This window comes from Onychomys torridus, chromosome 4, assembly GCF_903995425.1.
Source record: "Onychomys torridus chromosome 4, mOncTor1.1, whole genome shotgun sequence".
NCBI classification, from domain to species: domain Eukaryota; kingdom Metazoa; phylum Chordata; class Mammalia; order Rodentia; family Cricetidae; genus Onychomys; species Onychomys torridus.
In genome coordinates this window covers 46,537,368-46,593,830 of record NC_050446.1, presented here as the reverse complement: position 1 = coordinate 46,593,830, position 56,463 = coordinate 46,537,368, and the positions used below count along the sequence as shown (strand labels likewise).

The following is a 56,463-nucleotide window of genomic DNA, read 5'->3' as shown; positions in this document are numbered from 1 at the left end:
AACAAGTGAAAATACTTTCAAAAGGTATTAAGACAAAATTACAAATTAACTGCAAATTCATGTATGTCTATGAAGCCAATGTGATGGGAAAATTGAAATGGTAAAGATCTACTAGCACAACTACTAAAACAAGAGCTCAAGCTTTGACTAGATCAACTGGAACTCGGGATACAGTTAATGCTGGTAAGTAGTTTTCTAACTGCTCTTTATATTCTGAAAATAAAATCTATATGATTGTCTTCTCAACTCCTCACCCCATATCTGTTCTACTGAAAATTAAAAAAAAAAAAAAAAAAAAAAAAAGGAGTACGGGAACTGCTCTTTTGATAACCCAAACAGAAGGACATTATAGACATTACTAATTCTCTCCCAAGCCTACTTTTTCAAAGAACTGGAAAATCCTTGTTTATATATATGCTAACAGATAAAAGCTCTAGGACAAGGAAAAATGTAGTTTTACTTAGAATGGATTTTAAAATGTTAGTAGAAATTCCTTTCTTAAAGATCAGATAGTTTTGGATATATTTTAAAACACAATTGACTGGATTTAAGACATAATCCATTTGTTTTAAGTCATGTAACAGATCATACACACACACACACACACACACACACACACACACACACACACACACACACTTTTCCCATCAAGAAAAACAATTTGTAAAGAATCCACCATGGGTAGTTGTTTTAGGATGTTCCAAACAGCTTTATAATCACCGCATCCTTCATTCTGTACCAGCTACATTGCCAATCTATTGTAATAATCAATAATGGGAAGTACATTAGGCATAACTTTATGCAGTACAACAGCACTGAATAGCTACTGGGTTTGCCAAGAAGCTACCTTGGTAAGAGTTGACACTATACTGACAAATATTAAAGTACAAAACTTTCTAAAGGCTACTATTAATTGGAGTTTTGAAATATTTTTCAAATGAGGCAGGTTTTGTATTTGCTGGATGTTCAATGTTTTATTTAGAAGGATATTACAGAATAAAAGGCTACACATCACAAAAATAGCAAAATACAACACACAAAATTCTGAATGGACTTTGGATATGTTTAGTGTTTACCTCCATAAGGTATCATATTTTGCAACTTTCTACTCTACTCTATATGGCAATGTAATACATGCCAAGTTAAAATAATGTTTACAGTAAACTGGTCTAAAGTCATCTGAACAGAAAGAAACCAGAGTCACAGACATGCTGCAGCCTATCGTGGTACAGATATAGAAAGATGCATCTTCTTGACATTTCATATTCACAGCTATGAGAATTAAAGAAGTTAGTCCAAGTTTAAAAAAAACCCAAACCATGCAGATTTCACACTCAATGTGATACAGGCTAACAGCCAAAATAGGGAAATCTTATTTCCAATACTAACGCTTTTTAGAATCTGTCTAGATTAAGAAGTACCTACACAAGTAGTATGTTTTAATGAGAAATGTCTTTTAAATTGTAGAAAAAGGTAATAACATGTTCTTAAAAGGCAAGTTTCAGTTCTTCACACCAAAAGCAACAAAGAATTGAGAATTATAGTATGATCTTCCAAGGTATAATTCCTGTCAAACGCTGTATAACAGCAACTCAAGCTCAACCAGCACATGAACTGAGGAGAGCATCCGTCTCTTATAGCTCACAGACATGGGCAGTATTCAGAAACAAGCTAGAGCTGAAACTGTAAATCAGGGATGAAGCCCGAGAAAGCATCTAAAGCAGAGAAACTGTAACATCAAGTGATGACTTAAGATCACCTCAGAATCCTGCTTCTGTATAATTCAAAGAAACAGCTGTAAGCCTGTGAATTATAAATGCAAACCAAAAACCACACAAAACTTCTAGTGGTTTCTCAAGGGATTTCTATTAAAAGAAACACAAATTTGTCTAACAATGCACTGCAATCAACAGTTAAGCTTGTTTCCAAATGGCTGATTAAGTAGGCTGGCTGCTACTGACTGACTGACTGGTGCACCACAAAAATGAATACATAGCTAGTTAACACAGCACACAATATTACACCAAAGTGGGTTTTGTTTTCATTTCAAGTTTATTAAAACTTTAGCAGTACAAATTATCCAGGTAGCAGATTATCAAAATATCAACTCAATGAAGTCCACATTTAAAAAAAAAAGGGGGGGTGGGAGAGACAAACATAAAACAACCCCAAAATAATGAGAACAACAAAAAAGATTCAACAGTAAGTCTCCAAAACTGAAATTGGACAGGAAGGAAGTAAGCGTACACAACTCACTCATCCACTTTTGTCTTCATCTGTTCCGGGGCTCGACTCACCATCACATTTTTTATTTTTGTCATGTACATGGTCATTTTCTTGACCCTTTGATTTTTGGTTTTCTTTTTCCACTGGGGATCTGGTCTTCTCGTCCTGCTGACTTTTCAACTCACTGTCCTGACTGCTCTGTTTTGGTTTTGACACTGCTGGGCTTTGATCTCTATCAGCCTTTCTCTCCCTATTATTACTTGAGCTACTATGATCACGGTTTTTGGAGTACACTCTTTTGTCACTCTCCGAATTTTCTCTTCTGTGGGAACTCTTACTTTCTTGGCTTCTGTATTTCTCTTTGTTGCGACTTTGACTTTCTTCTCGTTCTGAGCTCCGGGAATCCCTCCTTCTCCTCCTCCTGTCTTTACTTCTCGACCGTCCCTGAGTTCTTCGATCCCGGCTCCGGGACCTTCCTCTTCTCCTGTCCTCCTGCTCTCGGTACCTGTGGTACTCCTTGCTCCTGCTGCGGTCTCTGTCGTGGCTTCTAGAGCGCACCCTTCTGCTCCTGTCTCTGCTCCTGCTCCGCTCCCTCGTCCTACTGTTGTAACTGTGTTTGCTCTTGGCCACATCACGCTCTCTACTCCTGGACTGTGCACGCCTATCCTTCTCCTTACTTTTGCTATGGCCGTGCTCACTCCTTCTGGACTCGCCCTGTTTAGAGTTCTCTTTACTTCCACTCCTGTCCTCTTCTTTCCCTTTCGACTCCAGCTGTTTCTCTTTCGGAGTCTCGTGATCCCTGTCTTTGCTTCTCGACCTCGGCCTCTTGTCTTCGTGTCTGCTGTGCTTGGGCTCCCTCTCCTTACTCCTGGATCTCTCTTTGCTCTTACTCCTACTTTTGGACTTGCCCCTCTTCTTCACTTTGTTTTTAGTGTATTTATCATCCTTTTCTGAATTTCTTCTCATGTCCCTCTCTTTGCTTTCAGATGTATGGTCTTTAACTTTCTTTTCCTTTTCTACTTTTCTGTTTGGACTCTCAGACATGTGTCTGTGATCGGTTATTTTTTTCTCTCTTACTCTAACTGGGCTCCTTTGATTTTCTTTGATTTCATTTAACTCACTCCTAAAAAGTAAAGGGGGAAAAGATATTGGGAAATGTTATTAGGAAAAGAACAACATAATTATAAGGTACAAAGCTACAGTGTTTTCTGTAAGGTATACAGAAATAAAATGGCTCCTAATAAAAGAATTGTGCAGAACAGAAAAAAGAAAGAAAGAAAGAAAGAAAATCACTCATTTGAAATAACAGTTAAGTCTTACTTATCCCCCTTGATCCATCTTTCACCACTTGACACCCTCATTCTTTGAGCTCTCTGCATTTCTTGTCTCCAATGTGGAGGAGTCTCACTTCGTCTGAACCGATCCCTTGATCTGGATCTGGAAGGAGTTCGATAACGCTTAAAAAAATAAGAGGGGGGAAAAAGACCATATAAAAATGTAAAAGCGATACCATAGCTAAGATACATACTTATTTCTAGGCTGAAATAAAATGAATGAGGTTTCTCTGCTTTCTGAAATTGTTAAAATTAGGAACAAGCTGGGCAATGGTGGCACACTCCTTTAATCCCAGCACTCAGGAGGCAGAGACAAGTGGATCTCTGTGAGTTCGAGGCCAGCCTGGTCTACAGAGTGAGATCCAGAAGCCAGGACTGTTTCACAGAGAAACCCTGTCTCAAAAAACCAAAACCACAACCCAAACTGACCCACTCCAAAAAAGGGAATGAGGTAAGAATGTGTGCTTAGCACACATAATACTCTAGAATCTAATCCTCAGCACAATCAAATGTCTCAGCTTTCAGGTAGGAACAGGCAGAGATCCTGTAATAGTCTAACCATAAATTCCAAGTAAGAAACACTACTCTGGCTTTTCACATCTTGCTAGGAACAGTCTTATTAACTACTACAAATTCCCAAGTTCTTATTTGAGTGTTACATATACGTCACCTTCCAAAGCAAAGCAAATATCATTAAGTAGAATAAACACACAGAAGCCCTTTGTTCAACCAACATTTACTCAGCTCTTCAGATGGCTAACCAGATTACTAAAGAAATACCAGTGAGCCGAGATATAGCAGATTTTGATCTCTTGGGACTGAACATTTTACAGAGTTAGAGGAACAAATTAATGGATAGATAATCACATACATTAAACTACACTAGAATGATTACAGAAGGAGAAATGGTGCTCAAACAATCAAAGAGAGATCTGACTTAGTTATAGGAATGTGACCATCTAAAATAATAAAAGCTGAAAAAAAGAATGTTACAGGTGTCTCCATGATGTCCCACATAACCTAAGTCAGAAGCTCATTTTTTAGTAAAAGTGGGGGGACCTGTAGGGCCCTGGTCCCCGTTTTGGGAAACTGTTGCCTTGCTTGCTGACCTTGACCTTGATATCCTCCCTATGTTAATTCCCTGCAAGATTCCACCCTCCTGAAAGCTTAAGGGAAGTTCCTTGTCTGTGTATCCTGCATATTGGGCGTTACAAGCTTAGATGTAAGACTGTAAAACATCGGAAGCCAACTTCTGCATTCGGCATTCAAAAAAAAAAAAAAAAAAAAAAGGAAAGAAAGAATGTTTATGCTAAGTTACCTAGGCAAAGATGAAACAAAACATGGAAGATTATAAGAAACCTCTATATTGAAAGTTCTGGGGCAGAAACAAACAGCATTGTTTTAGAAATGATCACAAGACAGGTCAAGTATGGCTAAAGCTAAAAATTCCAAGAGAAAGTAAAACTAGACCATACTGATGAAGTAAACAAGGATAGATTCTGTGAGAGCTCAGTCTCTGGAAATTATTTTTTATTTATCCTAAAGTCAATACTAAAGGAATAACATAATCAGACTTGCTCAATGCTCAAAGGGCGAGAGATCGAACTTAAGGCCTTCTGTATTTTAGGCAAATACTCTACCATTGGAGCTACATCTCAGCCCAGATGTGCAATTTCTGACTACCCTGACCACTGTTTAAATACACCATATGCCTTTTCCACTTCTGTCCCTTCATAATCATATGGTAGAATTACTCAGAGACCATAAAACATGTTTTTGTTTTTTATTTGTTTGTTTGTTTTCGAGACAGGGTTTCTCTGTGTAGCTATGGAGCCTATCTTGGAACTCACTCTGTAGACCAGGCTGGCCTTGAACGCACAGAGATCCACCTACCACCACCACCACCACCACCACCACCACCACCACCAACAACAACAACAACAACAACAACGCCACCCTGCTAAACACACTTTGATTTAACTACTTTCATAGCTACTTATACTTGTGGTAAGTATTTCTTAGTTTTAATTTCTAAAAGTACTAATATTGATAAATATAACTCACATGAACAAAAGCTCTTCAGGGTCTGCATTCATTTAAGGTTTAAGTTTAAAGCCAGTACTGATGGAGAAAACAAAAACAAAACCTACCAAACCCAAGTTTGGAAGCCCTTTCTACTTGAGACAGCATTATGAGTAAGCTTTGCAGAAGTAGATGCATGTCAGAGTTGTGAGGAGAAAGAAATGGCAGGAGATGACATAGAAGCTATATAAAGTACGAAAGAGAAGAGAATGAAAATGAGTTTGGGCTTTAGGTGAAACAGGCAAACAGGTGGTGGGACCAGTCACTGTGAACAACAGCCTAAAGAGATATGAGATCTGAAGAGTAAATGCTTATGCTAAGCTTTCTTGATGGTAAATTTGAGGTGCTCATTAGCCACATAAACCTTTGGTGCCAAGAACAGATGGAACTGTGAATTATCAGCCATCCATGAGACTAAAGAGCCTGTCCAAGGAGTATGCAATTTAAAATGAACTAGAGCCTTGACACTAATTTATAAAGGTCATGAATGCAAAATAGTAGTCTAAAATCAAGACTGGCTTGAGAGATAGGAAAAGACAAGATTAAAACAATATGGAGAGAACACTAGAAGGTGAGATTAAGTAATGACTGAAAAGATTCAATGGATTTTATACATTGAAACCAATCAGACAGGAAGTGCTATTTTCAACAGACAGTAGAAAACAGAAGAAAAACTGGGTAAGAAGCAAAGACCTAAAATATAAAGTACTGCCACATTTCTAAAAAAAAGTTTTGAAAGAAGTTATTTAAATTCTGGGAAAATTTAGTAAAAACAAAAAAAGAAATGCAATGACCAATTTTTATTGAGTTTTCGGTAAAAATAGAGATATGATGGGTAGGAATTACCAAAAGTCAAGACTTCAATACCCTTTATGTTCTGATTGTATCTATCTATCTATCTATCTATCTATCTATCTATTCATTAATTCATTTATTTATAAGTGCCTTTATTGGCTTTTTTTCCTTCTTGTTTTAAACTTCATGTGCACTGGTGTAAAGGAGTCAGATTCCCTGGAGCTGGAGTTACAGACGGCTGTGAACTGCCATGTAGGTGCTGGGAAATGAGCCTGGGTCCTCTGAAGAACAGTCAGTGCTCTTAACTGCTAAGCCATCTCTCTAGCCCCCCTGATTTTATTTTAATGTTATTTATTTTTGAGACAGAGTCTCATGATGCAGCCTAAGTTGGCCTAGAACTTACTATATAGACCAGGCTGGCCTCAAACTCACAGCAATCTCCATGCCTTAGTCTCCTAAGGTATTAGCCATCTCAATCTCATTTTAAAGTATGTAAATTTATAATCTATTTTCAACTAAGAAGTACCAAGACATAAAGTTACTATAAGAAAGGGATCTAGGGTTGGGGATTTAGCTCAGTGGTAGAGTGCTTGCCTAGCAAGTGCAAGGCCCTGGGTACAATCCTCAGCTCAGGGGGGGGGGGGGGGGGGGGGGAGGAGAAAGGGATCTATAATTTAAACTATGCATGTCTCCTATAGTTTTAGTAACCTGAATAGTAAAATGGCAATTGAAACTATTTTTAAAACATTAAATCCTTTTTCCTTGTAGTTCTGGGGACTTGAAACTCAGGGTTGTAAACATGTTCTGCAAGCACTCTAGCACTGAGCCCCACCCCCAGCACTCTACACTCTGAAAGAAGGATAAACACAGTGTTATTAACATTTCTGACAAAGAATCACCTACCCTTGGTCCTCTTCCTTTAATTTTCCTGCCAGACCTAGTAACTAAGAATCGTCGCTGATATGAAGCAGGCTGGGAATTAGGTGGATTACTAGAAGCAAGCAAAGGGAAAATTTAAACATATTACTTTTATAAAGAAGAATCTTGAAAATATAACTTTAGTGATACAAATGAATGCATTTAATTTATAACTGAAAATGACATCAAATCCCAGTAAGCATCACTGCCTATGGTTATACCACCCTGAATGTGAATAATCTTTGAAAGAAATACTTAATAGTAAGGTGAAACTAATTCAATAAGGCTATCGAAACTAATATATAATAACCCAGGGGCTCCGAGAGAGAAAGAGAGAAATTAAGACTATCTTATTCCAAAATGCTTTATAATTTCCTGTGAGCAATTGTATATTAGTAAGATAACTTTGGAGAAATTAAGCAATGTAAATTAGGCAGAGACAAATTGGTCTGAATTAGTCAAATACTACTCATATTATGATGTACATCAAGTGTGAAACTGGTTTTAAATTGTAAGTAAAATTAGCTCAATAATATCTATGTAAGAAATATTTGAAAGGTTGAATTTTAGTAGGTCAAATAGTTTTTCTTTTCTTTTTACGAGACAGGGTTTCTCTGTGTAGCTTTGGGCCTTTCCTGGAACTCACTTGGTAGCCCAGGCTGGCCTCGAACTCATGGAGATCTGCCTGACCCTGCCTCCCTAGGGCTGGGATTAAAGGCGTGTGCCACCACTGCCCCACGACCATCTCAACTTTTAATAAGTATAAAGCCAGGCTAGGAAAATAAGGTTTTCCTCTTTATACAAATTTACAAAACAAGGTTAATTTTTCTTTTTGGGTGTGTGTGTTTGTGAACACATATGTATGTAAATTCAGGTGCACCTATTTGTGTGGGTAGGTCTGAGTTTAACCTTGGGTATCATTTCTTAGGAGCCATTCAACTTGTTTTTTGAATTGGCCTGGAGTTCACTGAGCAGGCTAAGCTGACTGGTAAGTAAGACCCAGAGGTTCACCCATCTTTACTTCCCCAGAACTGGGGTCACAAACATGCCACTGCCCCCAGCTTTTTTGCAGAGGTTTCAGAGATAAAACTGAGGTTCTTATGCTCCCACAACTCCTTAGACCACAAGGGCCCTGGGGAAAACACATACATTCACCTCCCTCCCTCTCTCTCTCCTCTCTCTCTCTCATTCCTTTCCTTGTCAATAGCTTCAGGAGGGTCTTTGCTTATTAGGAATCTATTTTTCTGATAGAGCAGGGATCTTGAACTCACACACATATATGCATACTCATATGTACTTATGTGTACATACCCATATGTGTGCATGCGCACGCACACACAAACACACAAAATCAAAAAATTGCAAAATAAATCATTTTAGAAACACAGGTAAGCAACATACCAAAACACCATCTTGTTTTATTGGTTTAACACTATACTACCTCATTATTGTCATTTGCAATGTCATCTAACACATATTACTTTACATTTCAGAACTTATTTCCTCAAAAATCTGTTGGTAACTGAAGTCAATTTTCAGTTATTTATGTATGTATTTAGCAAAGAATGAGCTTTGCTAGCTTCTTTTTCCCCCAAAATTAAGAGGATTTCATTGGGATAAGGCCACCATTTCATCACTGTCAAAAAAGAAATAACAGTACTATAAAATATACACATTCACATACCAGTCTCTTTCTCTTTCTCTCTCTCTGTTTTTCCGTTCCTTGTCATCAGCTTTAGGAGGACTTTTTCTCATGAGGAATCGATTTTCTGGTATAGGAGGGATCTCTTCAGGACGGACAGTAGACTGAGGCTGGGCGTCAAGATTTTCTGCTTCACTCTCACTAGATGGGCTAAATAGGTAAAATCAAAGCAAGTCACACTTGGCATTATGAACCTATCTAAAATTCCCAGTTGTTGGCTTTCTCTATTTTTAAATTACATTTTCAGTCAGTGTGTGCACAAGCATGCATGCCATGGTACGTACACACATGGAAGTCAGAGAACAATCTGCAGGAACCAGTTCTCCCTTTTCACCCTGTGAGTCAGGATAAATCCAGGTCAATGGGCTCGGTGGCAAGTGCCTTTACATGCTGAGTTGCCTCATTAGCCCAGAATGTCTTTAATATCAAAATACATATGCCCACCTTTCCCTTTTAAAGATGTCATCATGTGGCAAAAAAAAAAAAAAAAAAAAAAAAAGTTCCTTCATTCCCCTGACAAACCAAGCAACCAACCAACTCAACCAAACAAAAATCCATTTGTTTTCAAACTCAAAAGTAGTTTTCTATTAGACAGATGAGACCCTACAGGCAATATATTCTGATAAATTAGAAATACAGAGTAGGGGTTGGAGAGGTAGCTGAGTGGTGAAAAGCACTGGCTGCTCTTCCAGAGCGCACAGGTTCAATAGGCAGCACCCACAAGGCAGCTCACAACCAACTCTAATTCTAGTTCTAGGGGATCTGATGCCCTCTTCTGACCTCCATGGGCACAAGCATGCAAACACCTACGCACATATAAATAACAAAATTTAGGGTTGGGGATTTAGCTCAGTGGTAGAGCACTTGCCTAGCAAGCGCAAGGCCCTGGGTCAATCCTCAGCTCAAAAAAAAAAAAAAAAACAAAAAACCAAAAAAACAAAAAACCAATGTAAATAACAAAATTTTGTACAAAATAGTACAAGCTAAATTAGTCACTTTTGAGGTAATAGGTATAATTAAATTTTAATATAAACACATTTCAAACAAAGCAGAAAATAAAGCAGTGACTGAATCATCTGCTCTCAATTCACATACTGCTGTCAGAGCAAAAGAAATATACAAGGACCTATATATATGTACTGCTACAAAGTAAGGGACATAACTGTTGGTTTACTATAAAATAATTGTGCACCTGTAACCATTACTACTTGGGATGTTATATAACTGTTTCCTGAAATTAAAACATTCCATCCTGCAGGAAGCTCCTTAAGCAAGAAAGTAACCAACTCAAAACCACTTCAGGAAGTCTCTGAAAATGACAATATTGACTAGGCCTTCCCTGCAGGAGTAAGCAGAGCCATGCTGCAAAGACGACTCTCAGAAAAGACAAACTACACAAGATTCTCAGACCATCCCAGCTGCCAGAGAAGCAGAAACTGGCCTAGCTGCCTGGAAAATGTTTAGACCAAATGAGACACCTGGAAAGGTCACTCTCCGACCTGTTGAGTGGCCTGTACGCTGTGCAGTTTGCTTCAGGTTCCTAGCTTTGTGAGCTGTCCCCTATGCTAGAGCGGGCTTTGGTAACGTGGCTGTCTTTGAGTGATTTCTGCTTCTATAAGTAACCTCAATAACACTCACTGGTTCACCAAGTTGGACTTTGTATCCAGACTTTGATCTGTCATGGGTTCCCTATCCAGGGTGAGTAGATGGGTCTGTTACATCTCCCCAGGAAAAGTTTTGTCCCACAACAGTAAAGGGGGTAGAAGAACTATGAATTTGAGGCCAGCCTGGGGAACTGAGAATGCCTCAATAAATCCAAAAATAAAAGCCCTGTAATGTAAAATCGAAACCATCATTTCACTGGAAGAACGTAAAATTAACTGAGAGCTTTTGTTGAATGATCTCATGACACTGTTATAAACCCTATTTTAATGCTCTTACATAACTGACTCAAAATCTTAATAGAGAACACATTGTAAAGACCTTTTCTTGCTTTTCTTTCGCTTCTTCTTCTCCTTCTTATGCTTTCGGGAGTTTTTCCTATGTTTCTTTTTTCTCTTTCTGGATTTTTCTTCAGAAGCACTTTCAGAATCAGAAGAATCAGAGGAGGACTGAGAATCACTCGAGCTATCTGAATCACTGGATGATGATGATGATGACGACTTATGCCTTTTCTTTTCTTCTTTCTTAACTTTAAAACAAAAAGATTCCACTCAGTAATTTTTCAGGCAAACTTACTAAGTAAAACAACATTTTCTATCGATTTTTATTAAGGCCAGTATTAGGTATTTTGTTCATCCAGTCATCTCAACTCAGTCAGGACTCAGAGTTAGAATCTAGATTTCCAGATTCATGAGCCAAAGTCCTTTGATAATAAGCAAGCTCCAAAATCTAAACCAAGTTAACTTTAAGAAAATATCTGACTAGAAAAATTTTAAGCACAGAGTAACATCTAATGTTAGTTTTCCACTTCTCCTACTTTTGAGACTGGAGGCAGAATCAGAAAAACATCACTGTGTCAACACAGGAAGAACAGTTCATTGGTATTGGGTTAAAACTTCCATGACTGAACATTCCTCAAATGATTAAAAATACAACTTTAATTGAAGCATACTCTCTCTCTTTTTTTTTTTTTTTGAGACTCATGTAATCTTTTAATGCAATCTCCTATAAAATCAAAATGAAAATCAGATTACATACTTCCAACATATAATGACACAGGATATACATTACTGTTCCAAAGGAGAGGAAAGGGAGCCTGGTGAGGAAATACTGGACCAAAGTAAGACTGAAAACCAGCAGGGCAAACTCTAAACTCTGTATTTCCATGTCAGATGTCAAAGGGCTCCTTCAGGTCTCCAACTCCTTTCAGCTTTGTTGACTGTAACACACTTCTTTATCTTGGGCTGGTTCTACTCCATGTAGCAGCTCTCCAGGGCAGGTATCCCATGACTTTGGCATCTCCAGTATCTTGGGGTCTCCAAGGCAATCCAGGCTTCAACTTCACAGCATTAATCAATGGCCTCTCTTTGCCTCCATTCAGAGACACATGCCTGGCCTCATCAACTTTTTCCTCAGTTATGGAGAGATATTCCATAACCCCGTGTATCCTTGACTCTAAAGCCAAAACCATGTGGCCAAAGGTACCAAATTCTACTGCTTTCTGGGGCCAGTACATGGCCCCCTCTTTCAAATATATTTCATCAGCTTTTTATTTTGATGGTTTCCTTCACTGCCTAAGTCTGTCATCCTGGAACCCGCTCTGTAGACTGTGAACTCTGAAGTCCCCCTGCCTCTGCTTCCTGAGAAAGCACAATCTCTTGATCAGAAGTAATTTATCAGTAATAACTATGTTTAAAAGTCTCTACAAACAAGTCTCAAGCTGAAATTTTACTTTGAGTTAGGGATTCTTTTTTTTTTTTTTTTTTTTTTTTTTGAGACAGGGGTCTCACTATGTAGCTCTGGCTGTCCTGGAACTATGTAACAAGGCTGGCCTCAAACTCAAACAGATCTGCCAGCTTCAACCTCTGTACTAGGATTAAAGGTGCATGCCATTACACCTGGCTAGGTAATCAAATGTTTGAAAATGATTTTATTTATTATCATGTGCTATGATATATGTGTCATGGTCAGAGGACAATTTTATTGAGTGCCACTTTTAGGTAGGTTCAAGGACTGAACTTAGGTCATTGGGCTTATATGGCAAGCACCTTTACCCATCAAGCCATCTTCTCAGCTCAGGAAATAATTTTTTAATTGTTTCTTAAAATTTGGATGCTGCCAGGCGGTAGTGGTGTACACCTTTAGGTAGTGGTGTACACCTTTAATCCCAGCACTCGGGAGGCAGAGGCAGGCAGATCTGTGTGTTCGAGGCCAGCCTGGGCTACAGAGTGAGATCCAGGACAGGCTCCAAAGCTACACAGAGAAACCCTGTCTTGAAAAACAAAACAAAACAAAAACAAACAAACAAACAAACAAACAAAAACCACCTTGGATGCTTTAACAAACATATTAACGTAAGTAAAGCTTTCAGTTCACCTAAGTTATCACATATACTGCATATGAATTTTTTGATAGGTAGAACCTGACACATTTAAAGCTGTGCTAACTCAAACTAGGATGTGTTGTGGAATATTTAACTATATAAAGAAAAGATGTATTACATTTGTTTCTGCTGTATAATATTACTTTAACTGTGTAAAGGTGTGTTACATTTGTTTCTGCTATATTTGTTTAACAACATAAGGATGTGTTACATTTGTTTCTGCTGCATTTAATTATGAAAAGATGTGTTGCTGTTTCACTTTGCTTGCCTTATGCACCTGATTGGTTTAATAAAAAACTGAATGGCCAATAGCTAGGCAGAAGAGGAATAGATGGGGCTGGCAGGCAGAAAGAATAGATAGGAGGAAAAATCTAGGCTTGGAAAGAACCAGAGAAAATGAGGGAGAAAGAGAGGAAGATGCCTGGAGCCAACTGGGCAGCTGCCAGTCAGCAGATACAGAGTAGGACATACAGAAAGAAAAGTAAAAAGCCCCAGGCAAGAGGTAGATAAACAGGTTAATTTAAGTTAAAAAAGCTAGCCAGAAACAGTGTAAGCTAGGCAAAGGATTCAAAGCTAATAGTAAGTCTCTGTGTCATGATCTGGGAGTTGGTTGGTGACCTAAAATAAGGATGGATTTGAAAATATTTACGCAGGTCAAAAATGAGTCAACACACATATACATAAAGGGGAATTTCAATAAATTAGCAAACAGTAAATAAATACACTTGTCCATTGGTTCACAATAGTACTGATAAATTAAGATATAAATAAACCATTCTGCCTTTCCTATATGATTTCTATCAATAAACAAAGGGATGTTGCTCTTTATCAGAAGAGTTCCAGCAGTAAGTGACAAAGGAACTACTATCAGAGTACCTTTTGGCAATTCCTAATGAGGCACTAAGTGAACAGAAATTACAGAGCAGAGAGAAACCAGCCCTGTGTAACTCCTAGTCTCATTAAAAAGGACTGGGGGTGGGGGATGACGATAACAAAGCTGAATCTAATCAGTTTTCTAGATTGATCTACTAAGTTATTTGAAACAGAAGCACAAAACTATGTAAAGTACAATCATGAGAAATGCTCCATGACAAATAACGTAGCTGTACGGCAAGCTCCTGGCCTCAAATGACCCTACACCTCAACTTCCCAAGTAGCTGGGACTACAGTTATGCCTGGCATAAACCAACAAAAAACAGCTTTTAAGACCAATCTCAATGTTCAAACCTTATTTGAGTCCAGATTCAAACAACAACAAAATTACTAATATTGAGAAAACAATCAGAGATCTGAACACTGCCAAGTTTTTGATAAATATGAGTATGTGTGTAAGATTATGGTACTAACTATCCTTTTATCCTTTTAAAGAGTCATTTCTTGGTTGGGGATTTAGCTTAGTGGTAGAGCAAGGCCCTGGGTTCGGTCCTCAGCTAAAAAAAAAAAAAAAAAAAAGAGCAAATAAAGAGTCATTTCTTAGGGGAAAAAGTAAAATATCTGTTGATAAAATGTATATCTGGAATTTGTTTCAAACAGGAAAAGAGCTTGAGTACAATGATTCATACATATCTAGAAATTTGAGTCTAGTCTGGCAATACAGCCAAACTCTGCCTTAAAAGTAAACGTTGGTGAGGGAGAGAAATAGCTAGAGGTAGGTAAAACAAGGCCGGTTATGAGTAAACTGTTGAAGCAAGGTGATGAATATGCCTATGGAGATATAATAGTATGGAGAATTCAACAAAGTTAAGGGACAAAGCATCTATATCTTTGGACTCTTTATTGGCTCCCTTGTTATAGGACCTTGTTGTTGTTCTCCTCCTCCTTCTTTGTGTTTTTTCGAAACAGGGTTTCTCTGTATAGCTTTGGTTGTCCTGGATCTCACTCTATAGACCAGGCTGTCCTTGAACAAAGGGCTTGTACTTACTTTTTTGTTGTTGTTGTTTGTTTGTTTGTTTATTTGTCTTTTTTTTTGAGCTGAGGACTAAACCCAGGGCCTTGCGCTTGCTAGGCAAGCACTCTACCACTGAGCTAAATCCCCGACCCCTGTACTTCTTAACTCAGTATTTATTGGAGCATACTAAATCCAAAATAGAAAGCATTTTTCTGAAGTTACTATGTCTTAGTCCTTGACCAAGAACCTTTATGGTTCATGGGTCATTCTGCAGTAAAGAGATAGCACTGTACTAGCATACAGGAACAAGGTATAAAAGCTGAAAAGACCCATACAGCAATGGTTTCAATAAACTAAGGCAGTCCATGTTTACCTAGTCACGTTCCTCTAGATCCCAAACGTCACAAACTTCGACAACTTAGTGTGGAATGAAGCCTACATTGTTTCATGAATCCAAGCATTAATCTGAACCTAAGACCATGATAGCTAGTAAGCCAGAGTGGGTATGCAGACTGAAAAATCTATTATTTATACTTGTAGTAACTAAATATCAGAGGGAAAAAGAGTGGGACATACTGAACTTTTAAAGATGTTTATGAGAGAAAATTAATTTGCAATGAATGTAAGTCAAAGAAATAGTGGGAGTATATACTATCTAACCAAAAGGAAAATAATAATATATCCATCAAAGTCATCTGACTTTACCAAATACTTTATCCCATGATTAAGCAACTTTCATTCACCAGCTCCCATTTTATTTTTCACTAGAATTCTTTCTTACAGAAAAACACACTATGGCTGATTTTATTAGTGCGTGAGTGTGTGAGTGTGAGTGAGCGTGAGTGTGTGTGTGTGTGTTAACATACACTGCCACATTTATGTGATTTCTCCCATACTGAGCTCAGGGTGCCAAGCTTGTATATCTGCTAAGCCACCTTGTTGGCCCAGAAGCTGCTTTACTTGAAAAGCTCAATATTCCTACCAAGTGTATATGGACTACATCTTAAATGACCATTAACTCATACATCACTTTGGAAGAAAAAACAGAGAGAAATTGAAATTTTTCTATAGTAATGAAATTTGTTCAACTTTCAGACATTAACTATAAAAAGAAAATAAATTATTTTAGTGAAAGTACCTTGGAATTAAAAAGCTCTGAGATTTTAAAAGTCACCTCTTTTTCAAGTTCATCAATGTTATTTTGAATAAAATGTAAATGATATGCCCTTTTCATGCCAATCTTTTTGGTGGCAGGGCTGGAAGAGACTGGTTGAGAAACGTCAGTTAAAGAACAGAAGGGTAAAAAAGCAAAAAACAAAGATGTTACAGTAATATTGTTCCAGCAGCTAGTAGCAAAGTTTCAAAAATCTGTGTTAACTAAAATCTAAAAATATGACTTAAAAAACTAAAATGTAATCCTTAAAGTCCACCAATACATTTAAATGAACAGTATATAGATATGAACTAAACACCATGCTAGGAGTGGAGATAAGGTATTAGAAAGTATGTTGAAAAGTTCTAGAAGAAATTTAGACATGAGCTCTAACCTTACATAGCTTATTTCTTATTTCAGACAATAAGGTCAACAGCAAATAGGTATTATACTTGTATGAGAGTGTTATAGATATTGTCTTAGTATAAAGTGTGTAGGGATTTGTAAGTTAAGTTAGTTAATAAAAGATTTAGGAGAGGTACAATCAATTTTGCTGTAACACAACCTACATGCTCCTATAAAGCACTACACTAAGAAAAATTAAGAACAAAATGGCTTTGGTGTGGTGGTGCTCATCTGTAATTCTAGCACTTGGACAGCGAAGCAAAATGAAGATAGGAAGACAACAAATTTGAGGGCAGCCTGACTGCAGAGTGAGTCCTTGTCTCAAAAAACAAAAACGAAACATGGCCTTTTGAGGAGGACTCAAAACCTTCACTGGTGACATATTAAACAAACAAACAAACAAAAACAAAAGTGGTGATCCAGTTTGACTTCCACCGAATTACTAAGAAGTAAAAAATAAGTAATGACACGGAAAAACCCACAAGTTTACTCATGAAATTCTAGGAGTTTGTGCTCATGAAATTAGTAGTAGTAGTATAGCTTATGATATAGTTTTTGTATATGCCTATAGAGGTATTCAGCCAAGTAAGGTTCACTAGTGTGCAGACAAGATTATGCATAAACAAAATTCTTTAATACATCAAGTGCACTAGAACAAATGTACACTTTCAAAACAAGCATTTAGCAGATGTGGCCTATATTAGAATTTGAAACAGAGATTGAGTAGGGGCATGTTGATGCATACCTTTAATCCCAGCACTTGTGTATGTACATCTAAAAGAGTTACAAGCTGGGTGATGGCACACGCCTTTAATCCCAGCACTCGGGAGGCAGAGGCAGGCAGATCTCTGTGAGTTCGAGGCCAGCCTGGGCTACCGAGTGAGTTCCAGCGTAAAGCTACACAGAGAAATCCTATCTCCAAAAAAAAAAAAAAAAGAATTACAGGCCAGGTAGGGCTACACAGAAAGATCTCACCTCACCCCAAAAAGAAGTTGAAGTACTGAAGAAAAATTATCTGTAGATCACATACAAATGCTAAATACTGTGCAAAATTCTTTCCAAGAATAATTTACCTACTATATAGTGTAGTTATAGTATATTGTACATGGCTTCTGAGGAACCATAACTGAAGTTGTGCTGACAGAGACATATGTGCAGAAGCATACACATACAAATTAGAAAAAAATAACAGCACAAAATACATCTAAACCCACAAAACCTACATGCTTTACACACACTTTACTAAACATTTTATGCCAAAGATTTAGAATCTTTCTGCTTATTTGAGCAAGAATTCCCTAAAATATGTACCTGTTCTTACCTTTAGATTTTGGAATCAGCTCTCCACAACTGAGTATCCGGACCTCAGCAAATGGTTTGCTAGCAGCATCTGTTTTCTGGTTTTCAATCTCTCTCACAACTTCTTGACCAGAGATCACTTGCCCAAAAACAACATGATGCCTAGAGTGTCAGGTAAAGATATCTAAATAAAAGCTTCTTACTTTAACAGCAACAAAGTAAAGTATGGTGTAAAATATTAAACTTTACCCATCTAAATGAGGAGTTGGCTTCGTTGTTCTTTCAGAAGTCATCAAAAGAAAACAAAGAGACAAAGTTAGCATCTCGAAAAAGAAAAAGTACATTGGAAACAAGAAATCATGTTACCTTTACGTAGCAGAAGCTGATTATGAGTGCAAAGGATTTTCCATATAATCAAATTTTAAAAAAAGCTTGTTGTGAAATATAAAAGCAGTAACCACTTACTGTTGACCTGCATGTACTTGACATTGGTGTTACTCCTATCCACTTGTATTTCTTAAATGTAACTAAGGTTTTATTAAATATTCCTGGTTGTGTGATGTTCTACTGTATTGACATTACCAAAATTTACCAAATCATCTTACTAGCTTATGGGTTTAACAACAGAGCTTTTCACCCTAACATTTTAAAGTTAAAGTGGAAGTATTAAAGGAATCGAGGTGGGAAGTCATAGTCTGACGGCCCTGAAATCTACTTGCTGAACCTGAGTAGAAACAGCCCACTTAGTTTCATAAATTTAAAATTAACTGCCAATATTTGACTGTGCATACTTTTGCATGAAAATCCAAGTTCCAGACCACTCTGGAATATCTGAAAAGTATGGTACCTAGCACATGGAATAAGTGACCAGTGCTCAGTGTTCCTGTTTCCTTCAACACAGGTATTAATAGCTTAGATTCCATGTTCCAACAGGTTTACCTATGTTACTCGCCTTTACTAGGCTTTTGAGTTTATTATCTGTGATATACAGTAGAATTCTGTGTTGAAGAAAAGTTTTGTTAAAATGAGTCAACTCCAAATAAAAACATAATGGTACATGTACTGGCAGAAGCTAAGATGGAGGATAATTTGAACCTAGAAGTTCAAGGAGCCTGGGCATGAGATTTTTTCAAACCAAATTCACCTGAACCTAAAGTACGCACTTTTTGTTAATGATATTTTTGCAAGCATCGCTCCCACTGCCTTTTTATTCCCAAAGTCAAACTTAAAACGATGTAGTTAGAAGCCTAGTACGTGGTTTTGTACCAGAGACATGGTGGTACAAAAATCTCTCACAGCTAAATAAAGTCCTTGACAAGCATGAGTTTGATCCCTAGCACTGATTAAGAAACTGAGTACCGCTGGGTGGTAGGACATGCCTTTAATCCCAGCACTTGGGAAGCAGAGGCAGGTGGATCTCTGTGAGTTCCAGGACAGCCAACACTATAGAGAAACCCTGTCTCAAAAAAACAAAACCAAACGAAAGCTGGGTACACTGCTGCATGGTGCCCAAGGTGGGTGGATACCTCAGTTTGTCCTGACAGTGAAATGCCTTTAAGTCACCTCTCCTACTTTCTCAGCAAGCTCTATCTTCTGAGATCTCTAGTAACTTGTTCTATTATCCCTCAGTAATTCTTCGCTTCACCTCTTATAATCTTACAATCTTTCTTTTATAAGGGCAATGGGGAAGGTTAGAAGGAGTAGTTTTGATCTTAAATACTTACATGAAGAACTGTGAGCCATTTGTATCCTTCCCTCTGTTGGCCATTGATAAAAGAAATTCTTTGTTGTGTTTAACAGCAAAACTTTCATCTAAAGAGAAGAAAAATTTTCAGTTATGTTAGAAGTAGAAGCTCCAAAACACTTATTTTAAAGGCTGGAGAGATGGCTCAAGTGCAAACATGAGGACCTAATAACTTCAGATCCCAGGACCCAACCCATGTAGAAACCAGGCTGACCACTGCACACCTGTAACCTCAGCGTCGTGGGCAGCAGTAATAGGAGAACTGCTGGGCCTTGCTGGCTGATAGTTTAGCTTGAGGTCCGGTGACAGACCCTGTCTCAAAGGACTAGGGAGAACGACAGAGCACCTGTCTTCCTCTAGTCTGTACACATATGCAAATGCTCCTATTTGCCTACACATGAGCACATACATCACACTCACAAAAATTCATTTTCCACTCTTGCTCACAATGAAATGTTCCTGTTTGTTTAATTGAGACAGGGTCTTATTATTTAAGCCAATTTGGCCTCCAAATCCTTCCTCAGCCTCCCCAGTGCTGGCATTACAGTTCAGTGCTACCATGCCTGGCTGAAGTGTTCTTTACTGTCAAACACAACACAAACAACACAGTAGTTTATGAAGGAAGAAAGAACCAATCATGAATCTATTGTTTTTCCCTGTCTTTGTAGACTTAATACTAATTTTTCCTCCCTTGCATAAAGGACTGAACTCAGTGCCCCATGCATGCTAATCAAGTCTAAAGTATCACCGAGTCTAAAGTACTTAAAATTTCCATGCCTACCATACACAAGACCTGGGATTTGATCCCAGCACTGCACTAAAAATAAATAGCAATACAGTAAGAGAGTCCAGATGTAATTCCTTTACATTTTATCTATCTCACTGGTGAGCATGGAGAGATAAACATAGTTTGGACTCACTATAACTTTACCTTCACCATAGCATTATTTACTCCAATGGAAAGAATTTATCTTCCAATCTTAGAGTATGAGAAAAAAGTAAGTGAAATTTGATACAATATTCTCCTGAATACCAAAAGTGAAAAATAAAAACCATTAAGTTATTTCTAGGGGTTGGAGAGATGGCTCAGTGGTTAAGAGCACTGACTGCTCTGCCAGAGGACGCGGGTTCAATTCCCAGCACCCACATGGCAGCTCACAACTGTCTGTAACTCTAGTTCCAGGGTATCCAATACTCACATACAGACATACATGCAGGCAAACACCAATGCAAATAAAATATTTTTTAAAAAGTTATTTCTATATTTATCTGCTTATAGTTGTATAAAAACTCAAGTCCCAGACCTACTGTAATTTATATGAGTGAAAAATATTAAAAACAATTTAGATGTAAAAATTTTACCTTCAAAGAATCCTCCATAAATAGATTCTCCTCCTCTTCCATTCCCTAGAAATGAAAAATGTCACTCTTAGACCTCAGGATCTAAATACTTCTCATCAAGTAGGTACTCAAATGATTCTGAATCAATAACACTCAAAGGAGCACAACAAAGATAATATAACGTCAGTAACAACAAGATCCAAAATTACCTTTCTCCTATGATACCATGGTAAGAATTCGACAAGTCACCAGGTGGTGGTGGCACACTCCTTTAACCCCAGCAATCGGGAGGCAGAGCCAGGTGGATCTTTGAGTTTGAGGACAGCCTGGTCTACAGAGTGAGATCCAGGACAGCCAGCACTACAGAGAAACCCTGTCTCAAAAAGAAAAAAAATTCATGGGAAAAGCTACGAGATAGCTCAGTTGGTAAAGGTGTCTGCCATCCAACCTGACAATTAGAGTTCAATCCGTGGGACCCACATGGTAGAAGGAAAAAACTCTCCCCCTGCAAACTGTTTTCTAACCTCCACATACCATGACATACCAACACCCACAATAAATGAATGTTTAAAAAAAAATCTATGGGGAAAAGATCTGTCAAATGACTATACAAGTCTCTTGATAGGAATTAATGACACCTTTTCAGAGTGTCCTCAAAAATAATGTAGTTTTTGCATTTTTACAAAAAGCAATATAGATAAAATTGAAAGAAAAAAAAAAACTGGGGAAAGTACTTTTAGCTGTGCAAAAATCAAATTCATATGATGACAGATTTAGAGACTACAATGTTTTGTACCCAGAAGCAAACCCGTGAAATTAATTCACAAAAGATGCAACTGGTCCTGTGACCCAGCTCAGCAGCATCTAACTAGCATATATAAGGCCTGGGCTTATTCCCTAGCACTGGCAGTAAGAGGTGAAATTCCCTTCTCTGTTTTCATCTTTTCTGTATTTCTGTTGAGTACTCCTAGTACTTCACAGAAGACTTCAATAAAGCAAGAAGAAAATCAGACTAAAACTTCCTTTATGGAGCTGAAACAATGGCTTGGCAGTTAAGAGCACATATTATTCTCACAGAGTCCCTGAGTTCAGTTCCCGGCTTCTAGGTCAGGTGGCTCACAACAATGTAATAACTTCGGCTCCAGGAGATCTGACACCTTTGGCCTCTTCAGGCACTTGCACTCAGGTGCAGGTGCACATGCCACATGTACAAATGCAGTTAAAAAAATAATAAACAAGTCATAAAAACAAATCCTTTATGAGCTGGCAATATAGCTTTAGTGAGAAAAGGGCACTTACAGTTCCAAATATGACAACCTGAATTTGATCCTTAGAAACCACATATTGGAGAGGACAGACTCTTTTTTTTTTGTTTGTTTGTTTGTTTTTCGAGACAGCTGTGTAGCTTTGGAGCCTGTCCTGGATCTCACTCTGTAGCCCAGGCTGGCCTCGAACTCACAGAGATCCACCTACCTCTGCCTCTCAAGTGCTGGGATTAAAGGCGTGCGCCACCACTGCCCGGCGAGGACAGACTCTTACGCCTTCCGATTTCTACTTCCTCATTCAACACACGCAACAAAAAACACCCCAAACCTCCATGTTAACAACAATATGTCTTCTCACCTTCACTGAAGTCACCACCCTGAACCATGAAATCCTTGACAACTCTGTGAAAGAGACAGCTCTTGTAATGTAGTGGCTTCTGAGTTGATTTCCCTGTCCCCTTTTCACCTGAGAAAGAAACATTCATAGGTCAATGAGAAGAAAAGACTCAAGTACTATAAAAGCCCATAGTTTTCTGGAGAACACAGAAATCAATCTCAGATACAATCTTATTACAGCTAATATTTATTTTCTAATTGATTAATTAACTTGGATTTTTGAATCCAAGTCTCAGTATGTAACTCAACCTGGCATTACACTCACAGTCCTCAGTTTCAAAGGGCTGGGTTTACAGGAGTACGAATCACATCTTGCATCTGGCCCCAAACTGGTCTTTCTTTCTTTTCTTTTCTTTCTTCTTCTTCTTCCTTTTTTTTTTTTTTGGTTTTTCAAGACAGGGTTTCTCTGTGTAGTTTTGGTGCCTGTCCTGGATCTCACTCTGGCCTCGAATTCACAGGGATCTGCCTGCCTCTGCCTCCTGAGTGCTGGGAAAGGCGTGTGCCACCACCGCCCGGGCCAAACTGGTCTTAAATTCATGCTGTTGACTGAGCCTGGGTTTTGGCATTACATGTGAGCCCACATGCAGGGCTCCCATCTAACATTTCTAGGAATTATTAGGGCAATTGAAAATGCAAACAAACCTGTACAAAGACAACGAAAGTTCTCACATGTTTTGGGACACACATCGGAAAATAATTCAAAGACAACTCTTCCAGCTGAAAAAGAAGGTAATTGGTTTAAATTTCTTGATTACAATTTTAAATGCTCGTATAAAACCGTTAATTAGAAACATTAATATTCTTACCAGGTTGATTATTAATGGCAATGTCAAAAAAACATCGAGGACGCTGGACCTTTATTCCCATGGTTCCAACACTTCAGTCTGTGAGTGTATATGATACAGTTTTAGGCAAGCAGACTAAAATGGCAAAGATTTTCCATTAATAACTAAAAGACAATTTTACTGCATATAAACTACACGTTATCTGAATTTACTTTACATTTGTTTCCATGGGATAACTCATTATGATTTTTAGAGATTAGACTGTACTTTGAGGAAAATAGAAAAGACTTTTTTTGGGGAGGGGACGGTTCGAGACAGGGTTTCTCTGTAGCTTTTAGAGCCTGTCCTGGACTAGCTGGACTCGAACTCACAGAGATCTGCCTGCCGAGTGTTGGAATTACAGGCGTGTGCCACCACCGCTTGGCCAAAAAAGACTTTAAAAGATTAAGGCACAGTAATTACTGGGCAGGAGTCACGCTAATCTCTATTATTCCAACTTTAGTATGGAATGAAGAGAGCATAGTCATTATCATATAATAAATTTCTTTTTTACCAACTAAAACCAGACTGCCACCTCATACAGAAAACTGTATTAAGTATGTATGACTAGTCAACAAAACATGAGCACTACCTTTAAATTAGGGGAAACAAACAATAAAAAACAAAACCCACCAAGGGCAACTGAGCCAATCCTTTTGCTCCTAGAAAACAAAAAATGAGAGCTCTGATTAACATGTGAGATAGTAAAGAAAAATACTCAGTTCCAAACAAAACCAAAAAATCATCTATAAAGAAAAGGAGGGGCTGGGGATTTAGCACAGTGGTAGAGCACTTGCAGCAAGTGCAAGGCCCTGGGTTCGGTCCTCAGCTCCAGGAAAAAAAAAAAAAAGAAGAAAGAAAAGGAAGAGGTTTTTGTTTCTGAGGCAAAGCCTCACTATGTAGCTCTGGCTGGCCTCAAATTTATGGCAATCCTCCTGCCTCAGTCTCCTGAGTGCTGGGATAACAGGTGTATAGCAATACACCTGACCTGAAAGGGTAGTATTTTAAAGATACTAATATAAGGTAGATAGAATTCTGATCAAAAGCACATTAAATTTTACATATGAGGCAACTTCTGATCATGAGTAACAGGCACACACTAAAGTGAGATACTATGTAGACAGCTTTATCTACATAGCAGTTACCTTTTACTTGACATTCTTTTTGTAAACCATGTATTTTAAGGACTTAAAATGTCCAGTTATAAGATCTGGTAGGGAATGCTACAGTAAGGTGAAGAGCAGATGAAACAAAACCAGTAAGTACTGAATGACAGCTGAACTAAAAGACTACAAAAATGACCATTTCATCTGCTCGGAAGAGAGTAAAATATATATGCTTTTATTTAAATAATCATAACTAAATTTCTAAAGTGCCTTGGCATGTTAAAGGACGCAACACCCACAAAGGTCTATATTCTTCACTGTGAAAAGACTTTCCTTTTTGTCAGTTTTGTTGTTGTTTTGTTTTGTTTTGTATTTTTGGTGCTGGGTATATTCAACCCAGGGCCTTACACATGATACTTGTGCTCTACCACTGAGTTATACCCCTGCATACCTTGGCTTAAATTTTTAATTGTGACAGTAGAGTCACATCCAGTTATAGAAAGTAACTGAAGAACAGGCATAATGACACATCCCTTTAGCTCAAACACTGGGGCACTAAATCAGGACAACATAGTGAGTGATATTCTGTCTTTAAAAAAAAAAAAGCTACCACACCTTTAATTCCAGCACTCAGGAGGCAAAGGCACATGGATCTCTGTGAATTCAATTCTACAAAGAGTTTTGCAGGACAGAGCTGCATAACAAGAGATCTCATCTCAAAACAAACCTAATGAACAATGGCGACATGAAAGGTGGCTTATATATTATGTCTCTAGAGTTACTAAATGGGGTCAGAAAGATGGTACAGCCATTAAAAATCACTTAGCTGCTCTTCAAGAGAACCCAAGTTTAAGTTCCAGCACCCATATGGTGGCTTACAACCACCTGTTAACTCCAGTTCCAGGGGATCTAATGCCCCCCATGACCTCTAGACACTGCATATACCTGGTTAAACACACATACATGCAGGCAAAACACCCACACATATACATAATAATGTTTAAAATAAGTAAAATTACTAAGATGCTATTACTAATCATCACTAGAGATTTAACAATTGCTAGTTATAAATAGGATATGTTTCCTCTGTATTTATGACTCTCAAATATTTCTTAATAATATCTAAAGTATGAAATAGTAAGACAAATACCTAATCAATTTCTCAATTTTTTTCAAGAAAAAGGAGATTACTAAGAATACATTACTAAGATATAGAAAATTTAAAAGAAAAATTAAGCCCATAAAAATTTCAAGAAAATGGTCATTCACTCCTGTGTTCCCAGCACTCCAGAGGGTCTTCGGTCTAAAACTAGCCATAGCAAGACCCATTTCAGGAGGAAAAAATTAGTCACCAATTGTTTTAGAATATAATCACATCTTTTGTGATTAATTACTTGTGAATATCTGTTTGCCACAAATTTGCTTAGCTTGAATGAATGATAGCTAATATCATAAAGCCAGATTTGAGTTTTTCTGAAAAATGATCACCACACCTGGCACAGTGCCCTGTTTTTGCACAGCAGCCAGCATATACTGCCCCCATGAGATGAACTGCATGTTCTAGTTTGACCGTTTCCATCACTGCTTATGAACTGTAACCATTTATCATCTACTTGGTGTTAGAAACCCACTTCACCAATCTGACCGTCTCAGAACTGTGAGTGATATTGGATTTATTTCTTTTCATATTAGAGATACATTTTTTGAGGCAGAGTCACCCAACGTAGCTCAGGCTGAACTTCAACTTTCAATCCTGCTTCTGCCTCCCCCTCCCGAGTACTGTGATTACAAGAGTGCACTCTGATGCTTGGCCTGGAACTACCTTTAAAAGAAAGTTAATAGGCGCACACACACACAACCTAGTTACAAAAATGCATGCAAAATCCTAACTATAACTGTTACCTTTGTATTATATTTTACTTTCTATGCAAATGATTAAAATCTTATTTAAAATGTCTATTAATCCTTTGCATGTCAACAATAAATAATATTTATAAACATAAAATTCTAAACTTCTTCAAATATACTTTGGAAACATCAGTGAGTGGTCACAAGTTCATTTTGCAGTTTCATAGGTAAAATGATTTCCATATCCATCCTAATGGGTCTTTAAGATTTAAGTATATAGGCAACTAATTAGCAGAGTATTTGTAATTAGGTAATAAATAATGTAGTGACTTTCTCACATTCAAAGAGTTATCTGAAGTTTCAGAGTCAGCATTACAGAGTCTTAACTCTTAAAGGAATATAGTGGATTTTTAAAAATGATTAAGATGCCAACAAGTCTTTGCTTCTTTGCATCTTCTCATTCTTCTGGTTATACGTCCCTTAAGATTCGGTTCAGTCACAGTACTTTGGGAACTCACTCTACAGGCTGAACAGTCCTTCCTCAGTGAAAATTATAAACTTGTCTATAAATTCCACCAACTCAAAATCTTTCTGGCTTTTTGGGTTGTTTTTATTTCTTAAAAATTTTGAGGGGTTGGAGATTTAGCTCAGTGGTAGAGCACTTGCCTAGCAAGCACAAGACCCTGGGTTCGATCCTCAGCTCAAGAAAAGAAAAAGAAAAAAAAATTTTTTGAGACAAGGTCTCCCATAGTTGTCAAAGATGGCCTGAACACACTCTGTGGCCCAGGCAGGCCATGAACTTCGAATCCTCCTGCTTTTTTTTTTTTTTTCTTCCCCAAGACAGGGTTTCTCTGTAGCTTTGGAGCCTGTCCTGGACTAGCTCTGTAGACCAGGCTGGACTCGAACTTACAGAGATCCACCTGCCTCTGCCTCCCAAGTGCTGAGATTACAGGCGTGCACCACCACCACCCAGAATGCCTTGGTTTTTTCAAGTGCTTGAAATTAAGAGGCCTGTGCCACAAGTCCCTGCTATAACTTTGTCTTCTACACAAAGTGCCTGGGCCAAGGACTTCATCATCAAACAGAAAGAATGCTGGTTAATGCAAATATGCCTGAAAGTAGTTAGTGTTCTGTTGTTGGATTTTATTTTTATTTTTTGTTTTCATTTTTTTAGAGACAGTTTTATGTTAACTGGGCTGGCATATAATTCACTACGTAGTTTGAGAATGGAATTAAACTCTTGATCCTCTTAACTCCACCTAACTGCTGGGGTGACAAATGTTTATTTACCGAAACACCCTGATAGAGCTTGTGCTATTACAACCTGTGCTGTTATCTCCTTATATGTATGCTCCTCACATGATACACTGCTATTACTGACTCTCCCAGAATCCACCATTAGCAACCCCATCAGTGGGTACCACTAATGAAATTGAGCCCACTCCCACATCTTCCTACTAGGATGCTTCCTACTAAAGTGCTTTGTTGTTGTCTTCCCATTTCTTCCTTTTTCACTTCCTCAGCTCAAAACCTACCTAGACAGCAAGAAAGACACTATGTTCTTATCAACTAGGCTCATTTCTTTTTGATTTATTATTTATTGTTGTTTTGAGAAAGGACATCGTTATGCAGCCTTGGCGGTCCTGGAACTTGAGCTGGCCTAGAACTCTGAGCTCCACAGGCTTCTGCTGGGATTAAAGGTGGCAACAGCACACCCTGTATCTGCTAGGTTTGTGACAGGTAACCATTTTCTTACAGGACTCGGGTAAGTTAAATTAATTGAAAGTATTCCGGGTTGGGGATTTAGCTCAGTGGTAGAGCACTTGCCTAGCAAGCACAAGACCCTGGGTTTGATCCTCAGCTTAAAAAAAAAAAAAAGAAAAAAGAAAGTATTCCAGATCTTTAAGATTATGTTTTTTATGTATGTACTTTGCTTTTTTTTTTTAATTATGGCACTTTATAAACAACAAAAATACACTATTTCATTTTCAAAGAAAATATAACTGTGGGAGTGCAAATACTCCTATTCCAACAAAAGGAAAAGGGGTTTTAACATGATCTGTAAGCCCTTAACTGCATAAAACATTGTATTTACAAACAGTACACTTAAAACTACTATTTCTTTTCTTTGACATTCTAAAGAGAAATGTTAAATATAGTAGGATACATGAAAATGAAATGTCATTCATATATATTAATGTAATGATCTAGAAATTCTTAATGTTTTAAAAGTAAAACTTAAGATTTAAAATAACTTTCACTAAAAAAAATGAACAATTTTTTAACTGTAGCACCTTTAGAAAAGACTTTATTTTGTTCATCTCTAGTGTATAAATTATGGTATTTGTGAAAACTAGTACAGGGACTAGTGAGTTGACTCAGCGGTTAAGGGCACTGGCTGCTCTTGCTGAGGACCAGGTTCAGCTTCCAGCATCCACATGGTGGTTCATAACCATCCATAACTCCAGGAGATCTGGAGTTTCAGGGTATCTGACATACTCTTCTGGGGCACCAGGTGCACGTCTCTCTCTCTCTCTCTCTCTCTCTCTCTCTCTCTCTCACACTCACACACACACACACACACACACACACACACACAGAGGCAAAACACTCAATACACACATAAAAATTCTATAAAAGAAAAATATGTGCATATAAACATAAAGCCAATACTCTGCTAAGTAGTGCCACATTGGTAAACAGTTTTCAGAAGCATTAACATCTAGTAATACAAGTATCATTATTTTGTGTTTTCCAAATCACTTTGAAATTTTTATTACATTTATTTAGTGGGAGGGGGGAGGTCACATGCCATGCACATGTGTATAGATCAGAGGAGAGGTTTTCTTTTACTATGGGGTTCCAGGGATGGAACTCAGATCCTCAGACTTGGTGGTAAGAAGGTTTTACCTGCAGAACCATTTTTCAACCTTCTATAATACTTCTAAGATTACTTCCAAGGAGGGCTGACTAAGCTTTGAATACAACGAGAAAGGAAACTTTGTTACAGTTTTGATATTTTTTTAAAAAAATTAAATTTTTTAAGAATTCCATTCATAAGTACTATATTTAAATCATTTCTACTCCTCCCTCTCCATGTCCTACCAAAATTCCTTTCAAGTCTGACCTCTATATTACTGATACACACACACCCCCACTGAGTGCACTTAGTGTTGCTCATGCATGCACTCTCCCTCTCTCAGTAGTCATCAACTGTTGGTAACTCTTCATTTAGGTTAGGATCTTCTGAAATTTCCCCATCCAATTGGTGTTGTCATTATGCAGGTCTTGTTTTGACAACCATACTGGAGACTTATCTCTCTATCTTTCTATCTCTGTATCTCTCTATCTAACTATGCATTCATCTTCCCTGTCAGGTCTAGAAGACATTATCTCAAAGTTTAGATATTAACTGTCCTCCAAAGGCCATATGTTAAAGGGTTGGCTGCCAGCCTTTAGGACTATAGGGAGTATAAAATGGTGGATCTTTTTTTTTTTTTTTTTTTGAGCTGAGGCTCGAACCCAGGGCCTTGCACTTGCTAGGCAAAAATGCTCTACCACTGAGCTAAATCCCCAATCCAAGATGGTGGATCTTTTAGAGATGGGGACTAATGGAATGAAATTGGGTCACTGGGGGGGGGGGATCCTTTAGGGTAGTATTGGGACAACCTCTCTACTCTGTTTCCTGGACTCCAAGAAGACATTTTGCTCTTCTGTGTGCTCCCCAACATGTAATGCCTCGTCACAGGCCCAAAAGCAATAGGCCAATCATGGACTGAGATGTCCATAACTGGGTAAAAATATATCCCTTCTTAAAAAAAGAAAAAAGAATCCCTGCAAGGGAAGCACTGTAATATTCATACTAGCTTCATTAGTTCACTCTTAAAAGTATTCACATGGATCAAATAAATGAAAATGAACTGACTCAAAACATTTGCATACATTGATGAATGCATGCACTGCTGATAGAATTAAGTATTAAAAAAAAAAGCCAACTTTTTTTAGGGAAAGACACCTATGTTCTTCCCAACAGTACCTTTTTCTGTAATGTTTTTGGTATATACAAACCACTGGCTGTAGAAACACAACTTAACAAGCATTCTGAAAACTGAGGGGTTAGTTTGTGGTCCAGTGATGAAGCATCTGCCTCACAGTCGTAAGGTCTTGAATCCATACACACAAACACAAGTGGAGAACAAGGGCTAGGCACATAGCTCAGTGGTAGAGTACTTGTCATAACAATGTCACCAACGCAAAACAAAGCACAAGATTTTCCCTATCAGTAAAACACCAAGTTCCAATTATAGCAGTTTCCTCTGAATACTTAAGTACAAAGTACTGCCTTCAAACCTCAAGGTCCAAATTTTGGCTTATAGAAAGAAAAATAGTGTTTGTGAAAGACACACATTCACCCCAACCCACCTAGGGAGCAAGCACAACAATCCAATCAATTCAATGAATCTTTAAAGAAACTCTTAAACAATTAAACAGGAATGTAAACTTTTACAGGAATAATTACACCCCACATATTAAAATTTAAGAGTGGGGTCCCTCAGTCCCTAAGAAAATGTTTTTGTGTGTCTGAGATAAGAGTCTCATCAAGTTGTTCAGGCTGGCCTTGAACAATGACCCTTTCGTCTTGAATGTGGAATTATATCAGAAGTTAACTTTCAGGTTTGTAAAAACAAAACACGAAAGCAGCAGCAGCCATTCTAAATATCTGTGCAATTTCTGTATTTTATGGCAGTCTTTTAAAACTTATAAAACGTTTAGTTGAACCTTCCAGTAACTGTTACAAACGAGCAATTACTATTCATTATTCTTTATACAATGGGGTGACACCGACACAAACATGCATATTTTATCCTTTCTGGTTTTAGCTTCTGAAAGTTAATATGGAATCTCCAAATTTCCAAAATATTCTATTATTTCTTAAATGTATTGGTGACCAAAAACAAACAAAAAAGACCCTCTTAGTGCACAGAATGTACCGTGCTAAGAAAGCAAGCTGAGTGCACAAGGTGGTGCTTTTATGAGGTTTTTCCAAAAACGGTTAGACGTAGCTGCCAGCTAACGCTGACTTTGTTCGACATCAGAGTAAACACGGGCCAAAAGCAGTACGTTTCTCCTAAAGGCGAACCGGCTTCAGAAACCATCTTCTCATCAGAACGAACCCTCCTCCCCAAAGGCCCGGCCGCTTCCAGCTGCCCAGGAACGTGGGAAAACTTCTGGAGAGCTAAGGTTAAGATCCCACACTTGAGTTTTATGAGAAGCCCTAACATCGAGGGCCTGTGTCACTTAGGCATGCACGACAAGCGCTGTCCTACCAGAGGAAAAGGTCGGAGGAGGAGAGCTCCTGGTCGATTTTATTCCTGGTGATTCTGGCTCTGCGCCCGTCCCTCCCTAACCCTAACCTGACAGGCCCTCGCGCTGCGCCTCCTGCTTCCCCGAGCAAACGTCCCACCTACCGAGCAGCAGCGCTCGGCCTCACGGTTTGGAAGCATCCAAAACGAACCTAGTTCCCGGGAGCCGAGGCCGCCGTCGCTGCCGCCATATTACAGCCTGTGCGGCAAAATGCGTCAGGGAGGAGGTGTGCGCCGGGCGGGGAGGGCGGGGGCTGGAGAGGAAGAGCGGCTTCCTGCGCCCGGGGGCTCGACTGCAAGCCGTCCCGGTCACCACGGTGCCGCAGGCCGCGCCGCGGTCCCCGGGGCCACCCCTCCGCGCCCGAACAGCCCAGAGACCTCGACGGAAAGACGGTTACCGCGGCCCAGTCGGGCGCCGCGACTCCGCGGCTCCGCCCCTCGCCCTAGGCCCTTCCCGCTCTCGTACCCGGGGACGGCGGCAAACGACGCCCCGCCGACACACGCCTTCACGCCTCTCACCTGCACCGCCACCGACTTCTCTTCTCCGGGGCCCAGTCCTGGAAAACGCTTCAAATCTACCGCCGCCAGGAAAGGCGCTAAAGCCCGCTAACCGCCTCCCTCCCCCACAGCCCAGTCCAGGCGTGGAGGGAAAGCGTCGCGCCGGAAGTACGTCAGGGATGGGGTGGAAGGCGTCTCCCGGCGTTCCCTGACTTACGTCATCATCTTCTCCTTGAGAGTGTTGGATCTTTCTGCCTTTTAAATACATCCCTGACAGGTAGCGTTAATGTGTTCTGCGAGTTGATTGGGTAAGTGAGTATCCGTCAGAATGTCACAGCGCTCTCGAAATGAAGCATTCCACTTTGTAAACATTGGCATGCTCTACCAGGGTATTTAGGAAGACGTTCTGCCTTCAAGGAGCTCCCAATTTTCACCTTCAGCCAATGCTCAAAAACTAGTAACAAAAAAGAGCTGCTTTCCGGGTGTGGTAGCCCATGCCTTTAATCCCAGCACTCGGGGAATTATCTTTTCTACACCTGATCTTAGCCAAAAGCCCGAGAAGCTGGAAATTATCTTTTCTGAGACAGGGTTTACTCTATAGTCTTGGCTGACCTGGAACTCACTATGTAGATCAAGCTGACTTCAAACTCAGAGAGATTCGCCTGCCTCTGCCTCTAATTCTAAATGCTGGGATTATAGGTGTACGGCACCTCGTGTATGTGTGTGTGTGTGTGTGTGTGTGTGTGTGTGTGTGTGTGTGTGTTTGCCTGTGTGTATATACACCATGTGTGTAGCTGCCTGCAGAGGTCAGAAGAGGATATCAGATGACCCTGGAACTGGAGTTAAAAGCAGTTATGAACCACCCAATACGGGTGCCACTTCAAGTGCCACAAGAGCTCCTAATCGCTGAGCCATCTCACTGCCTGTTGGCCATGCGATTTAGTTCTCAACGACGGAATTGGAGACAAAATGGCATGCTGGTTCAGGCCTTAAAACATTACCCCTAATTTTCATCTGCCATCTGTAGTCCAATGCAACATATTCTAATCATCCGACAACAAGGACCTGGCAGGCATTAGAATAACATGATAGAAGAAATTCAGATTCCTGAATAACTACAAGACCTGCCTTTCAACAGGCCCATTCACCTAAGATCTTACTTTGTAAGAGAAATACATCCTTTAAAGCCATAGTACTAAGCTGAGCAGTGGTGGCACACAACTATAATCCCAGCACTCAGGAGGCAGAGCCAGGCGGATCTGTGTGAGTTCAAGGCCAGCCTGGTCTACAGAGTGAGGTCCAGGACAGGCACCAAAACAACACAGAAACGCTGTCTCGGGGGAAAAAAAAAAGCCATAGTACCAGACCCCAAAAAGAAAAGGAAAGAAATTCCAGGGGAAAAATTAAGTCTAAGAAGCTGGGAGATGGTGGTACATGCCTTTTAATTCCAGCATTTGGGAGGCAGAAGCAGGCAGATCTCAGCCTGGTCCACAGAGTGAGTTCCAGGACAATCAGAGCTGTTACACAGAGAAACCCTCTCTTGAAAAAACAAAGAAAAAAAAGATGTGATCTCTACTAGATTAAGACAGAGCAAGAGCAATATCAGGATTCCCATAAGCACACTCCATATCCTTTCCTACTAATTCCACCACCTCACCCCCTGTTGTGACAAAAATTTTTCTGGGGAGATGCAACACACATGTCTACTCACCCCAGATAGGGAACGACCAAAGTTCGGTTACCACCAAAGTCCAACTTGGCAAAACAATGAGTGTTATTGGGGTTACTTACAGGAACAGGATTTACCCAAAGGCAGCTGTATTACCAAAGCCCACCCCAGCATGAGTGACAGTTCCCAAAGCTGGGAACATGGAGCACACTGCACAGCCTGCAGGCAGCTCAAGAGGTTGGAGAGTGTCCTTTCCAGGTGCCACAGTTGGTCTAAACCTCTTCCAGGCAGCTTGGCTGATTTCTTCATCTTCAAAGGCAGGCAGCGGGTCTAGTCCCAGAGCAGCTTAGCTGAAAGTCTTTGCAGCTCACCTTCTCTTTCTGTGAGAGGCAATCTCAGCTTTTATTGCTTATTCTGGCAGCAAGAGGGGCCTAGTGAATCTGATCAGTTTCAGGGACTTCCTGAAGCTATTTTATTTCCTCTCCTGTTAAGGAACTTCTGGGCAGGATGGAATGTTTGGAAACTGTTGCCCTGCTTCTGTCCCTGCTCGGGGCTGTCAAGAAAAGCAAGGCTCCCAAGTCCTTGTCCTGCAGCCATGATCGATCAGCAAATCCACTTATATGATGATTTATTAAAGTCTTTGGAACCCATAAAAAATAAGTTGTCTCTCTCCTTAATCTTAGCACACAATGGATTGGGTGTAACACTATGACTTACTCCATGTCCTTAATATTTGTTCATAGTAAGGCATGTATACATATGTAGGAATGTATGCATGTTTATGGTGCTGGACACTAATTCAGGATCTTGTTCTTACTAGACAGGTAGCCTACCACTGAGCTATGTCTTCAGGCACTTCTTTATTTTTATTTTTGTTAGTTGAATCTAGGGGGTATTAAGCACTAGGTAATTTTGGAAGAAGCCTGTGCTTTAGTGTGTGTGTTTCGTATTATTAGAAACATCTATGAGTTGAGTAAGTATGAAAGAAAGCAAGTTTATTTTGGCCTATGATTCTATATGTCTTATCTGCTCACAGGTCCTCACAGTCTCTTCCACTCTTATCCTCCCACACCCCTCCTAGTTTCCTGGCATTGGAGCTTGGACTGTACAGTTTCCCAGGGTGGTCTCAAGTTCATGGGCTCAGGAGATGCTCATGCTTCAGAAAGAAGCAGCTATGGCTATAATTCCTAGCATATTGTAAACATTTGAGCATTCAGTACAGGATTTTTGTTTTTTGAGACAGTGTCTCATATAACCCAGACTGACCTCAAACTCACTATGTAGCCTGGTCCCTTAAAGGTTTTGTTGTTTTGTTTTGATTCTTTTTTGTTTGTTTGTTTGTTTTTTGTTTTTGTTTTTCCAGACAGGGTTTCTCTGTGTAGCTTTGCGCCTTTCCTGGAACTCACAGAGATCTACCTGCTTCTGCCTCCTGAGTGCTGGGATTAAAGGCGTGCACCACCACCACCTGTCTGTTTTGATTCTTGTAGTATTAAAAATTGAGCCCCAAGGCTTCATACATGTTAGACAAATGATCTAACATTGGATTATATCCCCAGCACTCCATAGATGTTTAAAATCTAACAACTTCCTAATTCCTTCCAATCCCATTTATCCTAAGGTATGAGCTGCTGTAAGTTCTATCACTAAAATAGGTTTTTAACTTTGATGGCTACACAGACCTATATAGAACTTAGAAGATTGAAGGGAGAGTGTTGTATAGTTCATCTGGATGGAAAAACATTCCCTTCGGGAGGTAAGTGAGGACTAGACGCACAAAACTCACAAGCAAATTAAGAACTTGGGGGCTGGAGAGGTAGCTCAGCAGATTGGAGAGCTCTTGCTGTGCGACCATTCGGTCCAGAGTTCAGATCTTGGCACTCACATAACAAGAGAGGCTTCCTGGATAAGCCTGTAACCAGCTCTGAGTAGGGGGTCAAGATCGGAAGGTTGTTGGGACTCACTGGCTTCCAGCCTAGCTGAGCAAATACAAGCCCCTGATTCAGGAAGAAACTTGCCTCAAAATAAATAGATAGTGATAGAAGAGGACATTCAGTGCCCTCTTCTGTCTTCTGTACATGCATTTGAATACACATGTGCACAAACTTACACACAGACATAGGCACACACAAAGAAACAAACACATCTTTTAAAAATTGCAAAAATTGGTGAGCAAGTCATGAAACTCACAGGACCCCTTTCTGAGGTTAGATGAGCCAAACAGCTGCTGGGGGAGCAGAGACTGTTTGCTGAGCTGCCTGAAAGCAGCTTTTCCAAGTTCTCACCCAGACTGAGGGAGCTGTGCTGGTGATGCAGCTGCCTTTCAGTCACTCCTTATGCTGTAAGTAACCCTTACCCAAGTTTGTAGAAGTAATCCCAGTAAACTCACTGAGTTCACCAAGACAGATTTGAGTGGAATTGTTCTTTTGGTCTGCCATCAGTGTCCTTACCGAAATGACAAGACAGATCTTCATATCGCCCTAGGAAAAGGAATGCAACACTCTAGGAGCCTAGACAGGGTCTGAAGGAACCAAAGATGAGTTTGAGAGGGACAATTTCATGGTCCCCGCTATGGGTGATAAGATGAGCAATTGAAGCTGAGCCATCTGAGGGTGGAACATCCTTGGGGGGGACTTTCATAATGGCTCTCTGATCAATTAGTCTTATTAATAAAAACCAAGAGTCAGATAGCAGACTAGTAACCTGAAAGATCAGAGAAGCAGAGGAGCAGCCACCAATGACTTCTTTCCCCTCTGGAACCTCAGACTGAAAGGGGGGCCTGAGATCCTGTCTCCACCTTCTGATTGTGCTGGGATTAAAGGTGTGAGCCTCCCAAGTGCTGGGATCAAAGGCATGAGCCTCCTAAGTGTTGGGATTAGAGTTGTGAGCCACCACCGCCTGGCCTCTATGGTTAACTAGTGACTAGCTCTGCCCTCTGATCTCCAGGCAAGCTTTATTTGTCAGAACACAAGCAAAATATCACACAATAGCTCTCTTGTGTGGTATGGGGTGGCATACCTGACTAATGAATGGGGTTGACCTAGCATATGTGAATTGTGCTGGTTGGTTTTTTGGTCAACTAGACACAAACCTAGAGTTATCTGGGAAGAGGAACTGCAGTTGTGAAAATGCCTGTATCAGATTGCTGATAGGTTAAGTCTGTAAGTCATTTTCTGGGCTAATAGTTGATAAAGAAGGGCCTAGCTCACTGTGAGTGGTGCCACTCTTGGGAAGGTGGTCTTAGAGAGCCAGTAAGCTGCATTTCTCCATGGCTCTGCTTCAGTTCCTGCCTCCAGGTTCCTGCCCTGACTTCCCTTGCTGAGTTGTAATATGAATCAAACCCCTTCCTCCCTGAGTTGCTTTTGGTTATGGTGTTATCACATCAATAAAAACCCTAACTACAACAGGGATGTTCCCCAAACAGCTGATTGATTAAAGCCAGATTTTTTTAATGGTTTCTCAGGACAGGGTTTCTCTGTGTAGCTTTGGAGCCTGTCCTGGAACTCACTCTGTAGACCAGGCTGGCCTCAAAATCACAGCAATCCACCTGCCTCTCTACTGAGTGTTGGGACTAAAGGCGTGGGCCACCACCACCCAGCCTGATTGATTAGAGAATATATTGCAGTCTTGAGTAGGAACACATACACAGCATGATAGTAAGTCTGCAGAGGTGATATGACATGCAGCTGAGGCTGAGTTGGTTGTCCAGAAAGAACTTACACATTTGAAGGAGACACTAGAGGAAAAAGACATGTGAGTGCTTTTCTCCAAATTATACCTGATTTGGCAAGAAAGGGGGAGGATTAGATGGAGATGTTGACTTGAAGTTCTTACACCTGGCAGACCAGAGGAAAAGATAGTATAAAATAGATCTGCACTAAAGAGCCCTTCCGAGGACCCAACTTGGAATCCATGGAAGAATCAGAAAGAAGATAGAAAAGACCTGAAGTATGACCTTTAATACAGGAGGGGAAATCCAAGATTCAGCATGTAGACTGCAGCCTTAATAATGGCTGGATTAGAGCTAGGTGGTGATAGCACATACCTTTAATCCCTCATGAGGCAGAGGCAGGCGGATCTCTGAGTTTGAGGCTAGCCTGGGCTACAGAGTAAGTTCCAGGACAGCCAGGGCTACTCAGAGAAACCCTGTCTCAAGGAAGCAAAATAAATAAATTAATTAACAATAATGAGACTAAAAGGAAACTAAGAGTTCAGAGCACACTCTGCCTTTCAGCTTTTTGTATTGAAAAAGGCTTTCACAGAAGAAATGAAAGAGCCTTTTACAACCTGGCTGAGAGGCTGGGTGCCATCAGGATGGGTGGAATCGGTCTGAGTCCTGTTAAAGTGGAGAAACTGAGAAATATAACTATTCATCCCTTCTTGGGGCAAAAGCTGTATAATCTGAAGCCATATGAGGGAGCTCAGTCCTTGATAGACTGGCTCAGATGAATCACTAGGGGCAGTTGATTGTCCTTGGCAGGAGTAACCATGAACACCAGGGACTGGAAAGTAATAGAGGAGGGAAAGACATTGATAAGGAAATTGAACATGAGAGAAGTGTTTGATGTGCAGTTCACCAGGTCAGATTGGTCTGTGTTCACAGAAAAGTTGAAAAATAATTCAACAAGAACTGCAGGAATTTGCATGGGACTTTTTGCCAAGCCCATACCGGGTCAAGATCTTTTGGGGTAGTAGAGCCTGAGGCAGGTCTGAATGATGTAGACTAGTGTGTATATTAGGTTCATGAAGTACTAGAGCATTCAGAAGAGAATGAGGAAAAAAAGAGGGGTGGAAAGCAATTAATGGGGCCTGAGTCACTCAACAGCAATGTGGGAGGATTGTGTTAGCTGGAGTTCCTAGGGGAAAGTGACAAGAAGCCAGATTCAGTGCCTATAAGCAGTAGGAAAATACTAAGACAGTGAGGTTGTCCAGGAGATCCCAAACAGTACCGGCTATTGCTGTTCCATTTGGTTGCCCCTCAGAGGTGGGGATAAGTCTCTATTGTTGAGGACACATGCACTTCAGACAAAGGGCTCAGAGGCCCCTGAGCTGTAACTGACCTGAAAGCCTCCTCTCTGTGGACTAGCTTTCATAGTACCAAAAGGCCCCATGCCAGCTTCCAAAGGCAAAGGAAGAAAGCAACCATGTCCTACCCAATTTTGATGCCTATGAGCCACAAGAGCCAGCATGTCATGATAACCCTACAGGTGCAGCAGTGGCGTGCATACCTTAGCGCTAACTAACAGCTCTTTCTTTCTTTCTTCTTCTTCTTCTTCTTCTTCTTCTTTTTTTTTTTTTTTTTTGAGCTGAGGATCGAACCCAGGGCCTTGCGCTTACTAGGCAAGTGCTCTACCACTGAGTTAAATCCACAACCCTTAACTTTCATTTTTTTTTTAAATGGAATAATTTTTTCCCCTCAGGGCTGAGGACCGAACCCAGGGCCTTGTGCTTGCTAGGCAAGCCCTCTACCACTGAGCTAATCCCCAACCCATCAGCTCTCTAATTAGACTTAAGACTGGCCTGGTGTATGGACAGGCCAGAAGAGGGCATCAGATTCCCTGGAACCAGAGTGATGAGTGGTTGTAAGGGGCCATGTAAGTGTTGGAGATTGAACCCTGATCCTCTGGAAGAATAGCCAGGGATCTTAACTGCTGAGCCTCCTCTCCAGCCCCCATAACAGCCTTTTTTAAAAAACAGATTTACATAAAATTTCATAGTATATAATTCTCTTTCATTCTTTCAAAATATATATCTATTGGACAATGAATGTGTTCTGTGAAATTACCAATATTAAATGTACTTAATCACCAGGTACAGATAATCAAAGTAGTTATTAATTTTAAGCGTTTAAAGAGGTAAAACATAAAATTTTTCACATAAAGAAATATTTGATGAAAATCTAAAACTATGTATGTACATCTGTATATACGTGTGCATGGAGTCAAAGGACGACAGCATGAAAGTTGGCTCCCTTCTTCCATGTGGGTCCCTGGTATGGAGCTCACGTCATCATGCTTGGCAGCAAGAGTATTTACCTACTGAGCCACCTCTTAGGCCCTCTAGAATTATCAGAAGGAATATTTTGTAGTTTACATTACAAATATGTCAGTGCTTCAGAAACTGGGAAACATCTTCATAGAGATGCACTTTAAGGAACCCGAGTCTCCTCCAATCACTAAGAATGCCCCAGTCAGTGAGAATGAAACTACCAAGCCCAGAATTCCCTGCGCGCATAAGGCCCGCCTAATGCCTCTCGCGGTGCCCTTTGGGACATGTAGTGCAAGCTTCCGTGGTGCTTGCCGCTCTGGGGCTGCGTTTCTTCCGCTCTGGGACAGTACTTCAGAAAGATGTTTCTCCAGGAAAGGCTAAATACCCCGGAACGCGACGGGTGAGCCAGAGACGCCAGCCTCCTGCTGCTGCTGCCCGGGGGGCCTTGGATGATCCCTGCCTTCTGAGCCGTCGGGAGCAGCCCTGTCGGGTCCGTGGCGGGCGTGCGGGAGGACTCGCGTGTTGGTCTGCTGCTCTGCCTTCTGCACCTCGCATGGTTCCTCCCGGGACGCATGGTTTAGTTTAGCAGTCGCGATCTCCTTGCGGGTTTGGGTTCTCCAGGGCGCAGAAGACGGGGCAGGGCGAGCCCATTGCCATCTGGACTAGTGGAAACCACGTTGGCTCGGGGTCAGCGCTCCTGCCGGCCAGGAGCAGGGGATACCTGTCACCTGTGAACCGTGGGGCTGTGTGCCGCTCACGCCTGCTCACCGCACTTCCAACTGAGTCACACTTCAAGGCCTCTCCCACAGTTAAATGGTTTCCCCAAGGTCACCTTTTCTTAACCGTCTTAGATTGGGATACACAGTGAGACCCTATCTCCACAAATAAGCAAGCAAGTGCCCTAAAAAAAAATCCCAAACAAACTAGTTTGATTTTGTTTTCTTCTGCCGCATTGTGGTCAGAATTGAAAAGAAACTTTTTAAAATTGGGTGCAGGAAGAAACCCTTTTTTCCTGGATGTTTCATTCTGGGTCAGACCAAGAACAAAGTCTGTAGTCCAAACAAGCAAACAAACAAACAAAAAAACCCCTTGTTACTTCAAATTTGAATTTGGGGGAGTAATTTGATGTTAATGAGATAAGAGTAACCAAGGTAAACCAGTTGTTTTACAGATTCTATTGGGATGGATTTAGAGCCATCAGGATGGAAATAAAACACACGAGTGAAAGCCAGTTTTTAAACCATCACATAATACCTCACTGCTAGCTGCCGAGGGCCTTTTTTACTAGAGAAAAATTGTGCTAACACAAGAAACGAAGCCTGTATTTTGGAGACTCACCCGTTATAAATATGTTCCGTCGTCTAAGAGGCATCTCTCTGCTCTCTTGGAGAGCATTTCAGTTGCGCCCCTTCAGCTGTGAGTCACTAGTCATTCGAATGCAGAACTGTGCAGATGAAGAACAAGTATTTGATCTTATTGAAAGAAACATGGCCACGCTCTCAGAACAGCAAGTGGGGTGTGCCTTTAAGGTACTCTGGCAGTTTCAGAAGCAGAAGACCAACCTGGAAAAAAATGTTGAGTATGTTAGAAACCACCCCCAGTTTCTTACTCTTTGCGATGTAGCGACCAATCACATCCAGGCAATGAGTGATGACACCCTGGTGAATGTGTTGTACAGCGTGAAACAGTAAGTTGCTTTTCCGTTTATGAAAACAATTATAGTTTATGTTTTAATTTTCTAAGAATCTTTTTTAAATGGAAAAACCATTCTTCCAGAAGACAGGTCCCCCCCACACACACTCCCCTTCAGTTTTTCTTTAATTCTTTTTATTAAGATTTTATTTATTTATTATGCATACAGTATTCTGCTTGCATGTATGCCTGCATGCCAGAAGAGGGCACTAGATCTCGATGGTTGTGAGCCACCATGTGGTTGCTGGGAATTGAATTCAGGACCTCTGGAAGAGCAGTAGGTGCTCTTAACCTCTGAGCCATCTCTCCAGCCCCCTCCCCTTCAGTTTTTTCAAGACATGGTTTTCTATGTAGCCTTGGCTGTCCTGGAACTCACTCTGTAGATCAGGCTAGCCTCAAACTCACAGAGATCCGCCTGCCTCTCTGCCTCCGGAGTTTAAAGGTGTGTGCCACCACCACCTGGCTGAGAGTCTTTCTTTTTTTTTTTTTAAGATTTATTTATTTATTATGTATACAGAAGAGGGCCCGGATCTCATTACAGATGGTTGTGAGCCACCATGTGGGTGCTGGGAATTGAACTCAGGACCTCTGGAAGAGCAGTCAGTGCTCTTAACCTCTGAGCCATCTCTCCAGCCCGAGAGTCTTTCTTATTTTAATAATATTTGAAAAAAAATTTTGATTTTGTTTTTTTTTTTGTTTTGTTTTGTTTTAATTTTTGTTTGTTTGTTTTTAGAGACAGGGTTTCCCTGTGTAGCTTTGCACCTTTCCTGGAACTCACTCTGTAGCCCAGGCTGGCCTCGAACTCACAGAGATCCGCCAGGCTCTGCCTCCCGAGTGCTGGGATTAAAGGTGTGCGCCATCACCGTCCAGCTGAAAAATATTTTTTGATACCAGTTAGTAGTATAGTTTTGAAAATTAGGAAAGTAGAAATGACTATCTTTCAGTATGTATTGATACCAGTTAGTAGTATAGTTTTGAAAATTAGGAAAGTAGAAATGATTATCTTTCAGTATGTATGACTGGTTGGCTGTAGAATGTTGGAGAAATGTGGTTGGCTAAAGGCAGTGAGGATGTAATAGGTAAGTAGATTAAGTTAGATTAATGTCTAGCAACAAGCCTGCAGTTCCTGAGTTCTAGTTTTGCTGATCCGTTTGCAATCTCTTGGCTTTCATCATTGAAAATTACTTTCCCTTGTTTTTATTGAGGTTTGCTGTTGAGTCCCATCACCCACTAGTTGAAGCACTGGTTACGGAATCTTGGAAAAGACTGGAAAGGCAAGTGCTCTGGGTTTGTCACGTAAGGTCAGGGTTATCTGTGGGGGTTACCAAAATGAAATCTAGGAAAAAGTGAAATTTCACAGGAAGAAATAGACTGGGCCTGAGACTGTCCTTAGTTGATAGAACGTGTGCTAGCACCCATAAGGCCCAGGATTCTATCCCCAGCACCACATTAAACCAGCTGTGGTAATGCACTCCAGAGGTGGAGGCTTGTCTTAGTTGGGGTTTCTGTTGCTGCAAAGAGACACCATGATCTTGGTAAACTCTTATAAAGGAAAACATTTAATTGAGAGTGACTTATAGTCTCAGAGGCTTAGTCCATTATCATCATGGTGGGCATGGTGGTGTGCAGGCAGACATGGTGCTGGAGAAGGAGCTGAGAGTCCTACATCTTGATCTGCAGTCAACATGAAGTAAACTTGTGTTCCACACTGAGCATAGCTTGAGCATAGGAGACCTCAAAACCCACTCCCAGGGTGACACACTTCCTCCAACAAGGCCACACCCACTCCAACAAAGCCACATTTCCTAATAGTGCCACTCTCTATGAGGGCCATTTTCTTTCAAACCAGCATAAGGCTGGGGATCAGAAATTCAAGATCATCCTTGGCATCTTCATAGCATGTTTGAGGCCAGCCTGGGATACATGAGACCCTGTCTCAAGAAAAAAAAAAAAACAAAGTTTTAAGTTCAATTAGTTTGAGGATTTTTAATTGTGTAAAGAATATTCTTTCTTTAATAAAGAAAGGGAAGTATTTCAAATGTTCCCTCTTAAACTCAGAGCAGGTTTCAGTATGATTTTCCATATACATATTAATCAAAATGTAAATGCGATAGAGTCGCAGGTAGTGAACTAGTTTCTTTGACCCTTGAAGAATTCTGCTTTAGAAACAGAAGATTCTGATTGAGTCTCCATAAAACAAACAAACAAATAAACTTAAATTTTGGGGCTAGGGAGATGGCCCGGCTGTTGATTCCCAGCACCCATATGGAAGCTCGCAGCCATCTGTCACTCCAGTTCCAGAGAGTCTTCTCTGGCCTCCATGGGCACAAGTACCACACGTGGTACCCGCAGACATACACACAGACAAACTGCCCACATACATTGACTAAATATGAACAGCAGCAACAAAACACCCCTAGATTGCAAGGGCTCTAAAAAGAGAGAAAAGAACACACTAGTTTGGTGACACTGTTGAGCATTGTCTGGCTTTGCTGCCACCCCATTTCTGTGAGTAGGCAGTGACCACAGCTTATAGTCACCTTCAAAGCTTCTTAAAGAGGTAAGCTTTACACTAATAACTGTTCCTGTTAGATGGCGCCTTTCCGTCTTAGCTTGCTTGGTGTTGCTGTCAATAAATTTTGACTTCACTCTGAAGAAGGAAAGAAAAGGAAGTAAGCTTCAAGTCCACTGATGCTGACACTGTTGTTGTGAACGTACTTTCTAAACTATACAGCTGTGTTCTCATGTGACCATAACTGATCATCATCAAGAAGAATGTAGATGGGTGGTGGTGGCAGCTGGGCCGTGGTGGTGCACACCTTTAATCCCAGCACTCGAGAGGCAGCCCCAGGTGGATCTCTATGAGTTCAAAGCCAGCCTGGTCTACAGAACGAGTTCCAGGAAAGGTGCAAAGCTACATAGAGAAACCCTGACTTGAAAAAAACAAAAACCAAACCAAACCAAACAAAACAAAACCAAACAAAACAAAAAACAACAACAACAAAAAAAAACCCACCAAAAACAAAAACAAAAACCCCAGAAGAATGTGAACTCTGTGCAGGATATTCTTGTGAATATACAGCATATTCTACAATACATGTGGGAGGTCCTCCATGTACGAGAGCCAAGACAGTAACAGAACCCGTTTAGGAAGTCTTTTGACTTTTCTAGGAATCTGTGCTAGCCAAAGCCACTACTAGGATGAGGCAAATGGAAGTCAAAGAAGAAAACTCACAGTTGGAGGGAGGTGGAGGATTCTGAACCAAAGAGACCAGCAAGGTGCTCCGTGATTGATGAAGACGCCTGTCCCTAAGCCTGGCAACCTGAGTTGGGTCCTTGAGCCCTAACTACACGGTGGAAGAAGAGAACCACTTCCCAGAGGTTGTCCTCTGACCTGCCTACACACACACACACACACACACACACACACACACACACACCACACACACACACACCACACACACACATTTAAAAGAGAACGTCATGCTAGGCAGTTCATGCTTGTAATGGTCTGAAGTAAGAGGATTTCTGAGTTCTAGGCCAACCTGAGCTACATAGTGAGTTCCAGGCTATCCAGGACAGCAGAGGAAGACCTTGTCTCAAAAACAACACAGACAATATCACCACTTCCCCAAATTCTCTTCAGAGCCCCCAGTTCCACTTTGTTATCCCAAAGGATCTTGCTTCTTAGTTGTGTTTTTTTTCCCCCGTTTGTTTGTTCTTCATTTTGTAGGGGTCATGGGAAGGGTGGGGCATGCACATGTCACTGGATGTTTGTGGAGGTCAGAACAACTTTCAGCAGTTGTGTGGGATCGAACTCAGCTCAGTCACTGAGTCATCTTGATGGCCTGCAATAGGATCGTCACTCCTTGCCAAAAATTAGGGTTTTTTTTGTTGTTGTTGTTGTTGTTTGTTTGGTTTTGGTTTTTTTTTTTTTTTTTTTTTTTGTTTTGTTTTTTTTTTTTTGGTTTTTTCCGAGACAGGGTTTCTGTGTGTAGCTTTGTGTCTTCCTGCTTTGGAGACCAGGCTGGCCTCGAACTCACAGAGATCCTCCTGGCTCTGCCTCGCAAGTGCTGGGATTAAAGGCATGCGCCACCACCACCCAGCTGGTTTTTCTTTTGTTTGTTTGTCTGTTTTTTGTTTTTGTTTTTGTTTGTTTGTTTGTTTTGTTTTCTGAGACAGGGTTTCTCTATGTAGCTTTGTGCCTTTCCTGGAACTCACTTGGTAGACCAGGCTGGCCTTGAACTCACAGAGATCCGCCAGGCTCTGCCTCCCGAGTGCTGGGATTAAAGGTGTGCGCCACCACCTGCTGGTTTTTAAATTTTTTTAAATAGGGTTTCTTTATGTAGAAATGCGCCTTCCCTTGCCTTCTGAGTGCTGGGATTAAAGGCGTGCGCCACCACCGTTCAGCTCGATGGTTCCTTCTTTTTATTGCTCTGTGATATGTTGTTCTGTGACTGAGGATTTACCCATTGTACCGTAAATGTTGGCTATTCTGTGTTGTGCTGCTATGACTCCCTTACGTTTAAAATATATTTTTTTGTTTTACTTTTTAAAATTATGTGTATATGTGTGTGTGTCCAGCCGGGGGATATGTGCACATGTGTGCAGGTGCCTGCAGAGGTCAGACAAGGGTGTTGAATCCGCTGGAGCTGGTATTGTACCTAGTTGTGAGCCTCCTGATATGAGGGTTAGGCAGCCCACTTGGGTTCTCTGGAAGAGCAGTATATACTCTTAACCACTGAGCCATCTGTCTAGCCCCAACCCTGATGCTTTTAATAAGCAGAACAAACAATAGCAACAAATTAAAACCTAGTTAGTGGGGACGTAATTCAGTGGTAGTGCTTGCCAAAGTACGTCCAAACCCTGCGCTTTGATCTCCAGAACTAACAAAAAAGAAAGAAAGGGAAAAGACAGCATTGGAATTTCCAACAGTGCATTTTTGTCTTGTCAGTCACTTGAAGAAACGGGATCATTTTTCCTATCTAGAGATTTTTACTTATTTGCTAATATGCAAACGAGTCAATATTCCATGTTACCTCAAAAAGTTAATAAGTGAAACTCAAATAATTTTGAGTGAGTCTCTTTGAAATCTTTCTGACATACTGGACTTTAAAAGTCTGATCATTTGATATTTTTATAATAATAGTCAACTCACGTTGGAAAATTTGATGTTTTTTATTTTTATTTTTTGTTGTTTGTTTTTTCAAGACAGGGTTTCTCTGTGTAGCCCTGGCTGTCCTGGAACTTGCTCTGTAGACCAGGTGGGCCTAGAACTCAGAGGTCCTGTGAGTTCTGCCTCTGCTTCCCAAGTGCTGGGATTAAAGGTGTGTGCCTCATTTGAAATTACATATATATATGTTGAGGATCAAACCTAGACCCATGGCCTGGCGCATGCTAGGCACACAACCAACCACTGACTTATTCCCAGCCCTTGAAAAACCTTCATCTTGTGTTAGTAATGTATCAGCATTTTTGTTGCTTATTATTTTATGACTGCATCGTGTGTTCTAATTGATACTAATGATCTCACTCGAATTTCTTTTGATAGGTTTGATACTAATGTGCTATCAGTATTTTCCAATTGCCTGGCCGATCAGCATTTGTATTTTAGCCCTTTAATGGGAAAAATAGCTGATATTGTAAATAGGAACTTGGAAACCATACAGGACTTAAGGTACATTTATTTGGGGATGGTGGGTGTGTGAGGGTGCTGGGCTTTGGGTGCAGACAGAGATCTGTCAGTCATCATTATAACTGCATCTCTTGTGAGTTCATCATCCTCATCCAATACAACAGTGACGGCAAAAGCTATTGGTATTCTTGAGCTCTCTGAAGGAGCTAAGATCTTTAACTTACTGAGTTTACCTGCCATGTCCCCAGCCATCCATCACATTTTTTGCATGTAGCAGCAGAAAACATGGGACTCCTTGGTCAGAGCCAGAGGACTCTTTCTCACGATGCTAGAAAAAAGTAAAATAAATGAAACAATTTATGGCATAAAGCAATATGCTTGCCAGTTTCTTTCCGTATCTAGTCATTTAATTTAGAATCGGTCAGTTTTGTTAGGAATATAAAAGTCTGTGTGTCTGTTTTCTCCTTCAGGGCCTTGTCTGTCTTGATGGTCAGCATTTCTTCTTTAATATCCCACTGTTTTCAAGAACGACTCGTGAACAAAACGGAACTTCTTTTTGACGCTGTAGATTCTTCCAAGGTCAACACTGCAAGGAGGATATTACTGTTCCTTCGCAACGTCAAGTGTAGTTATTACCCACTCATAGAGAGGTGTAATAAAGTGTTTGTAAGCAACATGAGCCACCTTGACTTGGAGTCGATCAGTAGGATTTTCAGTCTGTATCAGTCTCTGCAGTTCCACAGTTTTGAATTTATTGACTTGGCTCGAAGGAGGTTAGCTGAGATGATCCCCGGGTCAGCTGGTCACCCCGCCAGCTTGGTCAGATTGTTCGCCACGTTGGGACCAGTGGCAGAACCTGAGATGAGGAAACAGTAAGTTTACTTTTCATGTCGGATTCTTCGTGTTTAGCTCTCCTCAGAACTCCGAAGCTCATCAAAATGACCCCATTCGACTTTGGAAGGGGAAATCCTCTGTTTACACTCTGTTCTTTGGTTCTTCTGACTTCCAACTTTTAGACTACTGGTGTGTCCTACACAGTGGACCAGACAGAAAATGAGGGCCCCACCTAAGTATTAGCCCTTCCTGGGTTCACTCCGAGGCATGAGACTCCTGACCCAGCAGAAGAGTGTAGGATTTAGGTGACAGTAGTGTAAACAGTGGGTCATTTTACACCCGTTATCTTCATTACGTTCACTCTCAAAATCCCCAGGTTGCTTCTGGTCATGGTGTTTTAGCACCAAAGTAGAAACCCTAACTAAGACAATGTTAATGATATATATATGTGTGTGTGTTACAAATATTTATTCCAAGTCCAGAACAAATAGTTCTGTTATTAGGAATGAATTTTAAAAAAAAAGATTGGCAGTAATTGAAAAAAAATAATAAGAAAGCACACTCTTGGTTGGATATAGTGGTACCAGGCTGTGATCCCAGTCCTTGGGAGGAATAGTGTGAGTCTGAGGCCACTCTGGGTTACACAGGGAGTCCCATGCTGGCCTCAGCTGCAAAGCAGGACCCCATCTCAACCCCTCCCCTGAAACCAAAACCAAAACACTTAGGTGCACAGTAACAGGTGCCCCTACAGCTTGAGTGAGTTTGGTCTGGTTCAATCTCTTTTTTTAAAGAAGTTCTGTTGTCATAGGCTATTGGTATAGATACAGATATTTGGAATATTTAGTTGGATTTTTTTGTTGTTATGTTGGGAGTTAAATCTAGGGTCTTTCACATTTTAGGCAAGCACTCTTATCTATTTACTTTTTATTTTGTGACAATCTCACTAAGTATCTCAAGGCAGGTATTGAACACTTGCAATTTTGTTTCAGCCTCTCAAATAGCTGGATTATAGATCAGTGTCTGACACTTGATTGGCTAAGATATACATAGGAATATTTATGATGTTTTGGTTTGGTTAGATCTTACTCCATTTAAAACATTTAGATATTTCTAAGAAAGGTAAGTAAATATTAAATTAATTACAAATAACATTCGATTCTCCCTTCTTAGACTGAGGCTAGAATTATGCAGTGCATACGATTCCCCTACTCAGTTTAAGTATATGGAATATTTAGAATTATAGTTGTCTTCCCCCCCCCCCCCCCAGACAGGGTTTCTCTGTGTAGCTTTGTGCCTTTCCTGGAACTCACTTGGTAGCCCAGGCTGGCCTCAAACTCACAGAGATCCGCCTGGCTCTGCCTCCCAAGTGCTGGGATTAAAGGCGTGCGCCACCACTGCCCGGCAAATTATAGTTGTCTTTTAAAAATATTTATTTTTAATTGTGTGTGTGTGTGTGTGTGTGTGTGTGTGTGTGTGTGTGTGAGAGAGAGAGAGAGAGAGAGAGAGAGAGAGAGAGAGAGAGAGAGAGAGAATGCAGATGCCCTCGGAGTCCTATAGAGTATTGGAGTCCTCGGAGCTGGAGTTACAGATGGTTGTGAACTACCTGAAATGGATGCTGGGAACCAAACTCAGGTCTTCTGCAAAAGTAGCACACACTCTTACCTGCAGAGCCATTTATTCAGCCCAGGAATTATAGCAATCTGTAGATGCATATGTATGATGAGCAGTTTCCCTTAAACAGGGCTTCCAAGGCCTCCAAAGTAAGTAGAGGGATCTGTAGTTCTCTATTTGTTACCAAAAAACTGTTAATTAAAACAAATTGGAAGGCAGTTTCCTAACATTAAAAACAACATATTTTTGTTTCTAGCTTAAGTCAACTCTACTGTTGATGTCAGAGGAGCTGACCAGGCAGCAAGCGCTGACAGTGTTGGGAGCATTGGAAGACCATGGAAAGCAGAAACGCGCACTTGATTAAAAAGTAGTCTTTCCTGAAGTTCGTGGTGCTCAGTGTAGTTGTCACTCAGAAGTATCTCCTTGCTTTTTCTGACAGAAATGCCTTGTGTCTAATTGTTTTGAAGTAATAAGGAATGACCTCAGAAGGCATTGCTTATGTTCCCGGATGTTTGTGGTTTCACAACAGTGGGAGTCATGTACGGCAGTTTTTCCTTTCCTGATGCAGTTAGACTGAAGCAGAGCACCACTGTGTGCAGAGAGCAAGCGCCCTGCTTGCAAAGGATGGTGTCTCCACAGCACTTGGCTTCCATGAGCACTTGTCTCACTGTGGCCGTGTAATACCATCCAGTAGCTTATTGGTAATGTGAGATTTAAGAAGGAAAAGAAACCCAAATTGTGTATACTTCATTTTTTTTATTGCATGTCCCCTTAGTTAAGTATCCCGGTCTCATTTCTCATCACAGTTCCCTTTTCTTCTTTCAATTGCTTTAGCTTATGCCCCACCCCCACCCCGCAAGGCCAGAAAAAACAAATGAGATTGGTGTTGCTGGTTGCTAGTAATGCATGGTAAAAATACTCTTGGCAATAGGATGTGGAATTTGATGTCTGCTCTGTGAGCTTTTCTTTCTGTTTTCCTTTTTGTAATTGGGGAAGTAAAGCTATGCCCTTTTTAGAAAAATATTCTGTAAAAGAATATGTTTATGAGTGTTTGGCCTGCAGGTGTGTATGTATTTGTACCATGTGCACACCTGGTGCTTGCAGCGTGCAGAAGAGGTTGTTGGCTCCCCTGTAACTGGAGTTACAGATCCCTGTGAGGCCACCAAGTGGGTGCTGGCTCCTAAACCCAGGCCCTCTGGAAGAGCAGCCAGTGCTCTTTACTGTTGAGTGACCTTCCCCTAAAGCTATGCTTTTCTCCCCACTTTCAAACCCACACTCCATGATTACGCTTACTTTGTTTTAGTTATTTGTGATTCTGTCAACATCTTGACAGTGCTGCTGTAAGAATTGACGAGGGGACATTTGTACCAACCTTTACCATAGAGCAGGACGTGTGGCATGAAGTCTGTCTAGTGACTGTTGAATAAATAAGTGAATGACCTGCTTAAAATACATGTTGTTTTTAGAATTGCTTCAGTTCTGTATAACATTTGGATGACTATAAGTCGATAGAGCTACTGAAGATAACACAAGCATTGAATTGTCTACATTTCCAAAATAAGGAGCTTTTTGTGAAACTTAGAGAATTAATTCTCAGGTAAGACTTAAGTATTTAAAGAATAAAATATTCAATTAGTGCTGCATTTAGAAATCTATTCAAGTTTGCTTTATAGTGTATAAAATAGCTGGAGTTTTCTAGACAGAACCAAATGGCTTATTATTGACGTTCTAAAAATCGGTGCTATACCTACTGTACTGTACTACCATGTGCCCCTCGTGTGGTCCCAGGACCACTAAACAACTAAACATATATACAGTTTTCCCTTTACATCCATAACTGAAAATTACCGTATTTGCTCTGATATGTAACATTGTCTTCTCAGTTTTCCATTGATTTGGTTGAGCTAAAATGAAGTATTACTAATTTTACTTGAAGTTTACTAATAGCAAATGACCAATGCACCAATGGCTAACATGGAATATCATGATTATTTTAATTTTCTAAGCATCACTGGGGTTATGTGTGTGTTTGTTCTTTCTATTTAGGAACTCAGAACTCCAAAAACAACAAATAATGAAATCACAACAACTCAGTTTTTGTATTTAATATGGATTGAATAATTTCTCCACACTTCTAAAGCTTCCTTAAAGTGGCCAGTCCTTAATTTGTTGTTTAAGAATTGCTGTTTCTCATGGTGGGACAGTTACTGTGCAGGTTTAGAAAAGGAGGAGTAGAGAGTGAGGTCAGGTGTCTGTCTGTTGCACTTTAAGACTCTATTTCTGGTACACGTAACTAAGATGGGAATTGGTATCATTGAGGATCTCCCTGTACCAGTCTATTCAGGGTCGCAGCAGCTCTGATGGCCGTGCAGACACTGAGCTCAGAGTCTGCAGCAGCAGCAGCACCGCTAGGCACTCTGCTGATGCTGACTTTTCTTTCCCATTGATGGTGGTTTTTGTTTTTGCATGAAGTGTAGAGCATGGTTATGTTACCTTAGTCTTTCCTTAGTTACCCCCTGTGACGCTTGTGAATTAATCTTAGCTGAACTGGCTTTCTAAGATTAACCTCACCTTTGATGACAGTCCATATAACAGTATTTTAACTCACATAGTTTGTGTGGTTTGGGTTGTTCTGGTGTGTTGGTTATGTCCATTCCATTTTTCGCCCTTCTCCCTTTCCACAATAGTCGATTGGGAAGCTAGCGTCACACCAAGTGAGACCTCTGTTCTGGTCTCTGCACTGTCCATGCTTCCCTCTCCTCACCTCAGCGGAACAGCAGTGTCCCGAATTGAAGCGGTCTTACCACAGTGTGACTTCAAGGAACTGAGTGATTTCGTAGTGTCTCTCATGAGGTGGATTCAGAATGATCACGCGTGGCCTGGCCAGCACTACCAGGAAGCAAACTGAATCTCCTTCAAAAACTAGACCACTGGGGCCACCATCGACTACAGCAAAGCAGCAGCTTGGTTCTCCTGTGGGAGGAGCTGAAGCCTCTGAAAGGACAATGGCTGCAAGAATCCCTTGTGGAGGAGTCAGTGGCTGCCCTACAGCGCTTTGTGCCATGAAATCGATGGCACCAACGTGGTGAAGATCGCGTCTTTTCTTTCCAAAACTAACTACCTCAGCCCCCCGCTGCTCGATAGGATAGCTTCAGTGGTGGTTCAGGCAGGATCGAAAAGCCGTGAAGTGTAAAATGTTAGACGTTGCTTTTACACTGCTGTCAGCTTCCAGAAGCGCGCTGCGCGCGCGCGCGCACACACACACACACACACACACACACACCACACACACACACATATATAATATATAAATTATAAATACTTTTCAAACTTAGATGAGAGTGTGAAGTTTGAAAATTCTAGCTTCTGGTTCATCAGTTTGTTCTTTTCCACCTTTAAAATTACTTTGGAGCAGGGTGCGATGGCACACTTATAATCTCAGCATTTAGCAGGCTAAGGCAAGGGGATTGCCAAAGAGTTTAAAGTCAGATTGGACACACAGGATAGACCTGTTCTCAGACCAAAGAAAACAGCCATCTTGTTCCTCTAGCCATAGATCTGGAGAGATTAGTGGTCATCCTTTGATTTGTCAGCCCTTACAAAGTCAGAGGCCTTTTTGTTTCATTTTTTTGAGAAAGGGTCTCACTATGTGACTCACCAGGCTGGTCTCAAACTCACAGAAATCTACCTGCCTCTGGCTCCCAAGTGCTGGGATTAGAGCATGCACCACTATGCCCAGCTAAGATCAGAAGTCAGAATTTTTTAAGTGGAAGGCAATATTTAGAATACTAGGCTTATTTGCATGGAAGCGAATAACTAATTTTTAATTTTCTTCTTTTTTCCCCCTGTAATCCTGGGTATCACAATTAAACAATTATAGGCCTGGCAAGATGGCTTAGCAAGTAAATGGACTTGCCTCCCAACAGTGCAAGTGTGATGGACCTGAGTTTGCTGTTCGGAGTCCTTGTAATAAACATGGAAGGGAGAACCGACTGCACAAAGCTGTCCTCTGACTGAAACTTGTGCATGTGGCGTGCACGCGCACACACACACACACACACACACACACACACACACACACACATTAGAAATGTGAGAAAAGCATGAAGACTGAGACAGTGCTAAGGTATTCACTGACACCAGCATTCCTAAGTTATCAGTGCATATTTGTTTCTGGAATTACGTTGGCAAAGCTCCTTTATGGATCAAATGAGAAGACACAAAATCACTGCTGTCTGTATATTAGGATGAGGTCTTTGTTCAGAAGCTAGTATTTCTCACAAATGAGCATAAAAACATCTTACTTGCTTAGCTCTGTGCCCGACAGGTGCCTAGATGACTGAGTGAACACACATGAAAAGTGGATACAGCTCAGTTGGTAGAGTGCTTGTCTAGACTCGTGGCCTTAGGTCCAGCCCCCAGTACTGCCAGGCATCATAGCTCAGGCCCGTAGTCTCAGCAATTGACCTTGAGTTTGAAGCCAGCTTGGGCTGTAGAGACCCTGACTCAAAAATACCAAAGGGCAAAGATGTATGGGAGAAAAAGCTGGTGGCTGTGAACTGAGGGACTTCTTTGGCTGTGGAGTGCTGTTATTCTGATGAATGTGTCGATGACATGGAACTAACTGGGGCTGCTTCCTGTTCATTTTCAGTGAGTGGTGGATCCTGGAACACGAGGGATTTTCACTTAGCGGAATTAAGTTTTAGGCTGGCTGATTTATTTTTCTGTACTAACATCTTTACAGTTACTAATAGGCACAAATTTAAATCAATCATTGCAGGATGCAAAAGTTAATGAGTGCTATGTTTATAATCTCATTATAGGCATATTAGAAAGACTTCCTCTAAAATGGTAGATTAAAATTAATTTTGCGGAAGCTCATACTAAATTTCTGTTTTGTTAATACAGATCCATCCTTTTTCAATCCATGCTGTTATTCTTCCATTCAGCATTTTGAACTATGATCCACCTCAAAGGGATGAGTTTTTGGGAGCATGTATCCAGCGCCTTAATTCTTATGTAGGTAGGTAAAGTGTTTGGCAATATAATGAATGAGTAGATTCTTGTTAACTGTGAACTAAGAGCTGTTACTGTGGCCTTCAATAATTGGGTATTCATAATAACTGGAAATTCTGTACCACAGATGTTTAAAACTGGGTGTGGTGGTATATTTTTGAAAAACCAGCACTTGGTAAGGCAGGAAGGTTGCTTGTTTGAGACTAGCTTGGGCTATAGAGGTGAGTTCAAGGCTGCCTGGGATGGACATCTATCTGTCTGTCTGTCGGTCTGTCTGTCTGTCTGTCTGTCAATCTATCCGTCCATCCATCCACCTACCTCCCCACCTATTGTGTCTTGAAAGAACCTGTCTCAAGAGAAGTATCCATTTCTCTGAAACTTTTTTGTATGAAAATATGAGACTTAGGTAAGAATTGAAGAAGGAACACCAATATAGCCATTGTGTGGACTTGGTAATGTTACTATTTTGTCATACTTGCTTTATCTGCTTGCTCCCCACCCCCAGCTATTTCAAAGTATTGTGCTGTATCACTGAAGCATACATCTGCCAGAAACTCTTGTATCAGCACACACTGTTAGCACACTAAGAAACTTCAATAGTCCCTGAATACCTGAGAGAGTCTGTGTTTAAAGTCTTCCTAATCGTACCCCAAGTAACTGCTCTAATGTTCTTGTTGCTGTTGGTGGTTATCTGTTTCATCTCTCATAGTCTATATAGAGTACCACCCCCATACACTTTTAACTTAGTGTTGACTTCTGCGGAGAAGCTTTGCTTTTCCTTTTTGTTTTAAGGTTTTCAGACACCTATTAAGATGGAAGGGACAAACATCTGTGTAGGATAACCCCCAGTCTACGTGGCCCATAGCATTTGCCTGCATATAATGAACCTTTGAATTGTCCTCTGTATATGCTTCAGGGAAAGGGGACATTCTTGTAACCACTATGCCAGTATTGTAACCAGGATAGTGAACAGTGCCATCTGGACCGCTAGCAAGTTTTCCCATTTGTTACCAGTTCTTTTTTTTGTTTCCCATACAAGGAGGTTATGTGTGCATGTGCGCATACAGAGGGTGTGGTGTGTGTGTGTGTGTGTGTGTGTTCTAGTGTGTGGGTGACAGAAGACAACCTTGGGGGATTTTCAGGTGTCTGACTTTGCCCTTGTGGCTTGTGACTGTGCTTTCCTAGGTAGTTGACCCATGAGCTTCCCAGCATGCTCTTGTCCTGCCTCCCATTACCTCAGCTTTACATGAGTTCTGAGGACCCAAACTCAGGTTCTAAAACTTGCCTGGTGAGCCCTTTCCCCGCTGAGACATCTCCCTCATTTTTTGAGGTGTGGTTAGAACCGACCCTAGAGTTTCCTGATGGGCTAGGTTGCAGGGCTGGGTGAGGTGCCAGGATCCTTCTGTCTCCCCCGCCAGCACTGGGTTACAGATGCATACAGCCATGCCAGCTTTGTATGTGGGTTCTGGAGATTTGAACTCAGGCCTTCATGCTTGTATAGTGAGTGCTTTACTGAGCCATCTGCCTAACCCTGGCTTGAAGTGTTGATCCTTGTGCTCAGCCTCCTCAGTTGTCTTCTGTTTTTTATTTATTTACTTTTTAAAGAGCTTTAAGTTTGTCACTTCCTTCCTGTTTCTTCCTGATTTTTTTTATAATAGAGATTGGCTGTATTATTGACAATATGCCACATTCTGATCGTCTGGTCGCTCTGTTTCAGCTGGTTGTCCGTCTCCTATATCTATGTGTGCTAGTGCTGGTTGTGTGCTGTGGTATGCACACTAGATGGTGG

At 40.6% G+C, this 56,463-nt stretch overlaps 2 protein-coding genes across 12 annotated transcripts in view; one reads left to right on the top strand and one right to left on the bottom strand.

Moving 5' to 3' along the window:
- Positions 1-312: 312 nt before the first annotated feature.
- On the bottom strand, positions 313-32,403 carry Ppig (peptidylprolyl isomerase G). Of its 10 annotated transcripts, none has more exons than XM_036184044.1 (14): positions 32,254-32,403; positions 24,051-24,079; positions 23,400-23,513; positions 23,236-23,310; positions 22,556-22,663; positions 20,954-20,998; positions 19,572-19,659; positions 18,097-18,126; positions 17,870-18,009; positions 11,041-11,248; positions 9,040-9,207; positions 7,341-7,428; positions 3,547-3,683; positions 313-3,349 (listed from the first exon to the last, which is right to left on the bottom strand). In XM_036184044.1, exons 3-14 carry the CDS (start codon positions 23,458-23,460, stop codon positions 2,257-2,259), a joined length of 2,241 nt encoding a protein of 746 aa, XP_036039937.1. In that variant the 5' UTR covers positions 23,461-23,513; positions 24,051-24,079; positions 32,254-32,403; the 3' UTR covers positions 313-2,256. The 10 variants fall into 10 exon arrangements, with proteins under 10 accessions (XP_036039937.1, XP_036039933.1, XP_036039936.1 ...); XM_036184040.1 differs by having other exon boundaries at positions 23,400-23,477; XM_036184043.1 differs by lacking the exon at positions 32,254-32,403 and adding an exon at positions 32,201-32,220 and having other exon boundaries at positions 23,400-23,477.
- An 8,385-nt stretch (positions 32,404-40,788) lies between these two features.
- Fastkd1 (FAST kinase domains 1) overlaps positions 40,789-56,463 on the top strand; it is a 51,766-nt gene continuing 36,091 nt past the window's right edge. Inside the window, exons 1-3 of one of the 2 annotated variants that reach the window (XM_036186310.1) lie at positions 40,789-41,573; positions 42,784-42,852; positions 47,130-47,255. In XM_036186310.1, the coding sequence (XP_036042203.1) occupies positions 41,236-41,573; positions 42,784-42,852; positions 47,130-47,255 (533 nt within the window). In that variant the 5' untranslated portion in view covers positions 40,789-41,235. The remainder of the gene's footprint in view (positions 41,574-42,783; positions 42,853-47,129; positions 47,256-56,463) is intronic. The other variant, XM_036186311.1, reaches the window with a different exon arrangement.

What these genes read in the sequence shown, in the direction of transcription:
- Ppig (XM_036184044.1), bottom strand. Translation starts at nt 23,460, where the DNA reads ATGGGAATAAAGGTCCAGCGTCCTCGATGTTTTTTTGACATTGCCATT. An exon ending in CGAAAGAAAAGCAAGAAAAG is followed by an intron (nt 9,208 to 11,040) that starts GTCTTTACAATG and finishes TTACCTATTTAG; the next exon opens with CCCATCTAGTGAGAGTGAAG. An exon ending in TTAAAGGAAGAGGACCAAGG is followed by an intron (nt 3,684 to 7,340) that starts GTAGGTGATTCT and finishes TATTTTTTTAAG; the next exon opens with CGTTATCGAACTCCTTCCAG.